General features: G+C 35.2%; 5 protein-coding genes across 7 annotated transcripts; 1 reads left to right on the forward strand and 4 right to left on the reverse strand.

Moving 5' to 3' along the window:
* Window positions 1-14,137: 14,137 nt before the first annotated feature.
* On the forward strand, window positions 14,138-16,121 carry LOC140860686 (uncharacterized). The gene is made up of 3 exons (XM_073263693.1): window positions 14,138-14,457; window positions 15,141-15,798; window positions 16,104-16,121. The coding sequence occupies exons 1-3, from the start codon at window positions 14,138-14,140 to the stop codon at window positions 16,119-16,121; spliced, it is 996 nt and encodes a 331-aa protein (XP_073119794.1).
* A 3,564-nt stretch (window positions 16,122-19,685) lies between these two features.
* LOC140863368 (uncharacterized) lies at window positions 19,686-23,612 on the reverse strand. 2 transcript variants are annotated; one of them, XM_073266742.1, is made up of 9 exons: window positions 23,480-23,612; window positions 22,326-23,005; window positions 22,109-22,208; window positions 21,746-22,015; window positions 20,946-21,590; window positions 20,690-20,844; window positions 20,421-20,588; window positions 20,060-20,332; window positions 19,686-19,982 (listed from the first exon to the last, which is right to left on the reverse strand). In XM_073266742.1, exons 4-6 carry the CDS (start codon window positions 21,857-21,859, stop codon window positions 20,746-20,748), a joined length of 858 nt encoding a protein of 285 aa, XP_073122843.1. In that variant the 5' UTR covers window positions 21,860-22,015; window positions 22,109-22,208; window positions 22,326-23,005; window positions 23,480-23,612; the 3' UTR covers window positions 19,686-19,982; window positions 20,060-20,332; window positions 20,421-20,588; window positions 20,690-20,745. The 2 variants fall into 2 exon arrangements, with proteins under 2 accessions (XP_073122843.1, XP_073122845.1); XM_073266744.1 differs by lacking the exons at window positions 22,326-23,005; window positions 23,480-23,612 and having other exon boundaries at window positions 22,109-22,242.
* A 921-nt stretch (window positions 23,613-24,533) lies between these two features.
* Window positions 24,534-27,817, reverse strand: LOC140863369 (mediator of RNA polymerase II transcription subunit 31). 2 transcript variants are annotated; one of them, XR_012143925.1, is made up of 7 exons: window positions 27,550-27,817; window positions 27,313-27,410; window positions 26,713-26,809; window positions 26,466-26,544; window positions 25,962-26,242; window positions 25,207-25,309; window positions 24,534-24,608 (listed from the first exon to the last, which is right to left on the reverse strand). XR_012143925.1 is itself a non-coding variant. In XM_073266745.1 (6 exons), the coding sequence occupies exons 1-6, from the start codon at window positions 27,597-27,599 to the stop codon at window positions 25,297-25,299; spliced, it is 618 nt and encodes a 205-aa protein (XP_073122846.1). In that variant the 5' UTR covers window positions 27,600-27,817; the 3' UTR covers window positions 24,647-25,296. The 2 variants fall into 2 exon arrangements, 1 of the variants encoding a protein (XP_073122846.1); XM_073266745.1 differs by lacking the exon at window positions 24,534-24,608 and having other exon boundaries at window positions 24,647-25,309.
* A 7,803-nt stretch (window positions 27,818-35,620) lies between these two features.
* Window positions 35,621-39,485, reverse strand: LOC140863700 (uncharacterized). Its single transcript, XM_073267300.1, has 3 exons — window positions 39,338-39,485; window positions 37,920-39,197; window positions 35,621-36,027 (listed from the first exon to the last, which is right to left on the reverse strand). Exons 2-3 carry the CDS (start codon window positions 39,107-39,109, stop codon window positions 35,913-35,915), a joined length of 1,305 nt encoding a protein of 434 aa, XP_073123401.1. The 5' UTR covers window positions 39,110-39,197; window positions 39,338-39,485; the 3' UTR covers window positions 35,621-35,912.
* A 4,672-nt stretch (window positions 39,486-44,157) lies between these two features.
* Window positions 44,158-60,746, reverse strand: LOC140865347 (uncharacterized protein At1g28695-like). The gene is made up of 3 exons (XM_073269954.1): window positions 60,373-60,746; window positions 59,312-59,692; window positions 44,158-44,943 (listed from the first exon to the last, which is right to left on the reverse strand). Exons 1-3 carry the CDS (start codon window positions 60,523-60,525, stop codon window positions 44,437-44,439), a joined length of 1,041 nt encoding a protein of 346 aa, XP_073126055.1. The 5' UTR covers window positions 60,526-60,746; the 3' UTR covers window positions 44,158-44,436.
* Between the last annotated feature and the right edge of the window lie 202 nt (window positions 60,747-60,948).

The raw sequence follows: 60,948 nt of genomic DNA on the forward strand, positions 1-60,948 counted from the left end.
ATAAAGCTCAAACAAGGTACTAGAGATACATATTAATCGGAGGGTATCTTGAAAAGCTCAAACGAATTCAGAAAAATCGACTAAATCATCCTTAATCTCAGTTTTGCCCGTATTTCGCCTCGAAGAATGTTCGAACTAGTTCTAGACAAGTCTCAATCCACAATTAATTCATACAAATTCCAATCAGTGCAGAAAAAATAATCATCAGCAGTAAACGATGATTTTTCAACAAATTTCAGATCATGTACCTCAATGTACTCATATAAGTGTAAGCTCAAATAGGCAACTAAGGATAAAATTTTTCAATGAAAATTAGGCCCAAAAATTTCAAACAATGCCTCAATCATATCTATGTTTGTATGTCTCAAAAATCAGATTCAAGTATTAATCACAAAGTATATAGGAAATTTTTCATTCACTTGGTTCCATTTTTTCAAAAATATTTGTCAGATAGGTGAACAATCATGAATTTCAGTTATAGCACAAAAAAATATTTCATCATTGGCCATGCATCCATATCTTTCCTGACTTCTTTTAAATTCAACTAAATAAAACTCAACAAAAATGTAATCTATGAAATTCAAAACTCAACTTTCAACCAAACAACTAAATCAAACATTGATTCACCCCCCCAAACTTAATGTAATCATTGTCCCTAATGATTAAAAACTGTAGTAACCCGGAACCCATTTTAAGGTAATAATATGTTAAACATGATTAAGGGTTGGTAATTGATCTATTTCGGAGTGTTATTGGACTTCGGAAGAGGAATTTGGGCTTTTGACTTCGGGCCAGATCGGAAGCTCCGATCCTGACCACTTCGGAAGCAGATCGGATGCACGGGGATCGAACGTTCCGATCAGGAACGGAGGTTCCGATCTCAGCCAGCCAGCAATGCTCGATGACTCAGCCGTGAGTTTTGACAAGTGTTGATCGGGGGTTCGATCGGAAGTTCCGATCCCGGAACGGTGGTTCCGATCCCGACGTGTCGGACATGCACAGAATGAGCTGGAATCGGAAGCTCCGATCCCGAGATCGGTGGTTCCGATCGTTGCCGAGATTTTGGCTATAAATAGGGCTCATTTGCTTCAGTTTTGAAATACGAATTCCCGCGTTTCCTTCTTCAGTATATAGTGTGAGATATACACTTGAGGGCCCTATCGGTTATAATAGAGGTTCTGGAATAACCAAGGTGTGGTTATAGTCATCCGGGACTAGCGACTCCAAAGGGCTAACTACGGACGAAGGTATGGTCCGGGAATCTATTTAAGTTTTGGGAGTACTTATTAGCTTAGTTAAGACTTATAGAATTTATGTAGTGATACGGTGAATTTTTGAATATAGGCTTGGAACCTAGGATCCTATTATACTTGAACTAGCCTAGAGGTACGTACACATTGACTGAGATTGCCAGCGAGTATACATGTTTATATGTTGCATTTATTTGGCATTATTATATGGCATGATATATGATTTACCGTTTTCTATATCCATATGTCATGTGCATATACACGTTGAGCCTATACCTTGTTATACCTGACTATAGAGCCGCTCAGCTCTATACTCGATAGTCTGTCACTGAGAGTACCGCGACGGCGGGGGCATTTATGTCTGTCTACTCTGGTGTACTAGACGAGTGTGGTTGCACCCAGAGGTTGATCCGTGCGGTGGCAGCACTCATGTGGCGCCGGTACTGAGCATGACTTTTCAGATGACCCTGTATCAGTCATCATGTTGCATGCATTATATACATATGTTTACTCATGTCTATGTACTGGGCATAGCGCTCACGTCCTAGTTGTTATCTTGGACACCCTATTCCATGGGGCAGGTCGCAGGATGGACGGAGCTGGTAGTTCAAGGCAGGACTAGGGAGCAGGAGCTTTGAAAGTTTTTATACAGCACGATTTATTAGCTGTATAATGTTTACTTTTAAGAATTTCGATATGGTTGTATCACTACAGATTTAAGCCTGGATTATATTACTAAGCTGATATGTAAATTATGGATTATGTTTCCGCACGTTTTTACTCTGTTAAGTATTTTGCTGTATTTAAGTTTAATGCATGCTATTAGTTGCCAGTTAGTAGGTGATTCCATGCAGGGTCACTACATTTTTGGTATCAGAGCATGCATAGATTTTGGGATTAGTACTTGGGATTTAGTTTAGTAATTCTTGCGCATTTGGGATTTTAATGTGCAATTCTTTTCAGGATATGGCTGACGAGAGTCACGGTAGTGTTGGCCAGGGAGGTGGTCATCATCATCATCGCCATCATCATCAGGATGATCAACATCGTCCTCATGAGGGTCGACGTCGCTATACTATTAATAAGTTTATGCAAGTAGGACCGAAACCCTTAGTGGGAGGCGAGAATCCTGAACAAGCTAGAAGCTGGATGTCTAAACTTGAGAGCACGTTCCGAGCTTTTGAGTGTACTGAGGAGCAGAAACTGGAAGTTCTAGAATTCGTTCTAGAGGATAGAGCACGTTTTTGGTGGGATGCCAAGGTTGCTCAGGCACGTACTGAGAGAGGACAGGTGACTTGGGGGGATTTCTGTCGGGAGTTTCAGAAATTGTATTTTCCTCCGGCTGTTCGCCAAGCACGATCTATGGAGTTGCTTACTTTGAAGCAAGGATCAATGACTATTGATCAGTATCAGCAGCGATTTCTTGATCTGCTACCTTTCAGTCCTCATATCAATGAGAGTGATGCGTCGAAATATGATATCTTTCTGCAAGGCCTGAACCAAGATATCTACTCTCAGGTTGTCGTCTGTGATGACCCGGTATCTTATGAGACTTTGGTGAACCGTTGCCGTCTTGTGGAGACTAGCAACAGGCGTGCACAGTTGATGATGCCAGCACAGCCTAGTGGATCTTTTGAGCCTCGAGCTCAATCTGTTGTGCCATCTGTACCTACGTCTTCTTCTACTCCTACTACTTCGTCTGGTTCTCGTGGTTCACGAGGTACTTTCCGCTTTGGGAAGAAGAAGAAGAAGAAGGAGGAGTTTTGTAGCCACTGTGGTGGGAAGCATCCTGCAGCTTCATGTCGGAGAGCTACTGGGGCGTGTTATATTTGTGGTCAGCAGGGACATCTGCGGAGAGATTGTCCTCAGCGTATGGGTTCTGCTAGTGGATCGGGATCACAAGTTGGATCTCAAGCTTCTATTTTTCCACGTCAGCAGCCAGCACCACAGAGTTCTTCTGGTTATCGTCCCCAGACTCAAGGGCAGGTGTTTGCTCTGTCTCAGGAGCAGGCTACTGAGGGAAGCGATCGCATGTTGGCAAGTAACTTCTTGTTATGTGGTATTCCTGCACTTGTATTAATTGATACGGGAGCATCGCATTCCTTTATTTCTAGTCGCTTCGTTAAGAGACATAGATTACCTTATGTATCATTAGATATGGATTTAGTTGTATCTACTCCGTTGGAGCAAGAGATAGTAACTAAGCGTCTAGTGATGAGTTGCCTTCTGGAGTTTGAGGGTAATGTGTTATCGGCTAATTTGATGATATTAGCGATGACGGATTTTGACTGTATCTTGGAAATAGATATGCTGACTTTGTATCACGCTACTGTGGATTGTTATCAGCGTCTGGTACAGTTTCATCCTGTTGAGGGTGATAGTTGGTACTTTTATGGTGAGGGTGCGCGACCTCCGATGCCACTTGTTTCGGCTCTGAAGGCATGTCATGTCTTGGAGTCAGGTGGGGAGGGCTACCTCATCTATGCAGTTGATATGTCCATGAGTAGTACGGGTATTGATCAGCTACCGGTTGTCAGCGAGTTTCCTGACGTATTCCCTGATGAGATTCCTGGTTTTCCTCCGGTTTGCGAGGTTGAATTTGGTATTGATCTAGTACCAGGAACTACGCCTATATCCCGAGCACCTTATCGTCTGGCACCGTCAGAGATGAGGGAATTGAAACAGCAGTTGCAAGATCTACTTGATAAGGGATATATTCGTCCGAGTGTTTCTCCGTGGGGAGCACCTGTTTTGTTTGTCAAGAAAAAGGATGGATCGATGCGATTATGTATTGATTACAGGCAGTTGAATCGTGTCACCATCAAGAATAAGTATCCTTTGCCGCGGATTGATGATTTGTTCGATCAACTACAGGGTACTTCTGTTTATTCGAAGATAGATCTGCGATCTGGATACCATCAGATGCGGGTACGAGACTCAGATATATCTACGACTGCTTTCAGGACCAGATACGGGCATTATGAGTTTCTGGTAATGCCATTCGGTTTGACGAATGCACCGGCAGTCTTTATGAATCTGATGAATCAGATATTTCGAGATTATCTGGATAGATTTGTCATCGTCTTTATAGATGATATTCTTGTTTATTCTCATGACAAGGATGAGCATGCACAACATTTGAGGATTGTTCTACAGACGTTACGAGATAAGCAGCTATATGCGAAATTAAGCAAGTGTGAATTCTGGCTTGATCGGGTAGTATTTCTCGGTCATGTGATTTCTAATGAAGGGATATCTGTTGATCCTAGTAAGATAGAGGCAGTGCTGAACTGGTCTCGACCGACGACGGTTGCTGAGATTCGTAGTTTCTTGGGTCTAGCGGGATATTACCGTCGGTTCATCGAGAATTTTTCACAGTTGGCCAGGCCTTTGACTCAGCTTACACGGAAAGATGTTACCTTCATTTGGTCCTCGGATTGTGAGGAGTCATTTCACGAGCTGCGTAGACGTCTTACTATTGCACCTGTGCTAGCTCTACCTTCTGGATCAGGAGGTTATGTTGTTTATACTGATGCCTCTGGTCAGGGGTTGGGATGTGTTTTGACACAGCATGGACATGTTATTGCCTATGCTTCTCGACAGTTGAAGTCGCATGAGAGTAATTATCCAGTGCATGATCTCGAGTTAGCCGCCATTGTATTTGCGCTCAAGATTTGGAGACATTATCTTTATGGCGAAAAATTTGAGATATTTACGGATCACAAGAGTTTGAAGTATTTATTCACTCAGGCAGAGTTGAATATGCGACAGAGACGCTGGATGGATCTGTTGAAGGATTATGATTGTGAAATCAAATATCATCCAGGTTCTGCTAATCTTACTGCTGATGCCTTGAGTCGGCAGGTGAGACTGTCTGCACTTCAGACTAATGAAATATCTCATATGATTCAAGAGTGCTGTTCATTGAGTTTTACGCTCAAGCACAAGAAAGGGAGGAATGAGATTCGTTTGTATACTATTCTATCTGAGCCAGCATTGTATTCTCGGATCAGAGATGCTCAGATATCTGATGTTAAGACTCAGCGATTGGCACGTCTAGCCAATGGAGTTAATACATCTGGATTCCATTTTCAGGCAGATGGTTTATTGTGCCTATCCAATAGAGTGGTTGTACCTAATGTTGCGGAGCTCAGGAATGATATTCTATCTCAAGCTCACAGGAGTCGATTATCAGTTCATTCTGGAAGTATGAAAATGTATAAGGACTTGCGAACTAGATTCTGGTGGAAGGGGATGAAGCGAAGTGTGTATCAATTTGTTTCGAGATGTTTGGTTTGTCAACAGGTCAAGGCTGAACATCGACGACCAGGTGGATTACTGCAGAATCTTGAGATTCCCGAATGGAAGTGGGAGCACGTGACTATGGATTTTGTTATCCACTTGCCTATGACTTCACGTCAGTGTGATGCTATCTGGGTTGTCGTTGACCGTTTGACAAAATCAGCACATTTCATTCCTTATAACCGGGAGTATTCTTATGATCGCATGGCACGCTTATATATCCAGGAGATTGTGCGATTACATGGGATTCCAGTGAGTATTGTCAGTGATAGAGATCCGCGATTTACTTCACGTTTTTGGGGTAGTTTTCAGGAGGCGTTGGGTACCACTCTAAGTTTGAGCACTGCGTATCATCCGGAGAATGATGGGCAGTCAGAGCGCACTATTCGTACGCTGGAGGATATGCTACGTTCTTCTGTCATGGATTTTGGCTTATCTTGGCAGGATCAGTTACCTTTGATTGAATTTGCCTACAATAACAGTTATCATCGTAGTATTGATATGGCACCTTTCGAGGCATTGTATGGTCGACGGTGTCGTACTCCGTTATTCTGGGATGAAGTCGGGGAACGGCAAGTCGAGGGTCCTGAATTGGTGCAGCAGATTGTAGACAAGGTAGATTTGATCAAGCATAGGATCAAAGTTGCTCAAGATAGACAAGCCAGTTATGCGAATATTCACCGCAGGCCACTTCAGTTTGAGCCTGGTGAATATGTTTTTCTGCGAGTATCACCTTTCAGGAAGGTGATGAGATTTGGTGTGAAAGGCAAGTTGTCTCCTCGTTACGTTGGGCCTTTCCAGATACTGGAGAAGATCGGAGATGTTGCTTATCGTTTGGCTTTACCGCCATCTCTTTCCAGTATACACAATGTTTTTCATGTGTCGTTGCTTCGACAGTACATAGCTGATGAATCTCATGTGATTCAATCCACTGATATTCAGCTAGAGCCAGATCTGTCTTTTGTAGAACGACCAATCTGTATCCTAGACAGGAAGGAGAAAGTTCTTCGGAACAAGACTATACCACTTGTGATGGTACAGTGGCAGCGCCGAGGCGTTGAAGAAGCAACTTGGGAAACTGAGAGTCGTATGCGAGCAGAATATCCTGAGTTGTTTGCTTTGTATTTTTGATTACCATATAAGATGTAATTACCGTTGTTATAATAAGACATGGTTTGTTGTTTCATATTGTTATCTTGATTTATCTTTAGATGTTATTTCGCGGACGAAATATCTAAAGGTGGGGAGAATGTAGTAACCCGGAACCCATTTTAAGGTAATAATATGTTAAACATGATTAAGGGTTGGTAATTGATCTATTTCGGAGTGTTATTGGACTTCGGAAGAGGAATTTGGGCTTTTGACTTCGGGCCAGATCGGAAGCTCCGATCCCAGTTCGGAAGCTCCGATCCTGACCACTTCGGAAGCAGATCGGATGCACGGGGATCGGACGTTTCGATCAGGAACGGAGGTTCCGATCTCAGCCAGCCAGCAATGCTCGATGACTCAGCCGTGAGTTTTGACAAGTGTTGATCGGGGGTTCGATCGGAAGTTCCGATCCCGGAACGGTGGTTCCGATCCCGACGTGTCGGACATGCACAGAATGAGCTGGAATCGGAAGCTCCGATCCCGAGATCGGTGGTTCCGATCGTTGCCGAGATTTTGGCTATAAATAGGGCTCATTTGCTTCAGTTTTGAAATACGAATTCCCGCGTTTTCTTCTTCAGTATATAGTGTGAGATATACACTTGAGGGCCCTATCGGTTATAATAGAGGTTCTGGAATAACCAAGGTGTGGTTATAGTCATCCGGGACTAGCGACTCCAAAGGGCTAACTACGGACGAAGGTATGGTCCGGGAATCTATTTAAGTTTTGGGAGTACTTATTAGCTTAGTTAAGACTTATAGAATTTATGTAGTGATACGGTGAATTTTTGAATATAGGCTTGGAACCTAGGATCCTATTATACTTGAACTAGCCTAGAGGTACGTACACATTGACTGAGATTGCCAGCGAGTATACATGTTTATATGTTGCATTTATTTGGCATTATTATATGGCATGATATATGATTTACCGTTTTCTATATCCATATGTCATGTGCATATACACGTTGAGCCTATACCTTGTTATACCTGACTATAGAGCCGCTCAGCTCTATACTCGATAGTCTGTCACTGAGAGTACCGCGACGGCGGGGGCATTTATGTCTGTCTACTCTGGTGTACTAGACGAGTGTGGTTGCACCCAGAGGTTGATCCGTGCGGTGGCAGCACTCATGTGGCGCCGGTACTGAGCATGACTTTTCAGATGACCCTGTACCAGTCATCATGTTGCATGCATTATATACATATGTTTACTCATGTCTATGTACTGGGCATAGCGCTCACGTCCTAGTTGTTATCTTGGACACCCTATTCCATGGGGCAGGTCGCAGGATGGACGGAGCTGGTAGTTCAAGGCAGGACTAGGGAGCAGGAGCTTTGAAAGTTTTTATACAGCACGATTTATTAGCTGTATAATGTTTACTTTTAAGAATTTCGATATGGTTGTATCACTACAGATTTAAGCCTGGATTATATTACTAAGCTGATATGTAAATTATGGATTATGTTTCCGCACGTTTTTACTCTGTTAAGTATTTTGTTGTATTTAAGTTTAATGCATGCTATTAGTTTCCAGTTAGTAGGTGATTCCATGCAGGGTCACTACATACAAAAAAAACGAACAAGGGAATCATACATTCGACACCGAGCATCAGGACTCGGCGTCGTCATCATCATCTCCATGGAAAGAATTTGCATCATCAACCTTCAACATTAACAACATTAACAATGGCCGACCATCGAAGGAAGTTGACGACGCCCAACATGAACATCCAAATTAACCTGAACATAATACATGCACACAATTAAGTCAAGATGAAAATGAAACCCGAAGCATGCAAGACAATACTACGCTTAATGTATAAGGATGAAAAGAGGGAGTACGCATAAGAGATGTGGCTCTAGAACTCGATGCGGCATTGAAGTGGAAAAGCTGCTAGAAGATGTTGTTTAGGAGCATGGGAAGTGCAGGTAAGGTGTTCTCGTTTGCGCTTATGTTTCTAGCTGGAGTCCTGCACGTTTGCTCATCATTAGGTGCTGAAAGGGATGTTGTTTGCGCGAGGAGAGTAGCTGGGATGCGCATGGAAGTTTAGCTGGATTGCACGCTTGAAAATGGACCTGCGCAGATGAGGTTGGTTCGCGCAAGATGTGAGGCGCGATTGCTCTATATATTGCGCAGACAAGGAAAAGAAGAGGCGCGATTGCTCTTGGTTCAGCGCTAATGAGTTAGGTTAGCGCATGGTGGTGTTGCAGCTCGGAGGAGTAGCAGCTGGAGGCTTGAGTATGGTGAGCTGTTGAAGGTTGTTGGTGCATGAGGGGAAGCGCAGAATGAGAGGTGGGAAGCGCGATTGTGCCATGTCTAGTGCAAATGAGGAGGACTAGAGCGCGATAGCGCAAGATGGAGGGGTAATTAGCGCTGGATGATGCACTGATGGTGGAGCTGGTAGCGCGATTGCGTTTGATTAAGCGCTAATGGAATTGGTTGTTGGCTCTTGAAAGTGATGCGCGATAGCGCTATATGAAGCGCAGATGGGTTGCGCGATTGCGCTTTAAGATGCGCCAAATAGCTAGTAGCAATGCGTAGAGGAAGAGCGTGCGCGGGATAGGTGACGAGCGGGCGCGCACAAGCCTTGGGTTTGATTTCCCAATCCAGGGCGGGCGCTTCACAAGAATGCGCAAGCGCGCGTAAGCTACTGCCCAAAATTCCAAAAATCCTAAAAAATCGAAAGAAAAAAATCAAAAAAACATAAATTAACTAATTAACTAAAATAAAAAAAATAAAGCATAAATTAAAAATAAAAATAGAAAAGAACTAAAAAAATTAAAACAAAAATTTTGGGTTGCCTCCCAAAAAGCGCTTGGTTTATAGTCATCAGCCCGACTTTCACCGGTTTAAGCTTTCCCCTTCTCTTTCACTCGCCAAATAAATTCCACAAACTGCCTTTTAAATTTTGCTTTATTCTTCGTGGATTTCTTTGGTGGTAAATTTGGCGCTTTCTCCTTCGATGAATCAACCGCAAAATCGGCTCTTTGACAACCCTTCAACTTCATAACTGGTTCAATTGAGCATAAGTCTTCAATGGGTGGATTAGATATCTTCATAAATAGATTGAAAATTACGCGTTCGCATTCTACACCCATCGACAATTCACCCTTCTTCACTTCAATTTTTGCATCCGCAGTGGCCAAAAACGGTCTCCCAAAAATCAACGGAGCCCCATGATCTGCTTCAATATCCAAGATCACAAAATCCGCTGGAAAGATAAATTTATCCACCTTGACTAGAACATCTTCAACAATTCCTAGTGGATATTTAATGCTTATATCCGCCAATTGCAATGAAATCTTAGTCGCTTTCATGTCTCCCAACGCCAAGGCCCTGTAAATAGATAATGACATTAAATTAATACTGGCCCCTAAATCACAAAGTGCATTATTAAAATAAGAAGAGCCAATAGAACAAGAAATAGTAAAACTCCCTGGATCCTTATTTGTGGCATTTTCTTTTGAAGCACTGCACTGCACTCTTCAGTTAGATTGACCACCTCGTTCTCTAGCAGCCTCCTCTTCTTGGACATCATCTCCTTGATGAACTTCGCATAGTTTGGCATTTGCTCCAAAGCATCAGCAAAGGGGATGTTGATGTGAATTTTCTTGAAAATCTCCAAGAATTTGGAGAACTGCTCATCAAGAGCCTTCTTTTTGAACCTCTGCGGGTAGGGAAGTTGAGGCTTGTACATCGGTTTCGGCTCCGGTTCAGGCTCCTTCTCTTCGACTTTCTTCTCAAATTTCTCCTCTTCAACAGCAAGTTCTTGGACTCCAACTTCTTTCCCACTCCTCAACTCTATGGCATTACACTGCTCTTTTGGATTTACCTCAGTATTGCTAGGGAACTGGCCTCTATTATTATCCTTCAGTGCGTTCGCCAACTGCCCGATGCTAGTCTCCATGGATTGCAACACCGCGCCCATGTTGTCCATGTGCGTCTCCAAGCTGTCGAGGCGAGACTCAGTTCTCGCCATCCTCTTACCTGATTCCTGCACAAAAGTACTAACCACATCCTCCAAAGACTGCTTACCCTCATCCTTGTTTTCATTGAACCCCGGAGGATTCAACACATTTCTATTGTTATCATACGAAAGATTTTCATGATTACGCAAGCTAGGATGATAAGTATTTGGGACAGGGTTACCTCTATAGCCTCCATATCCTCGGTAGCCATTAGGATTGATATAATTAACTTCCTCTATGGCATGTGATCCTTCAACTCCAGTTGAATCTGCAACATGAATCTTATTCAAAGAAGCTATCTGTGTAGTCAGTGCAGATAATTGAGCAGTGATAGACGTGAGAGGATCCATAGCATACACTTCAGCTGGCTTCTTTACTCCTATACGCTCAGATGGCCATTGGAAACTATTGACCGTCATCTCCTCCAACATATCATAAGCTTGAACATGATCCTTCGCAAATATAGTACCTCCACCCGCAGAATCCACATTCATTCTCGTAGGCGCATTCAGTCCATTGTAAAACCACTCGATCTATTCCCAATCTGCAAAATTGTGGTTAGGACAATGTCTAAGTAATTCTTTATACCTTTTCCACGCCTCATAGAGCTGTTCAGAGTCCATCTGCCTGAATGTGCTGATCTATCTTCAGTTGGGTGGTTTTGGCAGGTGGAAAATATTTCTCAAGAAATTTTTCTGCCATCCCCTCCCAAGTAGTGATACTTCCAAGCGGCAGTGATTGCAACCAACTTCTGGTTTGATCCCTGAGAGAAAACGGAAACAAGCGTAAGAGAATAATATCCTCAGGAACACCGTTAAATTTTACCGTATCAGTAATTTCTAAAAAGGTCCTGAGATGCAAGTGAGGAATAGCTGTGGCACTCCCATTAAATTGGTTCGATTGAACCATGTTGATCAAAGCAGGCTTCAGCTCGAAATTGTTTGCGTTGATGGTTCCTCGAGCGATTCCAAAATAGTGAGCCTGGATCGTCGGCCTGAAGTGATCTCTAATTGGTACCAGGGGAGCTTGTTGTGCTTCTTCTTCAGCCATGTTCCTTAATTCGTCTCTTCTAGCTCTTCTTAAAGCACGTGCAGTGCGCTCTCTGGCTCAAAAATTAGAGAATTCTCACTTTGAGATCGTCGCATAAACTGCAATTAAAAATAAAAAGCAATTAATTAGTAAATTAAAAATAAAATAAAAACTCTAAATTAAAATCTAGACTAATTGGTAACAAGACTAAACAAAATCAAAAATTACTCCCCGGCAACGGCGCCAAAAACTTGTTGTGAAATTTCCTCGCAAGCGTACGAGTGTCAAGTTTTAATATAGTGATAAAATCAGATATCGATCCCACAGGGAGTAAAATAAAAATATTTAATGCTTGTAATTAGAATAGTCTAAACTTTATCTAGAAAATTAAATTTTGAGAGTTTTGCAGTAAAATAAAAATAAGCAGATGATTTTGAAAAGCACGCACACAACTTTCAGATATAATCAATCAGAGAAAATCGTCTAGAGGTTAAGATTTCACCTGGTTTCAACAACAATCAATCCTAATTAATTAATCTTCATGAATTTCAGTCAATTAATAACCAAGAACACTTAAGTGTATTATTCCCTCTCCCGAGTGCCGAATAAAATATATCAACTACAATTCAACTCCAATATCCCTATTAAAAATCTACTTGCAGTGATCAATTCAAGACGATGTTATTTTTAAAAGCTCTGTTAAAATTATACACTCTCCCGAGTAATATAAATAATTAACAGTGTATTTTCTATTGGTCCTATTCAAAATCTCCTCTCCCGAGTGCCAGATTTCAAATAAATATTACAAATCAATTATTGATCAGATAATTGAAAAGACAATCAATTCTAGAAAAAAAACAATTAATCTAGAAGAAACTCAATCCAATAAAATCAAGAATTCATGAAAGTGTCTACACCAGGTTCCATCCGACCTCTAGACTATAAAAATTTAGTTCATAATAAAATTCTGAATAAAATAAAACATGTTCAAAAATCCAGACATATTCAGAATTAAATAAATAAAAGAGAAAGGAAACAAATCCGTCTTCGATGCCGTGTCCGGTCTATCGAACTCCGTCTTTGTTCTTCAGATTAAGCTCCAGAAAATCCCAGAAAAATCTCACGATCAAATCCACAAATTATTTCTCTGATATTCTGTATGTGTATTATGTGGCGGCTCCTCCCATCTCAGACTAAAAAAATCTCTTTTTATAGCGTACTCAAAAGCCCAAGAATAAATCCCAATAAAATAGAAAGTTTCCTTCCCGATTAAATCTTCCAACTCTAGATTTACGCGACGAGCGCCCGCTCCAGCAATCCATGCGGGCGCGCATAGACCTCTGACTCCAATTCTTCAATTCTCCCAAAACTTAGCGCGTTAGCTCTTCCTCTTCCATTCTTTAGCGCTAAAAGTAGCGCTAAACTTTGAGTCCAAAGCCCATTAACCAAAAGCCCAATTCTTGTCTTTACGTTCTTTCCTTCTTCTTTTCTTTACTTTTCTTTTCTCTTTTCTTTTAATTCTTTTTTTTATTTTCCTATCTTTTCCAAATAAATTCAATAATTCTTCTTTTCTCCACAAAATTACATAATTCACTGTAAACACAAAAACTCTAAAATACCCACATAAATCTGCTCGAAACAAATATTTAACCACTAAAATCATATATAAATTAAGTGTATAAAATACACTTATCAACATATGTGTAAGGTCAACCTATTTCATTGATATATATCCCTGAGACAGTTGTTCAGAAAATATTCTGTTAAAGATATTTTTTTCATTTCGAGAAAATCTTGAAACTTAAAAACGTTAGTAAAAAGATTGCATTGTTGATTAAATCACAAATATGCCCTTAAAAAAGTAATAAGGGAAAAAGAACTCTAGAATGATTAATGGGTGAATTGTGATAAAATACCCATGGATAAACAAAAGTTTGTGGACAGTCCCTGCGTCAGAAAAAATGAGTTTGAACTACCTATTTCATTAATTTTTTATTTTAAACTCTCTAAATACATAATACATTAAAATTTAAAAGTTAAATTCTCTAAATACATTATACAAACCTTATACAATCCCTTTATCTACATCAAGATTCCAACTCCCTCCTCTCTCCTAAATCTCATCGCCGTCACCTTCTTCTCGATCAACTTTCCCATTTTCAGGTCACCCCATTTCCGTCGATTTCTACTCATTTTACCATATCCCCAATTTTTCTTGACATCCCCATGCAAGAATTCTCATGAACGCTGGAAAATTGGGCAAGAAGGCAGACGATAAGCAACCCTAAATTGGAACTCTGGAAGCCATCTTCATTTTTTAGGAGTCGAGTTCGAGGTTTGTAACACAATCTCGGCTGAATGCTACGAAAAATCAAAGAAGCTTCAAGCAGGTTTCATCGTTGATTAATTGGAGAAAAGCCTTGTTGTCTGTCGGTAGAATGGAATCTGGAGTTGGGTCTTCTTCCAACCTTGCGTTTTTAGGTACCTGTAAGTGCAAAGGTCAACTTTTTGTCATCTCAATTTTTAGTGGATGTAGTTTGGAGGATATATTTTTGAGCTTGTCTAGCAAATATGAAGAAATAAATCCTCTGTCTATGTCATTACAATACCTAGCTCCCCAGCACAAGATGTACGTTACCTTAAATGATAACGATGATGTCCGTAATATGATCCATCTTCACATGTGTATGAAGCTGGGTGTGATCGAATTGAGGGCTGAGTTGAAGGATCAGATTCGAGGAGGGTTCAATATGGAGAGGTAAAATACATTTTTTCCTTCATTATTCTGCCCTATGACCTTATTAGTGTTGATTTTTTATAATCGGTTTGCTTCTGTAATTCATGTGAAGCATGAATTTGCACGTGAAATTGTTGATACATATTTTAGTTCAAAATATTAATTTTATAACTCTGTATTAGTTGGTTAGTCCTTTATGAAACATGATTGAGCTAATAAATTATTTGTACATCTTTAAGTTTTTTTTTCAATCATGATGATGCGTATGAAATTGTTTCTACATTTTTAAGTTCGAAGTAGTAGTTTTATATATGTGCAATACATTTGTCGTAGTATGTTGAATTCTTAATTTATGAATATTAAATTCGTAAGGGCTGAAGAAGATGACACACAATCTAAAAGTGATAATGAGGTTGAATAAATCCACGTACAAAATTCACTTGAATCTTGGTTACATTGCATTCGCAGGCAAGGGCAAAAATTTAAGGATGCTACAGAATTTTGAACGTATATTAAAAATTATTTTGTTGCAACTCAATGGTCATTTGTTATAAGAAAAATGATAGCAAGAAGATTAATGTTGTTTGTAGTGAAGTAAATTGCAAATGGAGAATTTATGCTTCTAGACATAAAGCAGACAATCCATTTGGTATTCGAAAGTGCAATTTATAACATACATGTGGAGAAGATAATTTATGTGGCAGAGGACATCCAAGAGCTGATGCAACTTGGGTTGCAAATTTGATGAAAGAAAAATTAAGGGCAGTGCCATCTTATCGTCCATCTTTATTGTTGAAAGATATACATAGGGATTATGGAGTAGAATTAGAGTACCACAAGGTTTGGAAGGGCAAGGAATTAGCGATGCATGATGTCTATGGTACTGAAAAGGATTGTTATGATAAGTTGAGATGGTATTGTCGTAATGTTCGAGAAACAAATCCAGGAAGTGTGGCAGAGTACGAGATTGATGCTTTAACTAATAAATTTAAACGTTTATTCATTTGTTTCAATGCATGTGCCAGTGATTTTGCCACAGGTTTTAGACCAATGATTTTTTTGGATGGCACTCATATCAAAAACAAGTATAAAGGTAGCATCCTAGTTGCTGTGGGAAAGGATGCTAATGATGATCTTTTTACATTGGCATATTCTGTAGTGGATGCCGAGAATGATTGTAACTTGGAATGGTTTTGTATTAATTTGAGAAGTGTTCTGCTTTCACAACATATCAGTGGATTCGAAAATTTCACCTTCTTCTCTGATAGACATTCTGGTATCATCAAGGCTGTTAATTTATTATTTCCTGGTAGTCACCATGCTTATTGTTTGAGGCACTTGGTGGACAATTTTGTGAAGCAGGTTAGTAATTATTTGCAATTCTATAATCAATGCTCCTGATGTACGCAGTCAACCAGGTCGTAGAAAGACTAAGAGGATATCGTCCCAGGTTGAAACATGTGTTGCAAAGTGTGGTCGTTGTCGTAAGCGAGGGCATAATAGATGCAGTTGCAAAGAAGCTATAGAATAGGTTTTTTTTATACTTTTCCTTGAATCAGTCTTACTGTTTAGTGCAGTTATATGTCTTGCTTGATTAGTTATTTTGCATTCTAACATAGATTATATGACACACACTATTGACATACATTGTGTTTACATTTTCACAGGAAGAAGAGGATGAATGAAGTACAATCATCCGTGGATTTACCAAAGAAGAGGCATACACGTTCTGGTCGTAGCATTGGTGGTGTTTTGCTTTGATAGCCTCATTTTGATGACATTTTCTGGAAGTTTTGTTTTGAGGGATTCAAAACAAAACTCTTGTGTTTTGCTTTGATAGCCTCAAGTAGTTGGACTCTTATTTGTGGCTTAATTTCTGAGAACATTTTTGATTTGTGGACAAACTTTTGTGTTGTTATATTAAGTCGAATTTGTATTCTGGAAATTTTTTGATATTATTGTGTTTGATTTTTTTCTGTGTTATTAGGTTGATTAATGTGATGGTGTGTGTCTGTGTTTTTTAGCACCATAGTTTTTTTTACAAAGTACAATAGCATGTTGAATTTGAGACCAAAAAAAAAGTACAAATATAGCTAAATTAGGTATAGTAATTTCTAATATAAGGTACCCTTGAACCCAAATTGGGTATACAACTAACAAACAATAAGTTTTTCAAATATGACATCCAACTTATTACTAAAATGAAAGATTGGTTTCATTCATCAATGTCTCATTAGAACAATGAGAAGAACTAGAAGGAGAACAACTGCAATGAGAAAACATGAACAACCGAAACAACATATTCGTGCAATGTAAACACCCATCATGTCGTTGCTTTTAGGGAGTTGGTGATCAAGCTGCTTAGTTAAACCAAGTGCCGAGGTGGATGATGATTATTGATCCGGTGATTCACCATAACTTGGATTCATTGTTGTGCTCTTGTTGGAATTTGTCGTGGTGTCATGTATATTACCATGATATTCATCACACCAATAAAATCGATTTTTATGTCGAATATCGCAAGGACAAATGTAATAATACTTTCCCGGTCGGGTATCTCGATTTCCAGCTTGTCTTAAAATCATTTTCCCGAAACCACATTGGCACTGTGGTGCATCCTTGTACTACATTCTGCAACCGTAATTCCTTTGTTAGATAAGAGGATGATGTTCAAAAATATTTGAAGAAACACATACCTGGATGAATTCGGAAAGCACCAAAGAAATCCTTGAAGCAAAAATGTATGAAGTAGTAAGATTGGGCCGTCTAAAGTTTGGTTGGTCAATATTCAATGAGTTGAAGTGGGTGAGATATGCATGTGTAAAAAGGATGGATAAAGCTGCTAGATTCTACAGCTGTTATGCAATAATATCCACAGTATAATAATATAATAATGGGTTGTACAGCTGTCCAGCAATATGTACTGAAGATGCTTAGTTTCCCTCGATATGTACCTACAAAAGAGCTCAAGTGTACCCAATAGTCATGCATTACTGAGTGTGCTTGGTTTCCCATGATCTTTACCTATAGAAGAGCTCAAGTGCACCCAATAGGCATGCATTACTAAGTGTGTCTGGTTTCCCATTATATGCACCTATAGAAGAGCTGAAGTGTATCCAATAGGCATGCATGTGTACCTCGTAAATTTATTATGTGTACTTGTGAAATGGAATTATTTACATTCATCAAATATTTACACATTTATGTGTTCTCGATTTACTCTTATGTGTAATGAATTTGAAGCTAAATTGTACCTATTATTCATGCATCTGTACCTCGTAGGCTCATGATGCATACTTGGAAAATTAAATTATCTACAACCGGTCAAAAATTACCTAGTGTGCCTGGTTTCAAAGGATCTGTGCCTTTATAAGAGATCAAGTGTACCCAATGGGCATGCATCTGTACCTCGTAAATTTATTATGAGTACTTGTGAGATTCAATACTTTGGATTTGAAATTATTCACCCTTGTCCTATCTAAAACTCAGATATTTAAGTATGTGAAACATATTTCAACATTTCATTACATGCATTGGATATTTGTGGTCACTACATGAAGTCATATCATATACATTCTTGTACTAGTTACAATGAAGTTCAAAACTTGTCTCATACTATAGAGCACAATCCATAAAGAATTCTAGTAATTTCAAAGAATTTGATCACATGTTTCATACTTATGTAAACAGATCATATACATGAATGTGTTCGACTCATATTCATATATACTCGATGTTGTTCTCGATTTACTCTCATGTGTATTGAATTTGAAGCTAAATTGTACCTATTATTTATGCATCTGTACCTCGTAGGCTCATGATGTGTACTTGGAAAATTAAATTATCTACAACCGGTCAAAAATTACCTAGTGTGCCTGATTTCAAAGGATCTGTACCTTTATAAAAGATCAATTGTACCCAATGGGCATGCATCTGTACCTCGTAAATTTATTATGAGTACTTGTGAGATTCAATACTTTGGATTTGAAATTATTCACCCTTGTCCTATCTAAAACTCAGATATTTAAGTATGTGAAACATATTTCAACATGTCATTACATGCATTGGATATTTGTGGTCACTACATGAAGTCATATCATATACATTCTTGTACTAGTAACAATAAAGTTCAAAACTTGTTTCATACTATAGAGCACAATCCATAAAGAATTCTAGTAATTTCAAAGAATTTGATCACATGTTTCATACTTATGTAAACATATCATATACATGAATGTGTTCGACTCATATTCATATATACTCGATGTTGTTCTCGATTTACTCTCATGTGTACTGAATTTGAAGCTAAATTGTACCTATTATTCATGCATCTGTACCTCGTAGGCTCATGATGCATACTTGGAAAATTAAATTATCTACAACCGGTCAAAAATTACCTAGTGTGCCTGGTTTCAAAGGATCTGTACCTTTATAAGAGATCAATTGTACCCAATGGGCATGCATCTGTACCTCGTAAATTTATTATGAGTACTTGTGAGATTCAATACTTTGGATTTGAAATTATTCAACCTTGTCCTATCTAAAACTCAGATATTTAAGTATGTGAAAAATATTTCAACATGTCATTACATTCATTGCATATTTGTGGTCACTACATGAAGTCATATCATATACATTCTTGTACTAGTTACAATGAAGTTCAAAACTTGTTTCATACTATAGAGCACAATCCATACAGAATTCTAGTAATTTCAAAGAATTTGATTACATGTTTCATACTTATGTAAACATATCATATACATGAATGTGTTCGAATCATATTCATATATACTCGATGTTGTTCTCGATTTACTCTCATGTGTACTGAATTTGAAGCTAAATTGTACCTATTATTCATACATATGTACCTCGTAGGCTCATGATGTGTACTTGGAAAATTAAATTATCTACAACCGGTCAAAAATTATTGAGTGTGTCTGGTTTCCAAGGATCTGTACCTTTAAAAGAGATCAAGTGTACCCAATAGGCATGCATTTGTACCTCGTAAATTTATTACGATCAAGTTTACCTATTATGCATGCATTTGTACCTAATATGTCATATGTACCTGCACTAAATAGAGTTTGTAAATACTCGTACATTCAGACTACTACATGGAATACTACAAGCATTAATATTTTTAGTCAATTACATGGAATGAAAATTTTGAAATGTGAAATTGGCATATGGCTATTACCGTCAAAATAAAACCAAAACCAAAATCAAAATGTGCATATGCATGCCACCATCAAAACGTGCATATGTTTGTCACCATCAAACATTCACACAACTAATAACTATTTCAATAATCCATTCGCATCGGATAATATAGAGGCTGCAACACGGGCTCGATAAGCACTCATCGTGACATCTTTTTGATACTCCCACATTATATATGTGTCACGTGCCAAGCACTCGACCCACATGCATGTATAGACGCCACATTCAAGTGTGTCACCTTGATCACGACACGCTACTCTCACCAATGACTCGTTGTCCACAACAAAACCTGATTGGGAGCGGATGCATCCAGCCAAAAACGTAGCCTGCAAAAGCTATATTTTTTAAAAACTGATTCTCAATATCAAATATACAATGTAAAATGGTCATAGTGTTTACTCACATAAACGGTGGCAGTTCCATTTGCAGTTGGGTCACGCATTGAGTTCCAAATTCTAAATACACCGTCGGAAGTTCTATAAACAAGTAGAAACCAATGCCACTTTTCATTCAGAGGGAAAATTATATATTTACATCTTCTAAACAGTTCCTCATTCAACATTTGAAGTCTTCTCCTCGTGTAAACTGTCAGACTGGCAACAAAGGCGGCATAATCATCATCGCTACGCAACTTACATCTACCGCCTCTTTTCTTCAACTGAGAAAAGACTTCCCTCTAACAAACCACACAAACCAAAGCCTCATATTTGTGTCCATGCAAAACATGATCATAATAATATCAAAATATTTGGATTTCTACGAACCTGAACCGTTGTGTCCATGCAAAATATCTCAGACCCATTTTCCTTACTCTTTTTTTGCATAATCCGCATATAAACATTAATGATTTCGAAATCAACAGGTTTACCAAACATAAATTCACAAAACTTTTTTCCTTCTAAAATACTGCGTCGTCCTCCCAAACGATGACACTGTATATAAGAATGTACATGTATTTTTGTATTAAAACATCAAAATATATACATCTATATATATTAGAAACCAAAATCAAAATTATTAATAAAGAACGTACTTCAAAGTCTCCCTAGAAAGATAGTTTGCCAATAAATTTTTCTCTTCCTCAGTTGCTTATTCATGGCCACAGTAATCGAGTCTATCTTTGTATCTCAGTAGATCACCCTCTACTAGACTATTGCTATTATCATCAATAGACTCAATTATGTTATCCTACACAAGAACACAATTGAAAAAAACATAAATGAAATGGTTATTGTATATATATATATAGATACAGTAGAACATAAACTACGATAAATTGATAGTCAAACCAGCTTTTTGCACTTCCTCTTAGGTCTGGGCGTCGAACTAGGCGGTGTCACAAACATCGGTGATTTTCTTTTCTTCTTGCGATCAACCCTTGTCCTCACCGTATCCACAATTGAAGATTGAATAGCTGGGATTTGCTCAACTCCTACCCCAAGAGTGTTACCTTTGACCGCATCAAAGGTAGAGTTGGAACTCATAACTTTGCTATTATCACCACTTTCATAATCATATTCAAATGCTAACACATCATCTTTTTCCTTCACCACATCAGAGGTAGCACCACAACTCACACCTTTGCTATCATCACCTATTTTAGAATTATTTTCAAATCTCACACCATTGTACGCTCCAACCTCATTAGAAACATAGCTCAAACCTTTGCTATTGTCACCCGTCTCAGAAACATTCTCACAGCCTACCATTTCATTTTTTTCAGGAGTACCAGCACATATCACACCTTTGTTCAAATCAGAGGTGCCAGAATCATCATTTTCTTTATCACCTCTTACGTCATCATTGTTTTTTTTTTGAATATCAGTAACAACATTCAACAACAAAGCATTAATCTGACTCGAATCACATGATACATTTCTTGAATCAGTACCTACACCCTCATTAATTTCTTTCTCCATTTCATACAAATTAACCTGCAAGTAAAACATGTAATCAGTTCCAAGATCAACAAATAATCATTCCAAAATTCAATTAAAATAAATTATCTCATATCATTTCGTTTCATTTCTTCTTTCAAAAATATCTGAAACAATATCATTCAACACAAACTATGAAAAACTAAATCAACCTCGTCCTCATCTTTCTCAGAAGTCTCGTACTCCTCGATCACAACTCCACACTCATTTTTACTCTTCAATTGAAAATCTGATCCAAACTCGTGAACTTCTTTATCAACAAGCATTTTTTGTTTCTCGCAATTCCTCAATTCAACACATAACTACTTCTTTATCTCGTCCACTTCTTTTCTCACAATGTTATCCAACTTTATTGAATCAATGTTAACTTTTGTCGGCTCCAAAAACTTTTTTTCCTCATAAAATGGATATATCGAAAGAATCTATATCATGGAAATACAAAAAAAAAAAAAAAAATAGTGTTAATTCAAACAAGATTTAAAATGACATAAACATATTGCATCCTTAACAATTACCTTCGTTGAATCTATAGATTTCAACAATGATTCGGCTTTGGCAGTCTTCAAAGGAATCTTACTGTCACCCCATCGAAACAACCGAGGGAACATTTTTAAACTACGAGGAACAGCCAATAAAGGAATCCTTTCATATACCCAAGCCTAAAAATAAATCAGTAGTATTTAATAGATAGAAAACATAAGACAATATAAACTAAACAGAAACAATACGTACCATCAACCCAACAGTGCATCAATCTAAATAACTTTTACTTTCGATGTTGCGTATTGATCGACAAAGATATCGAAATGCAGCATCGCCCCAAGCATAGTCAAAAAATATGATCAAGTCATCGAGATAAGGGAATATAAAATTAGGGGTATAATAATTTTCCGTAGAAAATATTACACAATTGAATATGAACAAGATGCAAAGTCTGACAAAATCATCAATCTCTGACTCACTGTCACTACATGCAAGAGAAATAAGTTTTTCATGGATTTCGGCTCGCTTTGCTCTGCCCAGATGTCCTCCAAATTGCCGAGCAAGAAATTTAGACTCCATTTTCAGATCCAAATCCACTGGTTGGCCAAAATTTTGCAAACCAAGAATAAATGAAAACTCGCTTGGAGTGAAAGAAATCTTAATATCATCACCCACAATCAAAGAGCATGAATTAACCTCAAATGTATTCAAGATGAAATCAATCCTACGGCTGCTGGTTGCAAGTTCGGGCATGTCCATCCAATTACCAAGAGGAGTATATGTTATCCTAATCCTCTGTTGTTCCCCTATTTTTGGTTTTAATTCTGTCATCACATCTTTAAACATAATAGGAGAGCATCGACTACAATATTCTTTAACACTTCCTTTCTTCGCAAAATCATCAATTTTTTTTCCTTCAATAACAATTCCTAAATAAATACAAACAACAATAAGATACAAAACTTACAAATTTATACATAATCAGTAAACAAGAAATCAAAAAAATCAATTTCAGTATCAAAAACATTTTTAACAAAAGTAATCATTCACTTTAAATTTACAAATAATCATATCATCAGAACCCTAACAAAAATATAATAGAAACGAACGAATAACTACATGGCCAAGAACATAACCCTAGAATTTTTTGGGAAAAAAGGGTTAACAAATGAGATGAGAAAAAAATACTCAAAAACACGTAAATAACAATGAATAATTCAAAATTTCGTGAAACTAATACGGATTAACAGAGACATCGCGAAGAACGTAACCCTAAAATTTGGGGATAAAATGGTTAACAAATGAGATGAGAAAAAAGACTCAAAAACACACAAATAGCAATGACTACTTCCAAATCTTCCTGAAACGAGTACGAATTAACAGAAAATTTTCGAGATGCAAACCTTTTTTTGATTTACGATCGGCAGTAATCTCCTGCTTTTCAAATCTCAATTTTTTCTTAACCTTCTTGGGCTGAGAAAAATTCTTCATGATGCAACTTTCTGAAACGATGCCTTCCGGTGACGAGAACGAACTAAACGACAGGGCGACGGTGAGAAGAAGAGCCGAGAAGGAAATAGAGATCCGGTAAATGAGGAAATGGAGTTTATTATTATTTATGTATGTATTCATATGGTATATACAGTTTAAAAATAATATAATTTATGTGTATAATGTATTTGGGAAGTTTGAAATAATAAAATAATGAGTAAGGTAGTTGAAAGTGATTTTGACTGACATGGAAACTGTGCACAAACATGAGTTTGGGTTTGGGCATTTAAGGGAAATTTACCGATGATTAATTGATATTGACACTGTCACAACAAGGATAACGTCATATATACTATAAACTAGTTGTCGCCACACATTGTGTGTGATATAATATATTAATATTTAAAAAAAATTATTTTAAAATATATAATGCAAATATGATATTTTCATGAGTGGTATGATTTAATAATGTGACATGATGCAATTTTCTTCTTCTTTTTCCTTGTTCTTGTTTTTATGCACAGCATTTCTTTCACAAAGATAGTCTTTCGTGTGTGTGTGTATATATATATATATATTTGTGTGTGTGTGTGTTTTCTTTTTTTTTTTTTGGAACCTAAAATAAACCCATATTTATTAGTGGACGGTTGTAACAAAGGGAAAATGTGCAATTGTAATAAGAAGATTATGAGTAGGGATGGGCATTTAGTGTCGGGTATCGGGTACCCGACTCAGGTCGATTAGTTTTTTCAAAAAGTCCGACGCCCACCCCTAAAGTAATAGTAAATAATAATGCCAAATATTATTAACAAGTTCTTTATCTTTACTTCTAAAATATATGCAGCATAGTATTGAAAAGGGTAAAAAAAAATTAGAGCAAAACAAGATCATTTTTGAGGATTAGTTCTCACTTGAGAGGATTACAGAGTAACAATCATGCTCATGAAGGAGCAGAAGTAGAATAATCAGATGGGGGAAGCCTAAGCATCATCTCATATAGATAGCAGACACAATCCTTCAGTTCTAGCTTGTAGCATCAGCCTCATCCAAATATATAAAGATTTCTTTCAATTTTAAGCTGTGATTATTCATTTCACAGGCAATTCACTAAATAAAGACATTGTTATCGGGGGAAATGCAAGCTTTTTTATGAGTTTGGTTAACAAGAAAAAAGTAAAAAACCCGAGAAACCAACAGTGTCGATTCAAATTTACTATCACAATTAAAGTAAATATACCATGACAAGTGATTTGTCCAAGTTTTAGCTCAGATAGGACACCCGACAAGCTAGACAAGGAGCTTCATAATCTTTCATAGGACACAACAAATCAATGCATGTGCTGTACAGTTTCTAAGCACACTTTTTATAAGGCCAAGTAAAAAGAGAGGTTTGTGTTGGGAATCCTATTCAAAAGCATCCATTAGGTGTTGCCTCAAATTTATTCTTCAAGATAATTACTCAACAGTAAAATCTGCTCTAGGAAAGTGAGCATAAAAGGGGAGTGTTTTACATCATCTTATCTTCTAAAAAAAGAGAAAATATCTTTCCAACAAATGTATCTTACAGACAATTAAACCAGAAATAAAAAAGTGAAACCTATCGAACTTTTAAGAAAAGAAAGTTAGATAGCAATCATACTCGGCGTCGCGAATTCAACTCTTGAACATGGATATGCCTTGTTTATTGTTTGATGACCTCTGATATCTCCACTTCACAAGAATATTGGAATCAACCATCTTTCCTGGTTGAAATAATAAATATTCTAAATTCTAGGGGTGTACAGAAAAGAACCAATCTGAAACAATGATTGCCAAAACCAAGAAAACCCAAAAATTTCAGTTCAAGTTACAGTTTGGGAATTCGAAACTGTTGAGTAAATCGAAACTGAACCGTGAACTTTTTTCTTTGTTTCAAAAGAGGGAAAAATATCGAACCGAACTCACAAAAAGCAAACTGACTCAAACCTGAATCAAAAGCCGAAATTTTTTATTTTTGTATACAACATTTTATTATCTCATTGTTTAAAGAGAAGCTGTCAAAATTTCCCTACCAATGTTCAATTTTTTACTTAAAATAAACAGAAATATTGAAAAAGCAAATAATAATGATGACAACAATAATAAGATTTCGGTTTAAAACTTGAAAAAAAGCCGAAAAAATAACAATAAGATTTTGGCTTAAACTGAAATCAAACTGCATATTTTGGTACTGCTCATTAATGAACGAATACAGTTCCATTCGGTTTGAAAAGTTCCCACAACCATGGGTTCGATTCATACAAGACCGAAATAGAGTGAACAGAACAGATGCACACCCATACTGAAATTCACCAAGAAACAGCAAATCATAATAATTTTATTTATACTGATAGAAAGAAGAAAAGGACAAGTTACTTTCTCTTTCTTCTGTCAATCCCACTGTTTCTTGGATCATTCTTTACAAAAACAGATCCTGAGCCAACACCATACTGCATTGCAGAAGGAACTTGGCTAGCAGCAGATGAAGGAACCGTAGGTGGAGGAGCAGCACTGATCATGGTTGCAGGCGGCAATGTTGGAGGAGGAACCGTTGACGGTGCACTCGTAGGTTCAGGAAGTGGCTTTGGCAGGATGTGCTTCAACCGGTTGTTTCTATGATTCTTCCAAAAGTGAAACTGCTGCCTATGCGCCAGTTCCTATAAGCTCCAAATCGACAAAAGTCATTAGGTTTGAAAGGGATTCATTAACCGAAACAACTTACAAAAGTTTCAAGTTTTGATGGTTCATAGTCTATGTAAAGTACTGCACTGAAATACATCAAGAAAACAATCCATATACAGATTCTGATAATACATCTGCAAAGGCCAAAGCTATGTAGGAAAAAAATGATAAGGAATTTAAAAATGCATAAAGTTAAACCTTGTTTGCAGGATGAGCCATTGCATTTCGAAAGCTGGGAGTTTGGAGAAGCTCAAGAAAGAAGAGGCAATGCGGATACCTGTAGCATCATTGTCAGATACAAATATACCAAAGGATATTCTAACTTATAACATCAGGGAATATAACATGTTATGATATCACAATCATGTGGGAGGAAAAATTTGCACCTAAAAGAAAGATGAAAGTTAACATAACATATGGAGTACTTGAACTTAGAAAACATTACATAATAAACTTTAGGTACTCAGGTCTTTGCCAATATTGAAGATATTTCAGGTACCCAATGAATGCTTCATCTTCAAAATACCGATTTTGAGCCAAATCTGCATCAAAGTATGAGCACAAATCAAACACTGATAGCCAACAGAGTTATCCCCTTGCCAGATCAGTCATGGCCTGAACCAAAGAAATAAAAACAAGGCTTGAACTCTAATCAAATCGTCATTTTATAAAAGTTAAATTCCCCATATATATTCGAGACCATAGGAATTCAAGATCGGTTTTACAATAACACGGTTTTGGTTTCAATTGTAGATTCCACTTTCTAGAAACTATCATCGTACCACGAGTTCATGATTTCGATTTCCATTTTTCAAAGACAGACTAGTTTTAGTACACAGTTCAAGTCGAGCTATATTCAGGTCTAGTGCCCTCCACCTCTTCCTTTCTATTGATTCCCAACCACAAATCACAAGTCAATAATGAAAGCTAAACAGTAAAAGCAAGTATTCTCCACAGCCAAAATCATCTTGTATAACTAACTTTAAAAATATTTTCTTTAGCTTTTAAAAGAAAAGAGGAACAAGGAGCTCTAAAAGCCACATACAGTGGATGTAGGTGGGATTAGCAAGACATTGAACGAATTCAAGCTCGAGCAAGAAGCGCTGCCGGCCATCATCTGGATCCTTGTATATATTCTTCAGCCTGCAAATTTTTTTAAAATGTCATCACATAATGTTAAAACTCATCTGAAACTGAACTTAAACCACACAGGAATAACGCAATCGCACAGAATTATGAAGGGAATTAGATTGAATGCTTGGTGGGAAATTAATGAACTTACGAGGACGAAAGATTTGCTTCTTCCATGGGAGAGTCTTGAGGGGAAACCATGATTTGATTAAACAAATCAAACCCTTGTCACCAAAAAAAACGAAAAACAAAAAAAAAAAACAAAAAACAAAACAAAACAAAAACAAAACAAAACAAATAGAAGAACCCTAATTTAGATGGAATTTGGGGGCATTCTCTTTTTTCTTGAAATGGGGTGCTTTACAAATTAATCTCCAACTTGGTTTAATGGAGTTAATTAAGCATATGATTACAAAGGATCTGGAAGAAAAGATTAGTTGGTGGGAGGTGTACACTATACATATGCTTGTACAATATTTTTTTTATTAATGTGATAGAAAAATTATCGAGTGACTAAATTATAATTATAAAAATTATCGAGATATTAAAATGCGATTTAAAATCATCAGCTCCGCCTTAACTCTGCCTCCAACCTAAGAAGTAAGATATGTCCCATTGAATGTGGTGTCCAAGATAATACCAAAAACGTGAGCGATTAATGCTCAGTACGTAAAATATGTGTATACAAACGATATGATGCATGCAAGTGATATGATTGGGTAACTGGTAGGGATGGCAATGGGTCGTGTAACGCCCAGAAATTCGTTACGTAAATCCGCATGCATAACTAGGAGATTTAATAATTTTAAAATAATGTGAAAATGTGTTAAATTGCTTTTATGGGATATTATGTGAATTATGTGATTTAGTTGCATGTTTTAAATATTATTGCGGCATTTAAACCGCTAGGTTTTAATTTATGAGTTTAATTGAGAAAGTTATTTTATGATCGCGTAAGCGGGACCGTGGACGGACGAGATGTTAGTTTTCATCCAAAATATTTTATGAGATTTTTATGAGCCTTAAAATATTATTTTATGGTAAGATTTTTAAAAAATTATGGTATTTATATATATGTATATTTATATGTCCGTTTTTACCCAAAATAAGTCATTTTAATGACTGTTATTAACCTTTAAAAATCCTTTTATTTTGTGTTTCGGGATTTAAGGTTAAATATCAGATTTATGATTGTGTTTAAGAGTTTTAAGTTATTTAATTAGTTTAATAATTAGTTATTATCCTAAACTTGTTTTTATTAAAGAATTAACCTAAACCCTACCCCTTAACCTACGTAAAAACCTTCTAGCCGCCTCCCTCATCCTTCTTCCCCATCTCTCACGTTCTCTGGCAGAGAACTCATCCACCATAGCCGAGCTTTAAAGGTTTTTTATTTTAGTTTGGAGATCCGTTCGTCCCGGAGGGCCTTGCGCGCGACATAAGCATTATTTCTTGCTAATAATTATCAAGGCACGTTTGAATCCTTTTCTGAACACCATTTAAATCATATTATTTTGATTTTAGCATGAAAATTATGATCTTGCATGATGTATGTGGTTTTAATGAAGAACATTCATGAACATGCATAGAACCTACGTTTTCAAGGTTTATGAATCAATTTTCTCACGTTTTTCTGTCATGGATTGTTCTAGCTTGCTGACCAACGGGTTGAGGGTTGATATAGGGTTCCTAGGGTCGTGGTTGGATGATGTTTCAGTGGCTTTAGTCGTTGGTTTGGGCTAGGTTCATGCTGGACACGGGTTTAGACGCAAACTGAGCGGTTTGCGTGCGAGGGCTCGTTCTAGGTCCACAGGACGAGTTTTAGGTTGGTTCCAGTTGAGTTATAACCCCAAGACCTTTTTAAGGTTTTCCAGGTGGTTCTCCATCCGGTGGTGGCCGGATATGGGCGTTCGAACGGCCGAAAGTCAGCAGTCGCGTTCTGCACGTACAGCAGCAGAGAGGCTCTGTTCTTTTGGTTCGTTATCCTTCTACAGGGCTCGGTTGAAGGTCAAATTTGTTGGGTTAGAACCGTCTGGGTGTTGGCTAAGTATGGGAGGTGGTTTCACGGCCAAAGGTGGCCTGAGCAGGCGGCACGATCAGATTTTCTGAAGACGCTTAGGGCTGCCTCGAGTTGGGCTTAGGGAGAGGTAAGCTAGGGTTGTGTCTGGTGTTTTTCCGGATCTGGGTTATATTAGTTGGGCTCGGGTATTTTTATTTTAAATTAAATAAGATATTAAGTTAATAATTAATGGGTTTGGGCTTGACTTAGTTAATTAATTAGACTAATTTAATATTAAGTATGAGATTAAATAATTAATAAAATGAGCCCACTAATTTGTCATGGGCCGCGTGATCCATGAGAATTATTTGGCCAAGTTGTGTCGAGTTTAGAAATTTTATCGGTCTAATTTATAAGTTAATGGTTAGTTAAGAATTTTATAAATTTAATTTTAAGTTAATTAGTTAATGGGCTTAAATTACGTTTTTAAGTGAGCCCATTAGTTCTCATGGGCCTGGGGGCCCATGAAGCTTAATGGGCCAGGTCAGGTTGGGCTTTTGGGTTTTTGAGCCAGTCTAGGAATTTTTTAGTTTAAGTCTAATGGTCAGCATCTCGAACAAGTCCTTGGAAAAATAAATGAACCGTAAATATATATTTAATTCATGCATGTATTTTATTAGTTATATAAGTATGATTTTTAAGAAAATAAATTAAGTATATATTTACGGGCAAATTTTCATGGAATAAAGAAATAAATGAGAATTTTTAAGTTCATGCATCATTAAGAATTTTCATGATAAGTTTAAGAGCATGTTATGAAAAATATTTTTTATGGAAGTTGAAGTGAAGGTGGAAAGTGATGTGGTTAGAGGCCGGGATACCTGGGCCCGGTGACCTTCCTAATGATGTATAAGTATGATGAGCTTATGGATCCAGCTGAGATGGCTGGTGAATTGGCAGCACAGTGGTGGAAACCCCATCACCGCGTACGTTGGTTTATAGATTGATCAATCGCTCAGTATGATGTCACCGACATGGATACGACCTGTTGAGAACTAAGAAATCATAATATGTTATTTTTACGAAAATTATAAAGTATGATGAATTATGTTATAGCATGATGATTTAGCAGTATGATTATTTATTTATGTTTATATGCATATAATTTTAAGATCATGCACGTATAATTATTATTCACGTATTTTATATGATGTGTGCTTGTGTGTGTGGTTTAATTTTGTTATGTAAGGATAGAACGTGCTGAGCCTCTAGGCTCACTAGATTTAAATGGTGCAGGTGAGCAAAATGTCAATAAAGATAATGTGTTCTCGACTGGCGGCGAGGGCGTATGAGTTTCCAGGCGGCTAGAACCCGTGACCATCGCTCAATTATGATATTTATGTTGAGATTTAAAATACATATTTTCGCACACGTTTCATTATTTTTAGATTTTTGAGAGTATGCTTGGATTTTAGATTTAATTAATTATTTATTTTTAGTTTGCATGGATTTTTGTGTAGGAAGTATTAATTAGGAATTTTATTATGAATTTTTATGAAATATTATTTAGTAATTAATTTTAAGTATTTTAATTGAATGTGTATACTTTTATTGTGTATTTATATTAAATTTAATAAAGTTATTTTTAAGTTCGATATATATATTTATATTTATTATTTTATAGTTAGAGAGTTTTTAATGAAAAAAAAATCAATAGAAATTTTAGGACGTTTCAGGTCGGGTCTAAACCCGGCCCTGCATTGAACCCGATCCGGTGGGGCGGGTTTAGACCCGGCCAAGCGGGTCCACATGCGGGTCCGGGGCAGTTCCCGGGTTTGGCCTGATCCGCCCCGCCAAAAATATATATATTAAATATATTTTAATATAAATATAAAATATAAAATATACATGTATACATATTAATAATAAATAATTATATTGGGGTCAAAAATATATAATTATATTATTTATATTACATAATCAATATTTTATCCCTAATTTGAGTTTATAATATTTTTGGATTTAAATAATTTTAATATATTATGATATTTTTTAATATAAAAATATATTATTATGATTTTTATTTTGTTATTAATTATTAATTAAATAAAAAAATTATATATTTTAACTTGTAGGATATTTTTTTGTCCTAAATATTATTAATATAAATTTAAAAAATAAATTTAATGTTGATTTCTTAATTTTTTAACTTATTTAATTTTTTATTTAATAAATTTTAAATTATATTTAATTTGGCGGGTCCAACGGATCTAACCCGTATTGGATCCGCCGGGCGGGGCGGGGCGGGTCCACGGGTTGGCGGGCGGGTTTCGGGTTTGCCCGAACCCGCCCCGTTGCCATCCCTAGTAACTGGTCAACTATATCAATCTTGCTTAGACTAGGTGTCATTAGTGAGTAGTATCATCTGAGGTCCAATCTGTTGGGTATCTCACACACTCGTCTAGATCATCGTAGGCTCGATCTCAATCATAAAGCTTCTGGTGTCAGATCATATAACAAGAGTGTAGGACCGAGCGACCCTATTAGAACGGTTATCTTGAACGAGATACAAGCTCAACATGAAATATGCACATGCATATATCATCATATGTATAAAAGCAATAAAACATATATTATGACCAGGGGCGTAGCTAGGAAATTTTTATTTAGTGGGCGAAATCAGATTTGTAGTCTGAATGTTAAACCTAATAAATAATACAATTTCAATTAAATATAAAGTTGTTATATCAAACCTAGAATATCTAATATTAATTTTAAATTATTCTTTCAAAAATAAACTAAAACTCATATAAAATGTGTCCTAATAATTTTATAATTTAATTTATAAATATGAATAAATATAAACAATATGTTAAAAATGAAATATGACCAATTTATACAAAAAAATACATTTAAAAATTGAACTTACACACCCACACACATATATATATATATGTATATATATGTATATGTATTTAGAACAAAGGCACATCAGATTTTATTTATTCTTGTGAGAATTCCTTCTATAATTCATATTAAATAGATATTATCCTTCAAATTCAACTATTTTTCACAATAAAAATAAAAATAACATATAAAAATTGAGTAAAAAATATCATACAAAAAATTGTTTTACATTTGTAACTTTAATTTATATAGTAAGCAGTCGGTAGGGACAGTGGACATGACCAGGGCACTAATGATAGTATAATTCTTTTTTTTGTCTATGCATGTGAAGTGAAACCCACAAACACTGGGCCATAAGGTTTTATAGTTTGGGCTGGACATGTAAAATATTTTGAGGTAATTTCGATATTCGATGCAATTTGTACTAAAAAAAAAAAGAGCTTCGCCCTTGATCATGACACATAAATACAACATATAAACATGCATACGCGCTGGATATTTCAGCCGATACTTACATACCTCTACTAAATAGGTCAAGTGCAATAAAAGTCTAGGGTCCAAGCCTACATTCATGTGATTATCATATGACTAACATTGATCTAAATTTTTTAACTAAGCTAATTGATACCCCAATAACTGTTAGAGATCTCAAACTATACTTGCGTTTGTCATCGGTCGACTGGTGTCGAATGCCTCAACTCGTAGGCACAACTTCGTTATGAACTATACATGCTTCCGATTAATTCAGTTCTTAACTACACTTCGGATGGTTCAAAGCTAAATTCCTTGGTTCATAACTCAATTTAACACTTGATTTGCTAAGTAATAATCCCTTAATTATTTTTAACATTTTATTACTTAAAATGGTACTCGTGTAACTATAAAAATGAAATAATATTTTTATAAGTCGAATCTAAATTGTCCCATAAAAGTTTTTGTGAACTTTAATAAAAATATATATAGATACATAGATGTTGAACATAACCACAAAAAAAAATGCGGATTAGAGATCGACAAATCAATCTCTAATAAAAAAAATAGAGATGCATATATTTAAGAAATTTTTTTAAAATTATTTTATAAGTTGAGTTCATGTTAAATAAAAGTAATACCATAATTGAATTCAAAGATTCATAATTAATTTGTACAAGTGGAGTCGATGAAAATATATAGACTCCAATCACCCCACATCACTAAATTAAATTTGATAATCTTACCATTTAATAAAGGCTAAACCCTTTACAGTAACTGATTTGGTAATTTATGTTTGTAGACTAAAATACTTTTCAATTTTATTTATTAAAATAATTGAATGACAATATGGTAATTTACATGACCCATTTTAAATTCAACTTCTTATCTCAAGCCCATGTTCTCTCCACTTTTTCTATCATCTTTTACTTTTTATACATTATATTTCACACCCAACATGTGCGTGTGTAGCTAGTTACATATTATTGTTAAGATAGCATCCTCGTGTTATCATCTATTCAATCTATTTTATAATAATTTTTTTACTTTAGGGTGATATAGTTATTTAAAAATTAAAAAATATAAAATAAAATGAAAATAATCAGTGAGATATAATAATTATAAATAAACTACAAATTCACCACAACAAATTTTTTTGTTTTTTTAATTAAATGTAGGTTGTATTTATATTATCAAAAGAATATTTTTAGTTTATCAAAAAAATTCATCACAATTCAAAATAGTTACTGTAAACTCATCATGTATTACTCGTTCCATCTCAAATAAATGGACTTACTTATTTTGTGGCATATGTTAACAATGATATATTAGTAAATAAAAAAATACAAATAAATATAAAAAAATAGATTATATATTTTAGATAAACGTGGATAATTGAGATAGAGCTAATATGATATATTAGGGCATCCGCGATGCTATCTAATTATTAACACAATAACACTCTCCACATCATCAAAAGTCATGGGTCCCACTGTTAATAACACATCATTTTTTTCACCCACAATCCTATTAACATTAACACTCATTATTTATGGGTCCCACATTCAACTTAATAATATAAAATTATTTTATATTATATAAAATCATTTTCTTTACATTTTATAATATATTTACATTTATAATTATTACTTAAAATTATAATATTAGTTTTTTGGTTTTAATTTTATTAATTTAAAATTAATAATATTATTATTTTAATATATTATTTAATTCAAATATAAAAATTAAATTGCAATGTTTTTAGTACAAAATTAAATTGCAATTAAATATATAATAAAAATACAAAAGGAATACATTAAAAAACCATCTACATATTTCAAAAAATAATACAATTAAAAAAAAAAAAAAATGGGAACAACCTGTGGGACCCACACACTAATATAAAAAATAAAAAAATTGAGAGAGGGACGTTCATAACATTGAACGTCCCCTTTCTCTCTCCATTATTAATTTCCCCCCACAATGGGAAATAATGGAGAGAGAATGTTTGTTGATGCTCTTATAGATTCTAGTGGAACTATAAATCTACTTTGTTTGCTTGGTAATTTTCAGATCATCCACTTGTAGTTTGGAATTAATTTTTGAACCAAAATAAAATATCCGTCTCAAAAAAATGACTTTTAACATCGTTTCATAAAAGTTTTTGTTTCTTTTATATCTTTCCCTAATTCTTCACGAAAGCTTGCTTGAGAAAGTAACCAAAAGGCAAAACAACCACCTCTTTACAAATCTTCGTTTACAAACCTCAATAAATGTCCAACACAAAAAACAAAAACTCTTATGAGACAGTCTCAAAAGTCATTTTTTTAGATAAGTCTCTTATATGAGTTATCCATTAAAAAATATTACATTTTATGCTAAAAATATTACTTATTATTATAAATATGGGTATAGTTGACTTTGTCTCACAGATAAAACGTTTCATAGGAGTTTTCTCCTAACAAAATTCAAGTATCATTCAAATCGGTCGATGAGATGTTACCATAGGTTTTACCGAAAATTTCGAACCTACCCATGGGCCATGGGATATTACCCCATGAGTGGTGTGGAGTGCTGTGATTGGTCTAAATTATGTGAACCCCACATGATTTATGTGAGGCCCACATGATTGGACCAATCAAATACTTCCACATCTACCCATGGGGCAATCATGTGGGGTCCACATTATTGGACCAATCAAATACTTCCACACCTACCCATGGGTAGGTTCGAAGTTACCGGTTTTACCCCCACACAGATCCAATAGTCATCATTGGCTCAAAGCATTTGTGTCATCGACACCACGTGAAAAAATAAAAAAAAAAATCGGGCCAAAACATAAATCCATGATGAAATATTATAGAACAAGTACATATGACATAATGCTTTTTTTTTTTTTGAACAGCATATGACATAATGTTAAATGGCTCAAAGAGGACAGACAAGATCTGCTGCAAAATTTCCAGGAGATTTCATAAGCTAACACACAACCCTCTCCAAGAGGGTCAAAGACCAAGTATAAATAATTCAAATTGTAGAGGAACTAAGATCTATGAAATGAAGCTACTTGCAAAGGAGTCTAAAAACCAAAGAGACCACTGGTTTCTTTCGCTGGAAATGCCCGAAACTCAGAGAGCTCAGCGTGTCTCCCAATCCTTCAGTTTCTTGCTTCCTTTAGGTTTTGCTATCGGTGGATTCATTCCAGCCATTTTTTTATTATACTTGGTCCGAAGAGCATCATTGTAGGTCCACCTGAGTTTTTTATGATATTTTTTTTTACAAGAAACAATAATCATCAAAACAAGTTTTTTCCTTCAAAAATGCAAGATCTCAACATTTGTGAAAATAACGTGCAGAGAAAAGTCTATAGTAATTTAACTTCACCACTCACATAATAATTTTTTTAACTACCAGGTACATTTAACTACATCAAATCCTTCAACCACACAATATTACTAAGGATGCTATGTTTTTGCTTCCGAAAGTACACAAAGCAAACAAACATTTTCGGTTCCACAACATATTGCATGTTAGTGTGATCAATACATCTGCTTACAAGCCATTTCCCACAGCATAGAAAATGAAATGGCAACAATCAAGAATCATTTATGTAAATTGTTGAAATTTTAGTTTGGGGTAACCATAAGTTAATGAGAGAAGCAGAAGACATACCTTCTATACTACAAAATATAAGAGGGAAAAATAATACATACACACACAAACCCATACTATAGCTTCTTATTAATTTGAATTTCAAAAATAACAAAGCTTTTTACTAGTTGGCAAATCCTATTTGTAATGACACAAATTCAACAACTTTCCATGTTCTGAAAGATTTTTGGTACGTCCGAAAGATCTTCAACAATCAAACCTTGATATTAAGCTTATAAACTGCAACTCGATTTCACAAAGCACAAACAGAGCCTTATGTAGCACATAAACATTTATGATTGGTAGTGCTCAAGTTTATTTGTACCCAATTTGAAAAGGCATCTTGTCACTAGAAGACTAATCCTGTTCTAACCGTATAACAGAACTAATCCACAAAAGGAGTCAGATGGTAAACAACGAATCACACAAGTTTTCCACACATCGGACTGAATCTTTGACAGTAAGGTAAGAATAGGTAAGAATAGGTAGGGGTGGCAAATTTTATATAAATCCCGACCCGTCCCGATTCCCAACCCGATCCCGTCCCGAAATTTTCCCGACCCGAGTGGTCGGGATCGGGATAGGCTACTCTTCCCGACCCGACCCGACCCGACCCGAATATAAAAATAATATTTTTTTAATAATATTTTTTAATTAAAAAAATAATTTTTTTAAAAAATTTTATGTTTTAATATTAATGTTTTTATAATTATATACCATATAATTTTTTTATATTTATCTTTTTTAATATTAAATTGAGTTATAAATTTTTATTTTGTTTTTTATTATTATGAATAATTATATATTTTTTATTAATTAAGTAGTTGTTTAAGTTTATTTGTAATGTACTAAAAAAATGTTTTAGTTTTTTAATGGTTATATATAAAGAAATTTTAATTTATTTGTAATTTATTAAAAAATTGTTTGATTTTTTTCATAATTTTTTTTAAAAAAATATTTTCATAGATTTTTTTTAAAAAAATATTATTCGGGATTACCCTCTCCCGACTCGACGGGATCCCGAATGTGTTCGGGATCCCGAACATTCGGGTCCCAAAATTTTTTGGGTGCGGGATCGAGAGAAAAAAAAAATCTCAATTCCTATCGGGACGGGAATCGGGTAAGGGGGTTACGGGACGGGTCCCGACCCGATTCCATCCCTAAGAATAGGCACTCAAATTAAGAAGTCACAATTCTTATTTTAAGCCATATACGTAATTACTAAAAAAATTAATGCCTTGTATGCATTAGCAACGCTAGACTGTTAGACCTTAGTTTATACCAACTTGATATGTCAACTAAAGTTACTGGATCACCAAAAAAATCTACGTTCTAGAGTATTTTCATGAATTATAAGGAACTCAATTATGACTACAACTACCCATGACAGCTAATCCTGAATGCTGTTAAAATATCACTATTATGAATTACCTAACAAATAGTTTGAGAACATTCAAAACCAAATGGGATGCTATGCAAGAATAAGTACTTACGGATTATTCCAATCAGTAGTGTCCTCGTTTACAAGATGAGTCCATTTCGTCCTTCCACTGCGACCAAAGTGCTTAACCTGCATGACTTTAGGCAATATGGTCTTGTTCATCTTGTCCTCTCCAGTCGGAGCAGAGAAATCACGGGTATAAATATCGCTGCTGCCACTGGTTCCACCAACATCGTCAGGGTCCGCTTGAAAGAATGCTCCTTTGTGGTAGTATTTTTGCATGAACCTCCATTTTTGTTTTGGCGCTCCAGAAGGTTTTGGATTCTTCCGCTCCCACTCTCTCCTCTCCTCCTCTGTCATGTTTCTCACCTTTTCAATCTCCTCCTTCTCCTTCAACATTGCCTCTCTAATGTCCCTATCCCTCTTTATTCTCGCAATCTCCCTAGCTTTCCAAGCCTCATATTCTTCTGCCTCATTCACATCATCATCAGTATCCACATCAGCAATATTGGCCTCTGAATCCATATTCCTCTGAATCTCCTGATCCTCCCTAATTTTTTCTATCACGATCTCCTTTGTTTCCCTTTTCCTCTCCTCTATCCTCTTCTTCACTGCTTCCTCTAGTGCCCGTTCTTCAGCCTCGAGCCTCTCACGCTCTGCAATTGTATCCCTTTCAGATTTTGGGACAAATACAGGTTTTACCATAGCAATACCCATCATCTCCTCTTCCGAATCCGTCTCGTATTCAGACTCCTCCTCCTCCTCCTCTTCCTCCACTTCTTCCTCCTCCTCCTCAGGCAAGAGGGCTGCTTCCTCTTGTTGCCTCAACAACAGCTTCTCCCTAATCCTCCTCCTCCTCTCCTCCAACGCATCCTCATCCTCATCCTCCATATCCAACCGTTCTTGCCTCCTGTTCTCCTCCTCTACCGTCGAAACGATCTCTGCCTGCCTTATCCGCCTATGATCTTCCCTCACTTCGTCACGATTATCGAACCTACTCTCAGCCAAACGTCGCAACCTAGGATCATCCTTTCGCACGATAGCTGCACCCTCATGACTCGGAAAAGCCCTCTCGAGGGCAGCAGCTTTTCCCGTTCGAATATCCCCCTCTTCATCATTGTCATCTGCCCACTCTGGAGCTTTTCCAGGCCAGTATCGTTTCACCTTAGTCTGCCCAATTTTCCCCCTAAGTTTGTCCCTAATTGCAATTACAGTATCGCTGACCCCCGCCGTCACAGACATGGCAACAGAATATATATATAAAAAAAAAAAACCCTTTTTGCAATAAAATCCCTTCCAAAAATCACAGAAATTCGATAAAATTGAAAACCTGAACCAAACAGAAAACAAGTGATGCAATCAATTAAAAATGTCGGAACAAATACCCTTAAAGATTCAAAGAGAAAATCGCCCCATAAAACCCAAATCAGTATGACCAATACGAAGCATAATCGGATTCGAATTACTCACCTCGCAATGGAACGAGATTCGACGGAGAACACAGGCCACAGTGGCCGGAAATCTTCTGCGTGCAGAGCAGAAAAAAAGCTGCTGGCACAGTCGGATTTGCTCTAGCACCCTAATTCACCATCCCACAGCACCCTTAAATTTACGTAAATTAGACAACCACCCACGGTTAATTCCCAATTCCAGCATAAAATTATTATTATTATTATTATTATTATTATTCGAGAAAATTGCTTTTTTAGTCCTGTATGTTTGTCATTTTGCGATTTTGGTCCTCTACATTTTTCAGATTTCAGTTTTAGTCCGTTATCTTTATTTTTTTTGGCAATTTTAGTCCTTTTTATGATGTGTCGCTGATGTGGCACCAATGCAGTGCTGACGTGGAGCTGACGTGTATAGTGCAACGTAAGAAATTTCGAATAAAAAGGACTGAAATTGTCAAAAATAAAAAATGCAGGACTAAAACTGAAATATGAAAACATATAAGACCAAAATACCAAACTGACAAACATAAAAGACGAAAATTGCAGTTTTACATAGGTTTTTTTTCATTCAAATTAAAAAAATTTATTGAAAATCAAATTATTTACACACTTTTTATTTTAACTATATTTAATTCATTAACCTTTCAAAAAAAATATTTAATTCATTAAAAAATATTTACACAATTTTCAAGACATTTTTAAATATAGTTACAAGTCAAAGCCCAATAGCTAAAAATTCTAGCTTCTAAAAAACACATTTTTAAAATAATTTTTGTAATAATGCGTACAAAACAATTTTTATAAAAGCTTTTTCTAAAAAAATATTTAAAAAATGATTTTATTTCGCTGGCTTCTCACTCCTGCCTCCAGCAAGACAAGGACGCCAAAAAGCCGTATAATGGAAGAGCGCTTACATGTTTTGACTTTTTCACTTTCATTTTTAAATTCAGCTTGCTCCCGTTAAGAAGAAAACGAGTTTTAAAGTTGAATCATGGTAAACCTACCTGGAAGTATTTTTCAGGATTAAGAGAGTATTTGTAGGAGTTTTTAGGAAACACTTCCTGGATTTTATATGAGTGAAAGTGCTCATATATAACATTTTAACAATTTTAGTGATTCATCGTTTCGTTAAGGTTTGACCATTTTTCCTCAACTGATTATGCCGACCAATGCTTTTCTTTATCCTAATTGTGTTTTGTGACAGATATGCTTCGAATAAAGGTGTTCATGGTTCTCATAATTTTTACTTCATTTCAAACTTCTAATTTTTATTTTTTTATGCTTCTATTTTGTAATATCTTCATTCCAAATTTGGATATATGGTTGGTAACTATTATTCCGATTAAATGTTGACTTATTGATTGTAAATTTAATATGCAAATATGGCAAAAAGAACTATAAAATTATGTCGTTGAAGTATATAATATGAGCACATTTCAAACTTAAATAATTTTTTAACTTTATTTTCTTTATATGCATATAATGTGATATATAGATTGCAAATATTTTATATTTAAATTACTTGAAAGTCGTATTATACTCTAATTAATGAGGTGTAAAATCATATTGATGAACTATAACTACTTAATTAATGTTCATGCAATGCATTATAAAAGTTATATATGTGCATTTGTAGCTTGTTTAAATTATATATATGTATATATATTGTTAGAGATAAGTAATAATTTCTCCAACGATGAAATCAATCAATACGCGACACTTAACTTGTATTGTCATGCGATTTTAAAAATTGAATTTACACTATTACCGCTAACTATATCTTTTAACTTTTTTGGCATAAAACATCATATACTAATTTATGAAGGGACTTCACCTTTTTCAAAATCAGTAAACATATACAAGTACATGTTAAGCTTTTATGTTTTTTTGTTTGTTTTTATTAAATTTTTTTTTGTTTGGGTTCGTTGTTGTTGTTGGGCGCGCATGTTTAAAAATCCAATGGTTTAATATTTATGGACCCAGAATTGATGTGGAGTTTTTCAAATTTCACGGATCAAACTAGTTAGGAAAATTATATGGCAAAAAACATCAGTAAACTCTACGAATTTAATTAAGATTACTTGTCACACTAACATGATCAAACGTTTCAAAAAAAGCTATTAAGTAAACTGTAAACTCATGATTCATTAAGGTAGTGTTTGAGATTTCTTCTAAAAAGAACATTTGAGTTTTTCATTCATAAAATTTATGAGACGGATCTTCAGCCTATCTTACCAATGAAAAAAATATTACATTTAATGTCAAAAATATTACTTTTCTTTGTAGCTATGAGTCGAATCGACCCGTTTCACGAATATAGATCCGTGAAACCATCTTACATAACACATACTCTAAAAAATAATACTTTTCATGTGTTGAGTCGAGTCAGAAATTTTTCTTACAAAATTAGCTCGTGAGACGTTTCACCTGAGTTTTTATCTTTAATTTAAACGACGAAGTGGTCTCTAGAAAATAATGCGATTCTTGGATAATAAACTAGTAGAATTTATAATTTAGAAATCATTAAGGATAAAATTTTGGGGAATAGTCAAGTGAAATCGAACTTTTAGAATTTATTTCTTCTTGATAATTCATCTCGCGAATTCATTATTAGTTAATTTTATTTATTTCAAATGTAATTAATTGAAAATCACTCATCTTTGATAGAATTAAGATGACATTAGTTTCAAATATTTTTTTTTGACAAGAGTTTTAAATATTTAATATAATATCATTTGAATAATTTCCTGTGGGATCGAGTTGAATTTTGTTTTCTATATTAAATTTTGACATAGCATGCTTGCATGCTTGCGAGTGAAATACTGCAACATAGATATGCACCCCATCTGGCTGAGCTATTTCCAATTAAGGAAGGAATCTTAACTATTCATCGGGATAGACTAATTGGATCCGTGGAATGTAACATCGATGCGGGTATTTTTTTTCTAGTCCTTTTCGTGCAGGTTTCGGTTGCATTTTAAGAGACGTGCGATGACTATTAATCTCTCCAATGCATGGAAGTATAGCACGAAATCATCACCCTTCAATGACGGATGTATTGGGCATTAGAGAAGCCCTCGGTTGGCTAATTAAAGAGTTTGGACGCTTGCAATATAACTGTTGAATCTGATGCTCAAATGGTGATTGTTGCTCTCATTGACTCAAATATGGATTTTTTTAGTTTCGGATTGGCTATAGATTACTGCAAAGATTAGCTTTGGAGCTATCAAATTGTAATTTCGTTTTTGCGAATAATCAGGCGGTTCATACACTAGTTAGGACCAGTGCTTCTATGTCTGATCACGTAGGATAGACTATCTCGTCTCCTACTTTAATTTATGATGTAATCACTCTTGATTTACATTAATAATATCATATCGTTATGTAAAAAAAAAAACTGCGAGTGTTTGACGCCTCTAATTAAATCTTCCAGGAGCAATTCTTTATTACTATAGGAAATTGGCCAATCAAGTGGCTAGTGGTCCATCTTCAAATTTATCATAGCAATATTTAATTTTCGGTTGTTGCACAAAAATATTATTATGGGAAATCGAGACAAAATATTATTAGAATAAATAGATTTTAAGTAGTATATAAAATCTAAATTTAAACTATAAATTACCGGTTCCTGATGATTCGATTACATTTTTGTTCTCATAATTACAGGTAATTATATAAAAAACAAAAAATCCAAATTTCTGGCAAATAAATAAATAAAAGAGTTATTTGCATCAACCATCCCTGTGAAATATTGAAAATGCACATTTCTCCCATATGAAATTTTAATAGGCATCTTCAAACCTGACCTTTTAAAAAATTAGCACACTCGTCCCTTCAGATGAGTGATTGTTGCGCACACGCCCCTCATGCGACTGAGAAAAGATTTTGATTTTTTTTTGCATCAAATACCCCTATCAAATATTAAAAATGCATATTTGACCCCTGTGAAAATAATTTTTAAATCTATTCAACCCATAATACACAATTTTTAATAAAATTCAATTATAAATATTTAGCAAACATTTTTTGTTTTATTAATTTTTATTTTTTATTTTAAATAAATTATCATTAATTAATTATTTTCTAAAAAATATTATTACTTTATCCTGTTATCATTATTTTATTAAACTCACTTCGTATTTCCAAATTTTCCATTAAACTTGCATTCATAAACAAGTATTTAAATAATTTCAAGTACCAAAATATTGAACTAAACTGATAAGTTCAAACATATTGCTTTTTCGATTTAGGATTATATATTATTGAACCAAAATTTAAATATTTCGAGAATATGCATTGCACAATTTGTAATAAATAATAAAAAAATAACATGCTTATATAATTCTAAATTGAAAAAGTAACATTCATGAACTTATCATTTGGTTTAATATTTTGGTATTTTTAGATATTTAAATTCTTATTTATGAATCATGTTTAATGAAGAAGTTGAAAACACGAAGTGATTTGATAACATAATGATAACGAGATAAAGTAATAATTTTTTTAGAAATAAATTAATTTAAAATTATAAATTTAAAATAAAAAATAAAAACAAATAAAATTAAAAATATTTGGTTCTTATCATGCACTTATCATTTTGATTTAATATTTAGGTACTTTTAGGTATTTAAATCTCGTTTATGAATGCATTTTTAATGGAGAAGTTGAAAACAAGAAGAAAGTTTAATAAAATAATTATAACAAGATAAAATAATAATATTTTTTAGAAAACAATTATATAATCATAATAAATTTAAAATTTAAAATAAAATTAATAAAACAAAAAATGTTTGCTAAATATTTTATAATTAGATTTTAATAAAAATTGTGTATTATGGGTTGAATAGATTTAAAAATTATTTTCACAGTGGTCAAATATGCATTTTTAATATTTCACGGGGGTATTTGGTGCAAAAAAAAATATCAAAATCTTTGCCCAGTCGCATGAGGGGCGCGTGTGCAACAATCACTTATTTGAAGGGCGAGTGTGCTAATTTTTTAAAAGGTCAGGGTTTAAGATGCCTATTAAAAGTTCACAGGGGAGAAATGTGCATTTTCAATATTTTACATGGGTGTTTGGTTCAAATAACTCATAAATAAAATAATAATCTAGCTAGGTTATCGCCTCCACGACGCTTTACAAGCCACGTGGTTCGACCAGGTAAACGTCGATGTTTCATTACCAGAAAATGAATATCCCTTGTACCTTCTCCAATCATGAACGACCGCCGTAAGATCCGCCAGCTTGGCAGCGATGTGGCGGCAGCAGTTGGCGTGGACGGTGGAGACCGCCGCGACGTCGCGGCTGTTCTGGCAGAATCCGCTGAAGTAGACGGTGTCGAGGAACCGGAGTTTTAGCCCTAATTTCATGGAGATTCCTGCAAGAATCAGGTTCTGCAGGACGTCCTGCTCCTTCAATTCGGTGGAGTTGTCTTTCTGAGAGTACCAAAATTCGAAGAGGGCGATGGTTCGGTTGTTGGATCGGATCATGTAGAAGCCTGTGTTGATTTGGTTTCGTATGGAGAATTGGTTCCCGTTGAACCTGTCGGTGCTGATTTGGAGGTCCGGGACATGGTCCGGATTCAGGTACGGGAATGGGTCTCTTAGCCATAGCACATCCGTGTCCTGTCCAAAGGAGAGAGAAAGGGGGTTGTTTTAGGGGCATTTTAGTAATAAAAAATTATAATTATGATTCTATATATTAAAATATTGAGGATTTGAATTATTTCTAGTGTTTTAATTGAGTGAATTGTGAATAAATCTCTAAACTCAAATTTAACTTTTTTATAAATTCCTACAATAAAAATTCTTTCTTAAAACTCCCTAGGACCACCAAACATGGTCAAATCAAATGTTTAATTCTTTTACCCAATTTATGCATTTATGTACTTCATTTATGCAATGTTGTACTCAATTATGTTACTTTGAATTATCCGTGAAAATGGTATCAGAGCTTTAGGTTAATTATTCAGACATAATATTATTCGTTAAATCATATATTCTTTGTTTTGGTGAAGATTTTTAACAAAACATGAATTCAAACGAATAATCGAACAAGAGGAAATTCAATAAACAAGTTAATCTAGTTAAAATAGATTATCTACAACAGGATTTGGGTTTTGAAAAATCTGAAGGGATTAAGAAATATGATTTCTAACTCCCAATTTTAGAAATTACCCTATACTCTTCTAAGCTCTCCGAAGATCTTAGAGAAATTCAAAAGACGGCACAATATTACAGCAATCAGCTGTATGAAATACCTCGGAAGATTGAAGAAATCCTTAAGAAATAAGAAGAAATTATTGGAACTCTAAAGGATCTTCAAACTAAAATCATAAATCTAGAACACACTTCTGGTTCTAGAAATGGAAATACAGGAGGAAGGTTACCACTCTCGTTTGGTACCGAACCTTTGTTACATCAGAAAGGTAAAACCAAAATGGTTCAAAAACCTTTAACTGATGATGAAATGATGATTAATCTTATAAAAGCAGTATCAGAGAAAAACACTATCTGATGACTACTTTAGTAGGATTAAATCCCGAGGATCTACAAGATCTTGCGGATTCTTTTGCAAATTTCAAAGTACTAGATCTAAAAATGAATTCCCCTGAGGGAGAACAACCCATAGGGAATCCCCCAAGATATGTGGTTAAAATAGAAGAATCACATAGTGAGTTCCATGTTGGAGAAAATTCACATCCAGCAGGAACCAGATCAAGAAGGAGTAAGATACCACTACATGAAAGTCCTTATGGAAAAACTGTTTTAGACTCGATACATCCTTATGGGGTTATGTTAAACCTTAATGTTCTGGACTTCAAAAACAGAGAAGATCTCATAGATGATTGGACATCAGCTATGAGAATAGCAGCATAAACTTTAGATCTCAATAAAGAAAGATTTATCAAACTTCTGGAAATGAGTCTAATGGAATTTGTTAAGATAGCTTGGGAAATGACTATGCCAGAAACTAAAGAATCAGTCTTAGCATGAGAATCCCTAAGCGAGATTGGAGGAAGAATGAATACCCTGTTTAAAGCACAATTTATAGGAGTGGACTGTTTCAATAATCAAGATACAGAGAAAAAGAGAAGATATACTCAAGCTCTGTATAGTCTTGAGTTGCATGATATCTGTTTAGTTGATGAATACATTATGTTATTCACCAAATACAGATTGAGTTCGGGAGTCGAAGAAAACATAGCTATTCAGCTATTTTTCGCAAAAATGCCAAATCCGTGGAGAGAAATGTTGATAAAATATTACGTTCCAGGTAATCCAGACACATTGGCAAGACGTGCCTCTTTTTTTAAAGGAAAATTAGCAGAATGGTGCCATATTACAGCATTACAGAAGAACTACAAGAAAATAAGGGTTATAGATAAACGTACACCTTTATGTTGTAGAGAAAATGATCTTCCAACAATCATTGGAAATAGATAACAGGGATTTAAAAGGAAGAAATTCAGAAATAATCTCAATAATAAAAGAATAAGAAGTTCTTGAAAATCAAGAACATTTTGGTCCAAATAAAAGGCTCGATCTTATAGATCGGAAAAAAGAAGTGGACCTACAAGAACATCCGCAGCAACAAACTCATCACAAAGCAGGGGAAGAACACCATCTAGAAGAACTTTCAGAAGAACTCATACAATAGCAAGTGAAAGTTTCAAGGATTGCAACTACTAGACATGTGGAGCTAGATGCCATATATCTATAAACTTTCCAGAAAACGAGAAAAAAGTAGTTAAAATCTTTGAAGCAACGCCGGATATGGATGATGCGGTATTCTTTCAAGATCTAGTCCAAGTATATCAATTTGAGGATATCCCCTCAGATGAAAGCATATACGAAGAAGAGATATTATTTAGCCAAGAAGAATCTGATGATGAATCAGAATCAGAATCAGAATCAGAATCAGAATAAAGAAGAAGTGTTTCGACATGAAACAAATGAGAGTTTGGCTGAGTTTTTTTAGTCAAACCACGATATCTCATAATATGGTCCAAATGATTATGAGAGAAAATCCAACGTTAAAGAAGTACCAAGGATTTTCGGCAGGACAAGTAGAAAGAGTCTTAGGCAACCTAGGACTTAGACAAAGAAGACATCATTTGATTTACAAAGTATCCAGAAGGAAAATGGCAATCCCTATGGAGTTAACAAGTAATCAAATAGAGATGCAATTAATTCCTTTTAAAGAAATAAGAAAGGAATTGCAAAAGCTGAAAAGTGAGGTAGCAAGGACGATGTCTTGCATTCATATTGAAGCAATCCAAATAATGATTAAGACAAATTTTAAAGAAGGAATAGATTCACCAAATGATATCGTAGTATGTGATAAAAAAATGGGGAATATTCAAGATGTTCACTACAAAAAAAGTTGTTTCTAAGAGCGATTTTTTAGGAGCAGTTTTAACATCGCTCTTGAAAAGTCACCAATAGAATCGGTTTTAATTAAACCGTTTCTATTGTCTTATCTTTTAAGAGTGGTTTATTAACCACTCCTATTGATCACATTTTAGTACCGGTTTATACAAAACGCTGCTAAAAACTGTTCTTATTGACATAATTGTTAGGAGCACTACTGAAAGTGCTCATATTTAATAGTTTTAACAGCGGTTTCATAAAACCGATGCTGTAAACCGTTTTTATTGCTCTATCTTTTAGGATTGGTTTCGAAACTGTACCTATTGCATACTTTTATTACCGGTTTTTATAAACCGCTATTATAAACTGCTCTTATTGACATATATGTTAGAAGCATTCTCGAAACTGCTCATAGTGAATATATTATAATTCCAAATATTTTAACAACTTAATTTTAAATAAGATCATACAAATACAAATTAAATAAACGTGTGACTGAGATCATTATATTAATTAGTTGATTTAATTCACTATATTAATTAGTTGATTTAATTTACATCTAAATCTATTAAAATCAAGACAATGATAGAGTTGTCTTTCGTATAGGAGGTGATATTTCAGGGTAAATGTAATATAATCATAAGCTATATATAAATTTTGCTTAACAAACTTATCATGATTAATAATAAATAAAATGATTATTTAAACCATTATAATAATGTTTTTAATAATTTTTATTTCATCATAAAAATCATAGCGTAAATCATAGCGTCAAAAAATCATAGCGTCGCTGCCCAGCCTGGGCCCCTTTTTGGGGCGCGGGCTGCACGGGATTGTCCCGGGCAGCCCGAAAAAAATTATTTTTAATTTTTAATTAAAATTTTAATTTTTTGAAATTCTAGTTTTTGATCCGATCGAAAATTGTTTTTGATTGGTTCACAAGGCATCGGATCGAATTGTTCGAGTTCGGAAATTTTAAAATTGATTTTTGGATAAATTTGAATTTTTGAAAAATTTATAAATTTTATCCGTTAAATTAAATTTTATAAAATTAATTATTTTGGTACAATTGATGATAAGATATGATCTTATGGATGGATAAGATAAAATATGATTTTATCTTTTAAATTATGATGCATTTGCATGTTTATCCAATTATTTAATTATTGAATTAATTAATGGATAAAGGATGATCGATTGTCATGACCAATGTTTTAGGTCTATGTTAGGTGATTTACATTTGTCTTATTGTTGTTGGTGTTTATTAATGGGCTTGGTTTATAGCCCAATATGATTGTCATATGTAATAAAAGTGGGTCTGGTTTATGGCCCGTTCCCACCCCTAAAAATGTATCCCATATTTGTCATCGAAATTTATTGTAAATTTATTAGACTTAGTGGGAGACAAAGATTTGAAGAAATGGTGGGCCCAGCAGACAATGAAGACCGAAGAAATGTAAATTGGAAGCACAATGTAATAGGATTGCATTGCATACTTGCATATCACCTAGGATTGGACTTAGACTCGTGATTGGCAACCACGGGTCGATTAGTTAATGAGATCAATCATCCTTAAATAATATATGATATTATTGATGTATGCATGTTTAGACTAAATTGTATGAATCCCGCAAGCATACATAATGCATGATGAGACAAATTTTCAAAATTAAAAATCCCTCATTTTAAATATGATTTAAAATTGATATCAAGATTAATAAAAAGGGAATTTAAATATTGTTTAAATATTCCTACCTTCCATCAACGATCAATGTATGAGATGCTACCCGCGGATACGGTCCGGCTCATATTATTAGGGGGGCCGTTCGTCGGAAAGCTGTACATTGGATCGACACATGTTGTAAGTTGGGTGGAACTCCAATGGGATTGGCTCATATTATTAGGGATCCACATGGCGACCGTCCATCACAACTTAATATTGATGGGTTATCTTGACATGTCACAATAAACGGCGTCATATTATTGGGCCCTTATTGGACATGAGGTAAAAACATGGGGGTTACTTTGGAAGTAATTGGGCTCTACCTTTTGAAAATTATGGTTGGCTGATATTATTCGGGATCATGATTTGTCAATTGGACTCCATGTTCTCACTAAGGAAAACAGTTTTCTGTTTTCACTAGAGGGTAGTGAAATCGTTAAAATAGTGGGAGTGTAATTCTTAAAATTAAAATTCGCCATATTTTATGTCTTAGTAAATTAATTAAACAATCATTGATTATTGTCTGTTTCCTTTTCAGTATACTATTACAATGACTTCTCGCAATCCACTGTTTTCAATTCTCGAACAAAACAAATTGACTGGCGCAAACTATACGGAATGGTTCCGTAAGTTGAAAATTATTCTTACTTCGGAAAAAGCTTTCTACGTGTTAGAGAAGCCGCCTCCGAAGGAAGCCCCGGCTAATACAAGTCCGGAAGAGTTGGCCAAACTTGATTTATGGTGGGACCATGATATCAAGGCCAAATGCTACATGCAGGCTTCGATGTCTGATGAGCTTCAAAGGAGATTCGAGGATGCCGTGAATGCTGCTGACATTCACAAGAACCTCAAGGAACTCTTTGGAGCTTAGTCAAGGTCGGAGAGGTATGCCACCGTCAGAGAGCTCATGACGAGTCGCATGCGTGATGGGACTTCGGTCCGTGAGCATGGGGTGCACATGATTGGGCTCATTGAAAAGTTGGTAACACTCGACTTGACTTTGGAGCATGAACTTAGCGTGGACTTGTTGCTTCTATCACTTCCTTCATCGTTTGACGGTTTTGTGATGAACTTCAATATGAACAAGATAGAGGCCACCCTTGAAGAGATGGTCAATATGCTTGTCACATATGAAGCCACACTAAAGAAGGATAAACCGGTACTCTTGATTGGCTCCTCTTCTAACTTTAAGAAAGGACCAAGTGGAAAGGGTAAGAAACGTTCTGCCCCGCTCAAGAAGATTGTACCAAATAAGAAGGGAAAGGCCAAGGCTTCAATTGGGATAAAAGATGAAAATGTTTGCCATTACTGCAAGAAACCCGGTCATTGGAAACGTAACTGCAAGGAATACCTCGAACAGTTGCGAACTGCAAAGGGTATGTTTTACATTGAAATAAATGTTTCGCTTAATACTTCTTCTTGGGTATTGGATACCGGATGTGGATCTCACATTTGCAATGATTTGCAAGTGATGACAAGAAGTCGTAAGCTAAGGATGGGTGAGACCTAGCTAAGGCTCGGGAATGGTTCTAGAGTCGAAGCCAAAGCTATAGGAGACATTTATTTAGTTTTGCAGAACAATCTTAAGTTATTTTTTAGAGATGTTTTATATGTTTCGGATTGGTCAAAAACATTATATCTATTTCTATGCTTGATAGAGATGGTTTTTCTTGCAATTTTGTGAATGAGATTTGCAATATTTACAAGAATGAATGTTTTATTGGAAATGGACAACTTGAAAACGATCTATATAGCTTAAAATTAAAAGACGTTCCAATTAATTATGTTGATAAACCGGTAACAACAATTAAAAGGAAAAACGATAGTCAAAACCCGGCAAACCTTTGGCATGCTAGGCTAGGTCATATTTCCTCAAGGAGGATGAACAAGCTAGTGGGAGAGGGCATGTTTGATATGTCTGATATTAACTCTCTACCTACTTGTGAGTCCTGCCTAAAGGGAAAAATGACTAAATCTCCTTTCAAAGGAAAATCTGAGCGTAATCAAAATCTGTTGGATTTGATCCATACAGATGTTTGCGGTCCATTTAGGATTGGTACTAAATGTGGCAACACCTACTTCATTACCTTTACCGATGATCATTCTAGGTATGTGTATTTATATTTAATGAAATATAAGTCTGAAGCATTTGAAATGTTCAAAGAATTCAAGGCTGAAGTAGAAAACAAACTAGGTAAAAGTATTAAGGCACTTCGATCGGATCGAGGTGGAGAATACTTAAGTACCGAGTTTTTGGACTATCTAAAAGAGAATGAGATTCTCTCTCAGTGGACTCCTCCGATGACACCTCAGCTAAATGGTGTTTCGGAGCGTCGCAATCGAACTTTGTTGGACATGGTTCGATCCATGATGAGCTTCACTGAACTCCCACCTTTGTTTTGGGGCTACGCGCTTGAAACGGCGGTATTGTTGTTAAACAACGTCCACACTAAAGCAGTAGATAAAACATCATACGAGTTATGGAATGGAAAAGCTCCTAAGTATTCGTACTTGAGGATTTGGGGATGTCCTGCTTACATGAAGCAGACAGTGGGAGATAAGTTGGATAGTCGATCCACCTTATGTTATTTTTTAGGGTATCCGAAGAATTCAATCGGATATTATTTCTATCATCCTGCTGAAACAAAAGTGTTTGTTTCAATGAATGCCACTTTCTTGGAGAAGGAGTTCTTATTGGATAAGAAAGGCAAGATGATGGAACTCGAAAAAATTCGAGAAGAACCCGAGATATAAAATAACGATCCTACACCTCAAGAATCATCACAAGACACGCCTATTACTAGGAGATCCGAGAGGACTTCTAGGCCTCCTATTAGATATGGTCTTCTTCTTGAAGGGGATCAAAGTGAACCCGACATTGGATGTGATCCAAGAAACTTCAAGGAAGCAATTTCTGATGCGGATTCGAATTTATGGCTTGAAGCTATGCAATCGGAAATAGACTCGATGCATTCTAACCAAGTTTGGTCTTTAGTAGATCCTCCCGATGGAATTGTTCCAATTGGGTGTAAATGGATCTACAAGAGAAAGCTTGGGCCTGATGGAAAGGTATTGACCTACAAGGCACGATTGGTGGCAAAAGGTTATACTCAAAGACAAGGAATTGACTATGATGAAACCTTTTCACCAGTCACAATGTTCAAGTCCATAAGAATCCTTATTGCCATAGCAGCATGGTATGACTATGAGATATGTCAAATGGATGTAAAGACTGCATTTCTTAATGGAAATATTAAGGAAGAGATCTATATGATGCAGCCTGAGGGATACACATCCATGGGAAGCGAGCATAAGGTATGCAAGCTTCAGAGATCAATCTATGGTCTCAAACAAGCATCAAGAAGTTAGAACCAGAAATTTGATGAAACGATAAAGGATTTTGGTTTTATCAAGAACCCGGAGGAACCATGCGTGTACAAGAAAGTAGTTAAGAATGCGGTAACATTCTTAGTAATTTATGTTGATGACATCCTACTCATGGGGAATGATGTAGGGATGTTGCAGTCAACAAAGATATGATTATCAGGTAGATTCTCGATGAAGGATTTAGGTGAGGCATCCTATATTCTAGGAATTCAGATCTATAGAGATAGATCTAAAAGAATGATAGGACTCACTCAATCAACCTACATCGACACCATATTGAAAAGGTTTTCTATGGATGAGTCCAAAAGAGGACATCTACCTATGTGTCATGGAGTTTCTCTATCCAAATCTATGTGTCCCAAGACTGACGAAGAGATAGAGAAGATGACACACGTGCCATATGCGTCAGCCATAGGTAGTATCATGTATGGGATGATATCTACCAGACCGGATGTGGCCTATGCTCTGAGCGTCACGAGCAGATACCAAGCCAATCCCGGTCAAATGCATTGGAAAGCCGTGAAGGATATTCTTAAGTACTTGCGAAGGACTAAGAATTTATTCATGGTTTATGGAGGGAGAGAATTGAAGTTGGAAGGCTATACCGACTCTAGCTTCCAATGTGACATGGATGACTCGAAATCAACCTCTGGATTTGTATTCGTGCTCAATGGCGGTGCTGTCTCTTGGAAGAGTTCCAAGCAGGACACCACAGCGAATTCCACCACTGAGGCAGAATACATTGCAGCATCAGCTGCTGCTAAAGAGACGGTTTGGATAAGGAAATTCATCCAAGAGTTGGGTGTAATTCCTGAAGCTGTTGGTCCAGTCTCGGTGTACTGTGACAACACGGGTGCCGTTGCTCAGGCAAAGGAGTCAAGGTCTCATCAGAAGTCCAAACACGTACTGAGGAAATACCACATCATCCGGGAGATCGTGGAAAGAGGAGACATCAGTGTCGAGAGAGTGGCCTCTACAGACAATATCGCTGATCCGCTTACTAAGCCCTTGTCAGGACCATTGTTTGACAAACATCGCGAAGCAATGAGATTACGTAGTATGACTAGTTGGCTTTAGGGCAAGTGGGAGATTGAAAGAGTGGGTGCCCGGTTAGCCAACTTGTGGCTAAGGGCTTTTATGACTCTATGTAGAACAATCTTTTGTTTAATATAATTTATACTTTTATAATGGCATTGACTTTATCTTTCTTCATAATGTTATATTATGATATACTATTGTTGTTTTGATAAAGACCTTGAATATACTATAGTGTATGTAAGATGTGGTAGTACATGGGGATTGCTATCATGAAACACATCTTATAGTCACTGTATATTCTAAACAGTTCCTAGTCAATTGAGCCGTCCGCAAATAAGGATAAGGATCGCTCGAGATTGAGACTAGCATTTGCGATGCCGAGTACCACGTTTCATTGATATGGAACATAGAGATGTTCAAAGCATGCAAATGGATATTCATATGATGAATGATCGAACTACCCTATTCGCACTTTCCAAGTGGTTACCACTTATCGAGTGGATAAAGTCCGCGGTTTTGGTTGTACACCATTAGTCCTTATTACTTGAAACATCATTGAGACTCTATATGCTAGTACTGTACTTTGACTCATTTACCGACTCTATTGGGGTCATCAGGTGTCAGGATTGGGTACAGTTACGACACATATAGGAGTCGATGCTTTGTTGTCAAGGATTCACCACATACTCGCGAGTGTGGATATCCTATGCGATCTGAGGAGATATTAGTGTGACGAATCTCTGGCCAGAGTACATGATGTGTTTTAGGTTACTTGGTGTTCCTAGTAACACATGCGATGTCACTAATAGATCTCCAAGATGTTATGCATAGTTGTCGAATCTCGAACGACTCTCGATGCACCAATGGTTGTTGATTCGATCGGGATATTTGGTTGAAGTGACCGTACTGTACGCTAACCAAAATCTACTGGTTCTTGTAGGCACTATCAGTAATACCTAGGGAATCATGGGGCGATGTTGCTAGGCACTCTTACCATGATTCGTTGGGCAAGTCGGAAATTGTTGTTCCGAGTCACAAGGAGTTGTGAGCCCACGGCTAGCTGTATTCCTGAACCATTGAGGGTTACACAAGTAATGGATTACTAAAACCCCGTAGAGATAGTTAAATTTAATGAAAGAGAAGTTGGACTTCTTAACTAAAGGGAGTGGGATTTCCTAAAATGACATAGGGATGGACATTTTTGGAAATCACTGAATTCGGATTCAGAAAAATTATCTTGACTTTAAAAGATGCAGAAATGATTTCTGTGCACATTGGTAAAATCAGTTTATCAATCGGAGTCACGATGAATTTTATATTAATTTCTAGAACAACGGGCTTGGCTTGTTGGGCTTAAGTTATGGATTGTGGGCTTTAAGGAGTTAGAGTCCTGATACAATTATAACTAGAAATTATCTATAAATAGAGGTGTTGGGTTCGAAAATTAGACACATTGAATACTGCAATTTTCAAAATTCACTCTATACTATTCAAGAGGTTTTTTTCGAAAATTCCTCTGTCCCTTTTGAGAAAATTCGGACTGTGATTTTTGTGAAAAATTACAATTCGAATTAACAGATCAAATCTGTTTATTCTCTACGTAAAACTTCTGATTGATTTCTAGTGCAGTCAATCAGAGGGTTTCTGTTTTTCATTCGTGAACCTAATTCCGAAGTTAGATCGTGACTGTCATCGGTTCCCGGAATTTACAAAAAGAGCAGATTAAATTCTGTTGGAGTCCACGATCAAGCCTTTGCTTAACGAAGTAAAAATTTAACTGTGTTTTATTTTTACTTGAACAAATTTAATTGTAAAAGTTTTGATACCCATATATGGAATCGTTCCATATAATAAAATAAAATTTTAAACTTCCGCTGCACCGGGTATCAATTCTAATTGATCTTAACACCGTTTTTCAACATGGACATGGACCACCAAAGATGCGTTTTTTCAGGGGACCACTGCAAAAGCAGAAGATGCCCCGACAACAATAAAAAATGCATGTGAGGAGGATAAAGTCAAAAGAAAAAGGATGACATGTGACTCTTCCACCAACAAACGATGCCATCAATAATGGCATAAAAGGACAAGGTGGATAATGGGTGACTCATTCACTAGCTAAAGATGTCATTAATAATGACATAGAAGGACAAGATAAAACAGCTGTAAGATTCCCTGAAGTTTCTCGGTGAAACGAGTGGAACCTCAGCTATAAATACAAGCGTTCAAGGAAGCTGAAGACATCGATCATTCCCTTCAGTTTTCTTACAAATAAATTGTAATATTTCTCTTTCTAAGATTGTAATAAGTTTTTTTTTTTTATGTATTTCAAGAACAAAGCTACTATGAGTAGCTAAACCAATTGTCTTCTCCTCTTCAAAGGAGTTGATTTATGTAATAATATTATATCTGAATAATTTTCTCTGAAGCCTCTCGATCTTTCATGCTCATATTCTATAATTAAATTTATATATCATACGTCTTAAGATAGAAAATGAATTAAGGCTGTGCTGAGTGTCGTTGAAGGAGCTTGTGCAGAAACCATCTGTTGCGACTGCGTGGTTAGAGTGTGAGGAGCACTTCGTAAAACTCGGCAGGTATGACCTGACGACATTATGGTCAAAGAGGTATTTGAATTTAATTCATCTTACGGAAGCATGTTGGACCCTAATCCAGAGTATATCGGCTGGAAACCTTGCGTAACTGATAGTTCTGCTTTGCCTGAACTGGTTCGATAGGTAAAACAATGACACGTACAAATGATTGAATACTAAACACTTTTTAAGACAAATTTGGTGACCACTGGGGAGTTGAAACAAAGAAATTTGAGTGTAGGGAGTTAAGAGAAAAAAAATGTTTGGGTTTGGAAATTTTAAAATAATTTGTCCGTTTTAATTTGAATTTACATTCATATTGTTTTATTTATAAAAATGATTAGTAAAACCGACACACTTGAAAACTCATGACATGAAATATCCACAACTCGATGACTTTTTTTTTATTATTATAAAAATAGTTTGTTTTATGAAATAATAAGTAAATCTGTGCCTGTGTTATATTTATTTTGGTCTAACATGTAGCACTTCATATATCTAATAATCTAGTTGACCTTTTCTTCTGAAATGAAATTTACGAAATTGCAATATTACGCGTCCATAAATGACAAATTTATGCATCCTTTTTAGGTATCCAAATGTAATTTAAATATTGTTTTTATTACATTGAGATGAGATAATAAATAAAATAGGCTGCAAAATTTTGGAATTTAATTTTTTTTATTGGAGTACTGATGTAGTATTATTATACATCGATATCATGTTAGTGTCACAATAGAGATGTAAATGAGTTGAACCGAACAATATCAGATTCAGATCATTTAGTATATATTAAGACTCAAGCTTGGTTCGAGTTTTTGTCCTGAGGCTCTGCTGGGCTCCATCTCAGTCTAGCCCCTATCTAAATAGCTCATATATATCTATCTATCTCTATATATATATATATATATATATATATATATATATATATATATATATATATATATATATAGTTTTGCTATGCTGCCCACCTCCCATGCTCACCTATGAGGTAGCAATCATCCATTAGATGAACCATTTGTATGTGATTCATCTCATCCATTGGATGATTGCCACCTCATAGGTGGACATGGAGGTGGACACGGGAGATGGGCAGCATATCAAATCTATATATATATATATATATCTTGGGCTTCAAATCTTCAATTTATATTTGATGAGCCCAGTATAGCCCCTATCTAAATAGCCCATATATATTATTTGGTGCTTTAATTTAATATTTTATACCTATGGACTGTGATTATAATGGATCTCAATATAATTTAATTCAACCCACATGTTTATATTTTGGTCTTTAGTTTAAGATTTTTCAATACGGTCTCAATATGTTTTATTTTTGGGTAAATTGCATATATCACCCTTGTGAAATCCCGTGCTAATAACCCCCTGTGATTCTAGATTTGTAGCATACACACCCCTTCTGGCTAAAAAATGACGAAAATGCCCTTGATTTTTATGAACTATTTAATTTATCATTTATTTTATGTAGGGGTATTTTCGTCATTTTTTAGCTGAAAAGGGTGTGTATGCTACAAATCTAGAATCACAGGAGGTTATTAGCTTAAAAAATTTTCACCGGGGGTTATTAGCTAACACGGAATTTCACAAGGGTGATATATGCAATTTTTCCTTTATTTTTTTTTGAACCATCGATATGTTTTAGGGAAAATTGCATATATCACCCTTGTGAAATCTCGGATTTGCTGATAACCCCCTATGAAAATTTTTTAAGCTAATAACCCCATGTGATACTAGATTTGTAGCATACACACCCTTTCCAGCTAAAAAATGACGAAAATACCCCTACTTAAATAAATAATTAAATTAATTTTGTTTTATAATTTTATATTTAATTGAATAAAATAATCAAATTTTAGTTAAACAACTATGAAAATTATATATAATTATTTTTTTATTAATATTTGTTATACACGAAATATTTTTTAATAGTAAATTTTATTATTACATTAAATTATGTAATAAGTTTAATTATTTTTTAAATACAATTTAATATTTAAATTAATTAAAGTGATTGTATAAATAAACTTAATTGAAAATATAAGTTAATGCATTGGTGTTTTCATTTAAATCTTCAATAAAAGGTGATAAATTAAAGAGTTCATAAAAGTCAAAGGGCATTTTCGTCATTTTTTTAGCCATAAGGGATATGTATGCTGCAGATCTAGAATCACAGGGGGCTACTAGCTCAAAAAACTTTCATAAGGAGTTATCAGCAAACCCGAGATTTCACAGGGTTGATATATGTCATTTTCCCTACGTTTTATTTTAGATTAGGAAAGAGAGACTAAAATGTGAAAACATTATTATCCAAAATCGCAAAAATACATTTATACGTTATCAAAATTACAATTTTAAAATATGGATATGAAAAGAAATTTTAACAACATTTGGTCTAAAAACTCGACTCAAATACTCGATATTAAACTGAAGTTTTTTTAGCCCGATAATGTAAAATAATTTATAATGTTAATTCAATTTAATATATTACGTGACCAATTTGGTTTTGGATTTGAAAATGAGCGTCTAAATCAACTAGGCAAGTCATGTTCGATCGATTCACATGCACGATGCACCCTCCTTTCAACATCTCCATTTTCTAATATTCTATTCAAACTGATTATTATATATAGCAACGTTTAATATATCTACACTATATTTTGAATGATATTCATTAAACCTTTGATTATATATATTCAATAATTATCAAGATTATTTAACCATTAACTAATTATATATATGCTTCGTGCATCCAAATCAAATTAGCTGGCTAGGTCGGTACACCATATATTTGACTAGCTAGTATAAATATAATATAATTTAAATTATTTTGTGCCGAAAACGGAAAAAATAAACTTACCGTGAAAATGAAGTTGTAACCCCGTTTGAGCACATCCATAAGAAAAGATGTTCTTCTCCACATCATCTTGATAAAATCCTGAGACATGTAAAGCTTTTCTCCGACGAAATCGACGCCCTCGGTCTCGAGCTTGTAGCAATGGAGCCTGAGGAATCGGCACCTTTCGTACGAGGTTTGATCCATCGCCACGATCAACAGATGATCGGTTAAGTTCCTCGTGTTTTCGCCCATCCAAAATCCGTCGAGAAACAAGTCGAGCATCGACTTGTCTCCTTCGACGTATGCTTTGTTTATAACTGTGATGATCAAAGTCTTTTCTGTTGTTGAAGTCGATGATAACGTGTTTTCTAGCTCGTCTGATCTATAGACTGATGTCTTGCCCTGCAATTTATTTATTAATTAATACATCGGTAAAAAATATATATTTATGACAAGTTAAATTACATTTGAGACAATATATATATATATACACACGCACATACATATATATAATAAATAGGCTGCAAAAAAGTAACTTTTTTTAAATACAAAATTCGATTTTTAAACTTTTAGGCAACATATATATTGTAAAAACATACAAAACCCACCCCGATTTTTTTTTTCACCATCATGTCACTCTTATTACACGATCTAATGAGCCAATTTTTTGTGAGGCGAATTTTCTACCCGATTTAGATCAATGAAAAAGTGTTGGTTTTTAATTTTAAAAATATTACTTTTAATTTTAAATATAGACCGAGTAGATCTCTCTCACGTCGTAAAATCAACTCATAGAAAACACAATTTCTTTAAAAAAGAGTAAAGTAAGATGAGGTGAAACTTTGAATATGAAATCATACTAAAAATTGCAGAAAAAATGTTGCAAATAAGAAGAATTTCATAAAAAAAAAATAAAAAAATTGTCTGAACATTCCGATTCCTCAGGCGCACATTAAAATATTTGTGGTCACGTTCGAATCCGAATTATTTCGTACACTACATTCACAAGACTCGAACTCGAGAATATTCTTGATTCTTAAAAATCGCAAACCGTAGAGAGAAATTAAATGAAATTAACTTACGTTCTTCGAATCCGCGGCGAAGGTCTGCGGCTTCTCCAGCATCAACAGATACTGGTAGTTGTTGACATGGGAGAAGAAAACGTAAGACAAACCGATCACCAAGAGCAAACAAATGGCGTAATCGAGTCGATTCATGATCTTCGTGTTCTCCATTAAGCTAGAATATTTCACTCTAACTTTGGCCTTCTGGAAATGAAAACTTTCATGCTTGGAGGGTTTTCTTGTTTCCTCTCAGGTTCCAGTTCATTAAATAGAAATATGGTGAATATATTAATGTGAATTTTGATTATGTATGTAATTTTTTGCACAAAGGACTTTCTATATAAATCTTGAAGTCAACCGTTGTCTGCCTGATTCCATACTCATCTTTGGAATAGAAAAATAAATTCAATGTTTCTCTTTCAATGGCATTTTCCATGACATGATTTTTGTATAGGTAAACTACTAATGATTAAATAAATAAATAAACACGCAATGCGTGCATTGATCAATATCCAATAATTTTTTTTAGATAAAATATATATTGATATAAAAATTAGTTTATTTTAAAATTGATATGATTGGTCGCTTGCTTGT

Source organism: Henckelia pumila, chromosome 4, assembly GCF_033568475.1.
Source record: "Henckelia pumila isolate YLH828 chromosome 4, ASM3356847v2, whole genome shotgun sequence".
Lineage (NCBI taxonomy): Eukaryota > Viridiplantae > Streptophyta > Magnoliopsida > Lamiales > Gesneriaceae > Henckelia > Henckelia pumila.

What these genes read in the sequence shown, in the direction of transcription:
- LOC140860686 (XM_073263693.1), top strand. Translation starts at nt 14,138, where the DNA reads ATGGAATCTGGAGTTGGGTCTTCTTCCAACCTTGCGTTTTTAGGTACC. An exon ending in GGAGGGTTCAATATGGAGAG is followed by an intron (nt 14,458 to 15,140) that starts GTAAAATACATT and finishes TTTATGTGGCAG; the next exon opens with AGGACATCCAAGAGCTGATG.
- LOC140863368 (XM_073266742.1), bottom strand. Translation starts at nt 21,859, where the DNA reads ATGCTTGTTGATAAAGAAGTTCACGAGTTTGGATCAGATTTTCAATTG. An exon ending in CTGAGAAAGATGAGGACGAG is followed by an intron (nt 21,591 to 21,745) that starts GTTGATTTAGTT and finishes TTTTACTTGCAG; the next exon opens with GTTAATTTGTATGAAATGGA. An exon ending in AGAGGAAGTGCAAAAAGCTG is followed by an intron (nt 20,845 to 20,945) that starts GTTTGACTATCA and finishes GTTCTTGTGTAG; the next exon opens with GATAACATAATTGAGTCTAT.
- LOC140863369 (XM_073266745.1), bottom strand. Translation starts at nt 27,599, where the DNA reads ATGGTTTCCCCTCAAGACTCTCCCATGGAAGAAGCAAATCTTTCGTCC. An exon ending in GAAGCAAATCTTTCGTCCTC is followed by an intron (nt 27,411 to 27,549) that starts GTAAGTTCATTA and finishes AAAAATTTGCAG; the next exon opens with GCTGAAGAATATATACAAGG. An exon ending in TGGCTCATCCTGCAAACAAG is followed by an intron (nt 26,243 to 26,465) that starts GTTTAACTTTAT and finishes TGGAGCTTATAG; the next exon opens with GAACTGGCGCATAGGCAGCA.
- LOC140863700 (XM_073267300.1), bottom strand. Translation starts at nt 39,109, where the DNA reads ATGTCTGTGACGGCGGGGGTCAGCGATACTGTAATTGCAATTAGGGAC. An exon ending in ACTACTGATTGGAATAATCC is followed by an intron (nt 36,028 to 37,919) that starts GTAAGTACTTAT and finishes TAAAAAACTCAG; the next exon opens with GTGGACCTACAATGATGCTC.
- LOC140865347 (XM_073269954.1), bottom strand. Translation starts at nt 60,525, where the DNA reads ATGGAGAACACGAAGATCATGAATCGACTCGATTACGCCATTTGTTTG. An exon ending in TCGCCGCGGATTCGAAGAAC is followed by an intron (nt 59,693 to 60,372) that starts GTAAGTTAATTT and finishes AATAAATTGCAG; the next exon opens with GGCAAGACATCAGTCTATAG. An exon ending in GTTACAACTTCATTTTCACG is followed by an intron (nt 44,944 to 59,311) that starts GTAAGTTTATTT and finishes TCCTTTGGACAG; the next exon opens with GACACGGATGTGCTATGGCT.